At 42.6% G+C, this 72089-nt stretch overlaps 1 protein-coding gene across 2 annotated transcripts; it reads right to left on the bottom strand.

Moving 5' to 3' along the window:
* Positions 1 to 35481: 35481 nt before the first annotated feature.
* CXADR (CXADR Ig-like cell adhesion molecule) lies at positions 35482 to 68460 on the bottom strand. 2 transcript variants are annotated; one of them, XM_058825309.1, is made up of 8 exons: positions 68333 to 68460; positions 52322 to 52491; positions 51441 to 51645; positions 50921 to 51076; positions 49799 to 49921; positions 49376 to 49514; positions 48839 to 49025; positions 35482 to 36003 (listed from the first exon to the last, which is right to left on the bottom strand). In XM_058825309.1, exons 1-8 carry the CDS (start codon positions 68388 to 68390, stop codon positions 35962 to 35964), a joined length of 1080 nt encoding a protein of 359 aa, XP_058681292.1. In that variant the 5' UTR covers positions 68391 to 68460; the 3' UTR covers positions 35482 to 35961. The 2 variants fall into 2 exon arrangements, with proteins under 2 accessions (XP_058681292.1, XP_058681291.1); XM_058825308.1 differs by lacking the exon at positions 35482 to 36003 and having other exon boundaries at positions 44514 to 49025.
* Between the last annotated feature and the right edge of the window lie 3629 nt (positions 68461 to 72089).

The following is a 72089-nucleotide window of genomic DNA, read 5'->3' as shown; positions in this document are numbered from 1 at the left end:
ACTGCCGGCTGCCCGCTGCTGCGAGACCGCGCCTGCCGCGAGAGAGCTTTTCCCCCTCTGGTCTCACTTTGACCCCCCTTCCCGACTCTACTGTTCTCCCTCTCCTGTGTCCCTTTGGCTCCTGCGAATCGCAATGGCATGGCCCAAGAATGGCACAGTCCAACTCCTCGAATTCGCCTGGGGAATCCTCAACGCTGAGCTCTCCCGGGAGTGAGATGGTGTCTGAGTTGGAGCCTGAAAACCCTGAAAATGTGTGGGGTTCCTGGGCATTTTGGAGGTCCCGTGGACTTTTGGGGTGGTGGAATTGGAGGCGATGAAGTTCCCTCCTGCTCCTTTTCTACAGGAGCTGTCTCCACTGGGGTAATTGGGACTAGAGCCAACCTCCTCCTCCAACTTTGCTCCCCTCCCTTTGCCCCTGTGGGAGTTCTAACAAGCTGCTGTTTGGCAATCTTCCTAGATTTTGCTGAGGTTACATCCAACATCACCCTTGCTGGTGATAATAGTTTCATGCCCGTTTCATCCTTTCTGGTAGCTGAGTGATAAAGATGCCTATTAATTTCCTGCCAGAATCCCACTTCAAACAACAGATGCGTCTCCGAGTACAGATAGTTACAGCGTACCCATAACAAAATATCTTTAAGTTCTTTCTTTAAAATTGCAATGGGATGTGCCTCTGCCACTCCCTGTAAGGCGGACAAAATACTTAGCTGTTCTTGGGAATATGTCCCCCCCATGTTCTTGATTTTGACCTTCTTACCAAATTTGAATCGTCAGGGCAGTCCGAAGATTCCTGGTCACCAGCCAGCAGTTCACAGGAGAGAGGATCCAGGTGCCCTTTCTAGCTCTGCTCTGGACTGTTCTGCTACGAGTCTCTTAGGCAGAAGTGGAGTGCGATGATCTCGATGGCTGCTTCTTCGGCCTGTTCTTCAGGGCTGTTGTGGCTTGTCCTGGTTTAGGACAAATTAGGGGAAATCTCCAAAAGGGAGCCCCCCAAAAAAACAAACCTCCAACCACCCCTCCCCCAATACCGGGTTCGGGAAGGAATTTCTCGGAGGAGCAAAGTGGAAAACAAAACCTATTTATTGACAAGAAACAAAAGAACACTCCCCAATACAAGAAAAGAAAAGAAACCAGGCAGTGTTGTGGAGGGCGCTGAGCTTCTCTCGCAGACTCCGGGGGGTCCTGGATGTCTCAGGTCAGGTCTGGAGCTGGTCCAGTATCTTGAGGGGAGGGTAAGAAAGAGGGAACGAAAGAAAAGAAAAAAAAACAGCGCAGAAAGCAGAAAGCAGAAAAAAAAAAAAAAAAAAAGCTACCAGCTAGGGGCCGAAGCAGGAGCAAGCAAGCGAGCAAGCAAGCAAGCAAGCAAGCAGCGGCAAGCCAAACCAAGCAGCCCAAAAGCCCAAAAGCGAAAGTGCCTGGTCACACTCACTCCTCCCTCCCCGCCCCACCGCGGCAAGACAGCCAGGGGGGGAAGAGAGAGAAAAGGCACAGCTGCCAGACACAACACACGATATTGGGATAAAGGCTGTCACCCCACGACACTCCACCCCTTATCCCATATCGTGAACATACAATAAAAAACTTTCATTTCACTTACACCTTTGACATTTACGCATTCCTCTCATCTTACTTGCTCAGACCTTTGACACTTACAGTTTCCTTCTGTCTCACATTCAACAAACAATGACATTCATATATGAGTCTCATCCCACAATCAGGTCTCCCTGAGGTACACACCGTGTTGTTCCATCTTTCTGCATTATCCACCATGTATAACCTGGTCCTTGAGCAAAGACAATCCCACGGATGGGTTTATCTGTACTCGAGGCAGGGTTGATCCATACTGTCTTTCCCAACAAACCTCTGACATGGGCCACTGGGGCTTTATCCCCATCTACTATATTAAGGAGCTCAGACTGAGCAGGACCCGCTCGGTTGGTGGAACCTCAAGTGTTAACTAACCAGGTAGCCTTTGCCAAATGCTGCTCCCACTTTTTTAAAGACCCCCCACCCAATGCTTTTAAGGTGGTTTTTAACAATCCATTGTACCTTTCCACTTTCCCTGCAGCTGGTGCATGATAGGGGATATGGTATACCCACTCGATGCCATGTTTCCTAGCCCAAGTATTAATAAGATTGTTTTTAAAATGAGTTCCATTATCCGACTCAATTCTCTCGGGAGTACCGTGCCTCCAAAGGACCTGCTTTTCAAGGCCCAAGATAGTGTTACGAGCTGTAGCATGAGACACAGGGTAGGTTTCCAACCATCCCGTGGTGGCTGCTACCATGGTTAGTACATAGTGCTTGCCTTGGTGGGTTTGAGGCAGTGTGATGTAATCTGCCAGGCCTCCCCGTATTTGTACTTAGACCACCACCCCCCATACCAGAGGGGCTTCACCCGCTTGGCCTGCTTAATGGCAGCGCACGTCTCACAGTCACGAATAACCTGAGAGATACTGTCCATGGTTAGATCCATCCCTCGGTCTCGTGCCTACTTATAGGTGGCATCTCTACCCTGGTGGCCTGAGACATCATGGGCCCATCATGCTAAGAATAACTCTCCCTTATGCTCCCGGTGGAGATCTATCTTCAACTCCCCTATCTTTGCAGCCTGATGTACTTGCTGGTTGTTTTGCTGCTCTTCATTAGCTCTACTTCTGGGGACATGGGCATCTACATGGCAAACCTTCACAGGTAACTTCTCTAACCGAGTAGCGATATCTTTCCACTCTTCCGCAGCCCAAACTGGTTTTCCTCTTCACTGCCAGTTCACCTCTTTCCATCTCTTCAGCCATTCCCATAGAGCGTTGGCTACCATCCAAGAATCGGTATACAAATAGAGCCTTGGCCACTTCTCTCTCTCTGCAATACCTAGGGCCAGTTGAATAGCTTTGATTTCAGCAAATTGACTGGATTCACCCTCTCCTTCAGTAGCCTCTGCAACCCATTGAGTGGGACTCCATACAGCTGCTTTCCACCTCCGTTTCATCCCTATGACGTGACAAGAACCATCGGTGAATAGAGCGTAACGTGTTTCTTCTGCTGGCAACTGATTGTATGGCGGAGCTTCCTCAACCCATGTCACTGGCTCTTGTTCCTCATTCGCGACACTAAAGCTTTCACCTTCGGGTCAATTTGTAATTATTTCCAGAATCCCAGGGCGATTTAACTTCCCAATTCGAGCGCGCTGCGTAATTGGGGCAATCCACTTACTCCAAGTAGCACTGGTGGCATGGTGGGTAGAGGGAACCTTTCCTCTGAACATCCATCCCAGCACCGGTAGTCAGGGTGCCAGAAGGAGTTGTGCCTCTGTACCAATTGTTGGTTTCTCAGCTGTTTTAATGACCCGGGAAGGGTCGGGATGGTCTTGGGCAGCCCGCGCTTCAAAGGACGAGAAGAGGCTTCAGGTTTTTTCTCGGTCTTCAGTGTTTATTAGTTGTTTATCTAAAAGATTTTCTCTCGGCCCGACAGAGGTCTGCACAGCAAGCCAGCCGTGAGCACACTGAGAGCCCCCGGGGCGGTCACTTATCTTTATACTCAAAACTACGTATACAATATTTACCTATTTCCCCCAATACCTTTCACCCTTATTGACCAGTACACCTTTAGTAATAACCAATCCCAAAGTGCCAACATCACCACAGAAGATGGAGGCCAAGAAGAAGAAGAAGAAGGACAGGACACGCCCCAATTCCTCCATCTTACTTCTCTAGATCCCCCTGTACAGAAATCTTAAACCCTGTGTTTCACTCTAATTAACTTATCTCTTCACCATTTACCCCAGTGAAATCCTCCCATCTTCATACAGGTGTCGTCTCCCGTGTAGGATCAAAGTCCAGCCACCAGACACTTCTGGCAACATTCCAAGACCTCCGAGCCCCCCCAAGGGTGGTCTTGGTCACTCTGCACATCAGTCCTGAGGTGCTGAGATCCCACATCTCCCCCTTCTGTTTGCACTAAAAAGACCTCTTTTGCTACCTGACTCATGGCACGTTTTAAACATGCAAAGATGCATGGGACAACAAGTATGAGGACTAGGAGAATTATTAAAATATAGAACCCTGTCTTTAAAATTCCTCTCCAAATGGGAGAGATGTCAAAGAATTCTACCTTCGCTTTTGTGTGAAATCATTGTTTTGTTTTCCATTCAAGACCCTAACGGAAAAATCCCCAAAGTCCTTAGTTTCTTTTTATTTCTCTTCTGAGTCGTCTTTTGCAGTCTGTCTCTCGACTTCTGTCTGAGTACTTGTCTCTTTGTTTCTCGGATCAGCGTTCTCGTGCTCTCGCGTTCGAAATGGCTTCACGTGTCGCGCTGACACGCACTTCAGACCTCGATCTGTGGAAACACAAGCAAAACCCTTGCCCCAAGTGATTAGTTTGAAAGGACCCTCTATTTGTCCTGTCTCTGGGTTTCTGATCAAAACGAAAGGATTTTCCCTTAGCTTTGCCTGTGTGCTGTTTAGAAAATGTCTCACGATTGCGTGGATTAGGTTCTGAGGATGAGCTATTTAGGAAATTCAACACATACAGTGCCTTATTTAATTTCATGTGAGGTGTTGCCTCTGGTTCACCCCTTCTTTGTCTGTCCAGAAGGGATTTCAGGGTGTGATGTGTTCTTTCAATGATCGCCTGACCTGTGGGTGAATGTGGAATACCAAACGTATGTTTGACACCCCATCTTTTCAGGAATTTGTCAAGCACCCTGCCTGTATACGTTGGACCATTATATGTTTTTATCTCCTGAGGCACACCTAATGATGCGAATGCTTGCAGAAAATGTCGACAAGCTTGGTCTGCTGTTTCCCCTGCATGTGCTGAAGCAAAGACTGCACCTGAGAATGTATCTACAAAAACATGAACATTTTTGAGCCTCCCAAAGGATGGATACTTCGTGACATCAGCTTGCCACAATTGAAGACTTTGCAGTCCCCGCGGATTGATTGCTCCGGTAGAAGAAGGTGGCTGCACAAGCTGACAGTCTGGACAAGCACTAATGATCTCCCTTGCCTGACTCTTTGTGAGACGAAAGGACTCCATCAGCACTTGTGCATTCTGATGAAAGAACACATGACTTAATCTTGCCTGCTCAAAAATGTCCGGCAGTGTTTGCGAAATGGGCATTGTCAACCTGTCTGCTCGAGCATTCCCTTCCGCTAAAAACCCTGGAAGTGTTGTGTGCGCTCTAATGTGCGTGATAAAATATTCTCTCTCCCTGCTTTCTAGCAGTGTTTTCAAGCTCGTCAGATATGAGTATAAAACCTCATTACTGACTTCTTTCAAGAGCGAACCCTCCAATCTCTTGACCACACCCGCGACGTATGAGGAATCTGTCACCAGATTGAGAGGCTGTTCGAACAACTGAAATGCTCGGACAACAGCTGCCAACTCCACAATTTGTGGAGAGCCCTGAACCATCCTCATGTCTGATTCCCAATCCCCTGTCGTTGAGTTTCTCCACGTGATCACCAACTTGTGTGTCTTCCCTGAGCCATCTGTGAACACTGTGATCCCGTCCAAAGGTTCTTCACTTATTCTTGGTTTCGCTCTGTAACATATTTGTGATTGCAGTATTCTATGTTGTGGAAAATGGACTGTGCAAGTTCCTGGGAACGCTAACAATGCGATTAATAAGTCTTTCGATTGTTGCATTGCCCAATCGAAATAGTCTCGCTTCAGAGGTAATCTGATGACTGAGAATTCTCTTCCTGCCATTGTCAGCAACCTTGTTCTTGCCTTTATGATGATTTGTGCTGCCATCTCCAAATCTGTGAGAATTGTTTTTGCGGGCCTGTGTGGTAGGAAAATCCACTCTATGATTATCAAAGAGTCCTTTTGTGATTCATCCCATTGGAAGATCAAACCATGGAACTGTGTTTTCTTCCCCAGCACTGCCAACTGAAAAGGCAACGTTGGAACAAATCGATGTGCCTGCCTTTTCTGTATCTCGTCTGTGACTTTCTCCAACTCTTTCTTCGCTTCTGGTGTAAGCGTCCTGGGAGATCGAATGTCTGTGTCTCCTCTCAAAAGATCGAGCAACGCTGGAATGTCGCTGTTTGTGATTCCCAAAACTGGCCTCATCCAGTTGATTTCTTCCAAAAGCTGTTGCAAATCATGCAAATTGTTGATCTTAGTGCTGATCTCCATTTTCTGAGGTTTTATTATTCTCTCTGAAATTTTCCACCCTAGATATTTCCAAGGCGCAACCTCCTGAATCTTCGAAATGCTGATTTCCAGACCTGCCTTTTGCACCTCTGCAATCACACAGTCACGAGTTTCTTGCAGCTCCTGTTGTGTTGACGCTGCAATGAGCAAATCATCCATGTAATGAATGATCTTCACCTTTGGAAATTTCTTCCACGTTGGTGCCAAAGCTCGTGCCACGTACCATTGACAGATCGTCGGAGAATTTTTGAGGCCTTGTGGAAGAACGACCTGATGGTACCGCTGCAGAGGCGTTTCCTTGTTGATACTCGGAACTGAAAAGGCAAATCTCGGAGCATCATCTGGATGGAGTGGAATACTGAAAAAACAATCTTTGAGGTCAATGACCACAAGCGGCCAGTCTCTGGGAATCATTGAAACAGACGGAAGTCCCAGCTGAAGTGGTCCCATGTCTTCTATGAGTTCGTTGATCTTCCTGACATCATGTAACAACCTCCATTTGCCCGATAGCTTTTTCTTGATGACAAACACTGGAGAGTTCAAAGGGCTGTCTGTTGGCCTGATGTGTCCCTTCTGCAATTGTTCTTGGACCAGGTCTTTCAAAGCACTCAACCTTTTCCTCTCAAGGGGCCACTGATCCACCCAAACTGGATCATCTGTTTTCCATGTCAACTTCAATATGGCGAGTGCTGCAGTGACCCCTATTAAAAATCCACTTCGATCTTCGTGCCCCATTGTGCCAAAAGGTCCCGACCCCAGACTGTGATCGACTTTTGGACGACAAAAGGATGAATGATCGCCGTCTTGTCTTCTGGTCCCATGACAACGACAGAATTCTCACTTTGCAGACACAGAGATGCTCCCCCTATGCCTGAGAGAGAACCCAAGGGCGCGACCAAGCTCCAACTGCGTGACCAAAAGATGTACAATATTACCGTTACATCCGCCCCTGTGTCGAGCATACCTCTGATTGCTATTGTCCTGTCTCCACATGTCAATTGGCATGTGAGCGTGGGTCGGTCTCGACCTATGTGCTTCACCCATGTTGTGTGTACTTCAACATGTTCCTTAATAGGGAAACCTTCTTCGTCGAAGATTGACATGACCTCTCCAACTGCGTGTGGCAGCAATGCAAAAGCTCTCGCAACCACAATATTTTCCGGTACAGTCAATGGTGGATGAAGCGCTCTTGCCAAAACTGTTAATTCAGTATTTTTGTCCGCTGAGACAACCGTTGGATAAACAATGAGTCCAAGAATACTGCATTTATCTTGCCCAACTATCAAGAAATCTTGTTTTTTGTATGAATCTCCACGGATACCCGTTGGTATCTCCGCATGACTTTCATCTAGAAAGCCTACTAGTTTTGAAGCTGCCAATGCACACTGTGCCCCTGGTGGGAGGAGGTCTGGGTCACTGTGGAATCGACTGAGGGTTTTGCTGAGGGCATCTGCTTGTCTCTCACTGATGATTGCCCTGTCTGCTCTTGTGACACTGCCAGTACTTGTGTCTGAGCACGCTGGCGATTTACGGCCGCGCTCCTTTTTCCGTTTCCCGGATGCGGTAACGGATTTCCGTCCACGTCTGTCTGGGAATAACATTCTTTCACAGAGTGTCTTCCTTTCCCGCACCGCGCACAAATTGGCCTTTCCGCTTTCTGTGCTGCCGTTGGTGTATGTGTTCATGGACAATTCTTTCTCATGTGCCCAGACTCCCCACATTTGTAGCACTGTCCTCCTGGGGGATTGCTCTTCTTCTGCATCGTTGCAAGAACTTTGTTGATGTTCTCGTCCTGTTGATGGAGTATTATTTCTAGCATCTTCTCTAATGTCTTGTCTTCTGATTGCCTCTCTGAATGTCCCTTTATCTGTTCTTCCCATTCCTCTCTTAATTCGTTCTTCACAATCGATGCGACATGCTGAGGTGTCCCCACCTTGCTGCATGCCTCCACCATCTCTGCCAAGGATGGCCATCCTGGCATGGCACTAATGACCCGTTGACAATCCGGGTTGGCATTGCCGAAAGCTAAGCTCTCCAAGAGAAGCCTCTTCGCTTCTTCAATCGTCACCTGTCGATCCATAGCTTGTGTGAGTCGATCGATGAATGACATGAATGGTTCTGTAGGACCTTGCCTGATGCAAGAGAACGGAACATCTGGAGCTCCTGTTGGCGTAATCTGCATGATTGCCATTCGTGCTGCTTCTTTAATGTCGCTTAACACTCTTTGTGGAAGCCGCACTGCTTGTTCCCCTGGGTTGTCATCTGGAGGATGCCCTGCTAACTGCCCTTCTGTGAGGTTTGTGTTTGGCCCACCTTGATATCTATTCCGCAATTCAGAAAGATATTTTCTCCACCTTTTTTCCCAGACGAGACTCTGTGTGTCAGTGAGAATCATTGCCACAATACTTCGAATATCATATGGCGTGAGGTCATACGTGGTGAATGTCCCTCTTAGTAGCTGTTTAAAGTATTGTGAGTTCAGCCCAAAAGTTTAAGCCGTCTTCCCTAAGTCTTTGAGTGTCTCATGACCCATCCTTTCCCACCTTGGATTCTGTCCCTGGGCATCATATGTCACCGGCATTGTCAAATCTGAACCCGGAAATAAATGCTTTTCTTTTACCAATGCTTTTCTGATGCGCTTCCAATCCATCGTCTTCACCGGCTCTTGAAATTCCTCCTCTTGAGACTCCATTGGGATTTGCATAAATAACGGTGTTGTGGATGTCATTGGTGATTTATCGTACCTCATTTTTCGCTTTGAGGTTTTTGGCCTCGCTCCTAAATCCAAAAAGGAAACTCGAGGATCCTGTTGATATTTCTTTTTCGCTGTATCAAATGAATGCAAGAAGCTTTTTGCTGCTTCTGCTGCTGACAGCATCCATGACGGAACACCTTCCGATGCTGTGATCCTTATGACATCTTCTCCTTGTTGCTGTGCTTCATCTGAACTTTCATCGTCTTCGCAAAATCCCGAAGTTGACGGATAATCCATTTGTATGTTATCATTGTCTTCTTTGAAGTACTCTTTTTATATAATGTTGGGAAAAATTGCTTTATTGTTGCAGTCTCGCCACGAGATGGCGCTGTGGCTCCACCGAACAGATCCTGCATGTCGTGCACTTCTGTCATCCCCCCACGAGGTAGCGCTGTCACCGGCCTCCGTGGCTCGGATGACGGAATGAACTCGACGGCTCCTCTTCCAGTCGACTGCTGTGATTGCGATCTCGTTTGAGACCGAGTCTGCCTGGCTTTTAATTCAGCTGAAAATGGAGCTCGAACACCAGAACGTCTCCCTTGAAGGGAAGGGGTTTGGACTCCGAGGGTTGTGATTAAAGGCACCAAGTCTGGAGAAGGTGTGGAGCCCCAGGACGTAGAATCCCGAGCATGGCCCCTCCTCGCCCGAGACATCACAGGGGACCTGGCCCACGCCCGCCCGCGCTCTGCTCTCCGCGCATGCGTGCTCTCCGAGCCGCTCCCTGTCTCTCCCAAGCTGACATCACTCTCTCCCCCTCGTTCCACCTCCGAAATCTCCTCCCCTCACTCTGTCCCTGACTCTGTCTCCTCCTCCTCTGACGCTGTGTCCACTCCCCCCACCGGTGTGCGCAGCCCGCCTCCCACCGGCACCTGGGCCCACTCCGCGATCCGAGCCGACCTTTGCACCGGGTCTGACATCAAAACCGCGCGCCTCCTGCGTCTCTCTACGGTGGCCCTTTGGGGCTATGCAGCTTCCCCCAATTTGCCGCCCATGTTTAACGCTCCTGTGCTGGTTTGTGACTCCCCCCCCGGGTCTTTGCGAGTCCTGCCTTTCGCGCGCGTTTCTGGCACTGTGCCGCTGCTCCCGGCGTTGTGCTGACAAATTCCTGAAAAGATGGGGTGTCAAACATACGTTTGGTATTCCACATTCACCCACAGGTCAGGCGATCATTGAAAGAACACATCACACCCTGAAATCCCTTCTGGACAGACAAAGAAGGGGTGAACCAGAGGCAACACCTCACATGAAATTAAATAAGGCACTGTATGTGTTGAATTTCCTAAATAGCTCATCCTCAAAACCTAATCCACCAATCGTGAGACATTTTCTAAACCCCCTGCATCCCCCCTTCCGATCTCACGTCTGATTCCCAATCCCATGTCGTTGAGTTTCTCCACGTGATCACCAACTTGTGTGTCTTCCCTGAGCCATCTGTGAACACTGTGATCCCGTCCAAAGGTTCTTCACTTATTCTTGGTTTCGCTCTGTAACATATTTGTGATTGCAGTATTCTATGTTGTGGAAAATGGACTGTGCAAGTTCCTGGGAACACTAACAACGCAATTAATAAGTCTTTCGATTGTTGCATTGCCCAATCGAAATAGTATGAGTATATAACCTCATACTCATATCTTTCGGCTGGTAACCACAAGGTTGGTGGTTCGAGCCCACCCAGGGACGCCATTTGTTGGTTTCTTGGCTGTTTTAATGACCCGGGAAGGGTCGGGATGGCCTTGGGCAGCCCGCGCTCCAAAGGACAAGAAGAGGCTTCAGGTTTTTTCTTGGTCTTCAGTCTTTATTAGTTTTTTATCTAAAAGATTTTCTCTCGGCCCGACAGAGATCTGCACAGCAAGCCAGCCATGAACACACTGAGAGCCCCCAGGGCGGTCACTTATCTTTATACTCAAAACTACGTATACAATATTTACCTATTTCCCCCAATACCTTTTACCCTTATTGACCAGTACACCTTTGGTAATAACCAATCCCAAAGTGCCAACATCACCACAGAAGATGGAGGCCAAGAAGAAGAAGAAGAAGGACAGGACACGTCCCAATTCCTCCATCTTACTTCTCTAGATCCCCCTGTACAGAAATCTTAAACCCTGTGTTTCACTCTAATTAACTTATCCCTTCACCATTTACCCCAGTGAAATCCTCCCATCCTCATACAGGTGTCGTCTCCCGTGTAGGATCAAAGTCCAGCCACCAGACACTTCTGGCAACATTCCAAGACCTCCGAGCCCCCCCAAGGGTGGTCTTGGTCACTCTGCACATCAGTCCTGAGGTGCTGAGATCCCACACCAATCACCTCCGAGGTGGCTTGGACTCCTTCATACGCGCCCAAGATTTCCTTTTCTGTTGGAGTATAGTTATCTTCAGACCCCCTGTAGCTCTGATTCCAAAATCCCAATGGTCGGCCTCGGGTCTCGCCAGGCAGCTTTTGCCAAAGGCTCCAGGACAGACCATGGCTCCTGGCTGCAGAGTAGAGCACGTTCTTCACATCTGGTCCCGTCCTGACCTGACCAAGGGCTACAGCATGAGCGATCTCCTGCTTGATCTGGACGAAAGCTTGCTGCTGCTCAGGGCCCCAATGGAAGTCGTTCTTCTTGCGGGTAACCAGATAAAGGGGTCTCACAATCTGACTATACTCAGGGATGTGCATCCTCCGGAAACCTATAGCACCTAAGAAAGCTTGTGTTTCCTTCTTATTAGTTGGTGGGGACATAGCAGTGATTTTGTTAATAACATCCGCAGGAATCTGACGCCATCTGTCTTGCCACTTCACCCCCAAGAACTGAATTTCTCAGGCAGGTCCCTTGACTTTGCTCTTCTTAATGGCAAATCCGGCTTTCAGGAGAATATGAATGATCTTCTCTCCTTTCTTGAACACTTCTATTGCCGTGTTCCCCCAAACAATGATATCATCAATATATTGTAAATGTTCTGGAGCCTCACCCTCTTCTAGTGCAGCCTGGATCAGTCCATGACAGATGGTAGGACTGTGTTTCCACCCCTGGGGCAGTCGGTTCCAGGTATACTGCACTCCCCTCCATGTAAAAGCAAACTGAGGCCTGCATTCTGCTGCCAGAGGGATGGAGAAAAATGCGTTAGCAGTATCGATGGTCGCGTACCACTTTGCTGCCTTGGACTCCAGCTCTGCAGTTCCAGTATGTCCGGTACAGCCGCACTCAGTGGTGGAGTCACTTCATTCAAGGCACAATAGTCCACAGTCAATCTCCATTCTCCATCAGATTTTCGCACGGGCCAAATAGGGCTGTTAAAGGGTTTTACTGACCACCCCTTGGCTCTCCAGCTCTCGGATCATCTTGTGGATGGGGATCACGGCATCTCGATTTGTCTGGTACTGCCTGCGGTGCACTCTTGAGGTGGCAATTGGCACTCGTTGCTCCTCTACCTTCAAGAGTCCTACTGCAGATGGGTTCTCTGATAGTCCAGACAAGGTATTCAATTGTTTAATACCCTCTATCTCCACTGCAGCTATTCCAAAAGCCCACCTGAATCCCTTAGGATCTTTGTAATAGCCATTCCAGAGGAAGTCTATGCCCAAAATACACGGAGCCTCTGGACCAGTCACAATCGGATGTTCCTGCCACTCCTTCCCAGTCAAGCTAACCTCAGCTTCCAACAAAGTCAACTGTTGTGATCCCCCCGTCACTCCAGCAATGGAAACTGTCCCCACGTGTTCCGATGGCATCAAGATACACTGTGATCCAGTGTCAACCAATGCTTCATAGTCTTGTGGCTCTGATGTGCCAGGCCATCTGATCCACACATTCCAAAAAGCCAGTTTTCCCGTGCCTCTTCCTGGCTGGAGGCAGGGCCCCTCTAAGCCAGATTGTCCTTCTTTCCTTGGGCGCATGCCTTAGAAGTTCCTTCAAGGGGATCGGACATGTCATCATCATCATCATACTTAACATCTCGGCTACGAGCAACCGGAGCTGCTCTCTTTTTGGTGATACTTCCTCTTTCCTTCAAATCACGCACCCGTTGTGCCAAAGCAGCGGTGGGTTTTCCATCCCATCTCCTCATGTCTTCTCCAGACTCACGCAGAAAGACCCATAACTCAGCCCGTGGGGTGTACCTTCTCTTCCCATCAAAGGAGCGCCAGCGTTGGATACCAGGGCCTCTAATTTGTACAGTCGAGATTTGAATAAGGTCCTCCTTAATCTCTTCCCAGAGTTTCTTATGATTCTCCTCTATTTTGTCCTCTAGTTTCTGCAGTCGGGTTTCCACTGCTGCAATTCTGGCATGAGTTGGGCCATGCACAGCATCTGCATACGCTCGAAGCTTCTTCGCCATATCGAGCACAGTCTCATATGTATCATCCCGCTTCATTATTGCTAGGGCAGAAGCGTATTCAGGTGGCCCAAGTCGCACAAGTTTCCTCCACATTACAGGTGTGCATGGTACCAGGTCCGGATTCCTAGTTGTTATATCATCTGAGAAAATGAGCTCTGCCACTGCCATCTCTCTCAGGCGTTGGATCCCCTGTTCTATGGCCTTCCACTGTGTCTGCTGTATATAGAGATCATCTGCACATAAGTATCTTTGTGCTACACTATCCAGGACCCGTTCCCAGAGGCTGTGAGGGCTAGCCCTGCTCATCATACCTTGATCGATGACAGGATCATGTGACAGGGATCCCAAATGTCTCGCTTCAGTACCATCCAAAATCGTAACCTCCCCTGCAGCATCCCAAAGGCAGACTAACCAACTAATTATAGATTCATCAGGTTGTCGTCTGTAATCCTTTTTTAGGCCTCTGAGGTCCTTCAGAGAAAAGGAGTCAATATTAGCTCCAGAATCTGTGCCCCTTGATGTGGCCTCTGATTTTGGTGAGGGTCCTTCTCCTCATCATCATCATCCTCCACCTTTCGATCGGTCTTGCCTTTACACTTTCCACCTCTTGTATTAGCTGCAACAGCCATGGGTTGAGGCCTATTGTCTAATTCAGCTGCTAGCCTGGAGCCTGGGATGTTAGCTGCAGCCTGGGTCACTGGGATAGTAACTAACTTATCTCCCTGTTCCCTTTCTGCTATCTGCTGCTCCACAGTATCTAGCAGAGTACAGTAAACAAACGCCAAGGCCCAGCTCACTGCATTAATCCTTTCCTCCTTAGTATTACCATGGCACTTCTCCCTCAAATACTTTGCCACCTCGACCGGATTCTGAATTTGATCAGATGGAAAGTCCCAGTCTATAGGATCAGAAAATTCCTTTAAAGTCTGGCCCATATCCTCCCATTTCCCACTCCAGTCAAGATTTTTCCTGCTTTGTTTTACTCCTGAATCAGGAGTCTCTCTAACCCCTCTAGAAATCTCAGCTTTCATTTTATATATACTCCAGACAGTATAGAAAAGGCTTAATAAATGAAATGCCAGAAAGATGGTTTCTTTTAAACTCAGGGGAAATTCAATATTTTCTAATAGAGATGTCAACAATTTGGAGGAGAAGAAGGAAGACAAAAGCTGAAAAGCCCCTTCCCCTTCTTCTCCCCAAACAGAGTACAAAGCCCTAACAACAATCCATACATTCCTGAAACAAAGTCCACCATTTTTATAAACCTCCGACAAATCATCACACATAAGACCAGCCCAATGACTATTCTGGTTAGTGCGCCCCGCTTACAAGAGCTACTTATTAGGGACAACACCAGAGCTATTTCTGGGTAAGAAAATAACCCTAGGGACCACAAAGGTATTAAAACTTCAAAAACCCCTAGGGACCAGAAATACTGGCAAGCTTCCACCCCAAATGACATTATGAATTACCAGTATGCCCACAAAACAACCAAAACCAAAATATTATTGTTATAGGTTTTTTTCCACTGTCTTTGGCCTCCGTTTCCCGGCCAATGCACCAAAAAATATACTGTCCTGGTTTAGGACAAATTAGGGGAAATCTCCAAAAGGGAGCCCCCCAAAAAAACAAACCTCCCACCACCCCTCCCCCAATACCGGGTTCGGGAAGGAATTTCTCAGAGGAGCAAAGTGGAAAACAAAACCTATTTATTGACAAGTAACAAAAGAACACTCCCCAACACAAGAAAAGAAAAGAAACCAGGCAGTGTTGTGGAGGGCGCTGAGCTTCTCTCGCAGACTCCGGGGGGTCCTGGACGTCTCAGGTCAGGTCCGGAGTCGGTCCAGTATCTTGAGGGGAGGGTAAGAAAGAGGGAACGAAAGAAAAGAAAAAAACCCAGCGCAGAAAACAGCAAAAAAAAAAAAAAAAGCTATCAGCTAGGGGCTGAGGCAGGAGCAAGCAAGCAAGCAAGCAAGCAGCGGCAAGCCAAACCAAGCAGCCCAAAAGCCCAAAAGCGAAAGTGCCTGGTCACACTCACTCCTCCCTCCCCACCCCGGCAAGACAGCTGGGGGGGGAAGAGAGAGAAAAGGCACAGCTGCCAGATACAACACACGATATTGGGATAAAGGCTGTCACCCCATGACATGGCTGCTTCCCAAGGAGGCTTATCAGTGCCCTCCTGGGAGCAATCCCAGCCTGGGAGCTGCCTTCCTGGGAGCTGCTCACTTCGGGCCCACCCAGGGACGCCAAGATCTCAGGTCAGCTGTCTGTCTCTACCCTGAGATGCGTGGGATGATAGTTCTGCGGCAGCCTGAGCTTTTGAAAATGAGTCGGGACTCTTCGCTTTTTGGTCTTCAGGTTGTTTATTGTTCCTTATCTTGAAAATTTTGTTTCTGCCCAGCCAAGGTCGGTTCAGCAAGGCAGCCACAAGCACTCTGATGGCCCCCGAGGCGGTGTTGTCCTTTTATACCACAAACTACGTATATCATATTTACTTTTAATTCCCAATACCTATCACCTATGTTAGACAGTGCACTTCTATTCTAAACCAATCCCCAATATCACAGCAGAAAATGGAAAACAAGAAGAAGAAAGACGAAAGATCAGATACGCCCTGATTCCTCCATCTTGTCCCCATAACCCCCATACCAAAAAATCCTAAAACCTACATTTTCACCCTGTGAACACCTTGTTATTACACCATTCAAGCCTGTGTGGCTTTCACATCCCCATGCCAAGCTGGCAATTTGTTGGAAGGATCAAAATCAAGCCACCAGGTGTTCCGGGCAGCATGCCAGGGTCTCCGAGCCCCTGACGGGGTCCTTGGCAGCTCTGGACATCCAGAGGGATGTGCCGAGTTCCCACAGGCCATGGCAGGGCTGGTCCTGGGAGGAGGCACTGCTGGGCAGAGGGAGGGCCCCTGCACCAGGCAATGCCCAGCTCCAGTATCACACTCCACCCTTCCTGTGCAGGAATTGGTTATAGAGCAGTTGCAAAACTGCATCCACAGACATAGCCAGACACTCGGTTTAAAATCAGAATAATTTCAGATGGAAAAGTCCTTTGAGATCAAGTCCAACCATTAACCCAGCATTGCCAGGCACATCACTAAATCATGACCCTCAGCACCACATATATATAACTTTTAAATACCTCCAGAGATGGTGACTCCATCAATTCCCTAGGCAGTCTGTTCTGATGCCTGTCGGTTTCTCGGCTGTTTAAATGACCTGGAAAGGCCCGGGGTGGCCTTGGACAGCCTGCGCTTCAAAGGACGAGAAGAGGCTTCAGGTTCTTTCTTGGTCTCGGTGTTTATTAATTGTTTATCTAAAAGATTTTCTCTCGGCCTGACAGAGGTCTGCACAGCAAGCCAGCCATGAGCACACTGAGAGCCCCCGGGGCAGTCACTTATCTTTATACTCAAAATTACGTATACAATATTTATCATTTTTCCCCAATACCTTTTACCCTTATTAACCAGTGCACTTTTAGTAATAACCAATCCCAAAGTGCCAACATCACCACAGAAGATGGAGGCCAAGAAGAAGAAGAAGAAGGACAGGACACGTCCCAGTTCCTCCATCTTACTTCTCTAGATCCCCCTGTACAGAAATCTTAAACCCTGTGTTTCACTCTAATTAACTTATCCCTTCACCATTTACCCCAGTGAAATCCTCCTATCCTCATACAGGTGTCGTCTCCCGTGTAGGATCAAAGTCCAGCCACCAGACACTTCTGGCAATATTCCAGGACTCCTGAGCCCCCCAAGGGTGGTCTCGGTCACTCTGCACATCAGTCCTGAGGTGCTGAGATCCCACAGATGTCTTTAAAGAAAGATATTTTCCCTAATGTACAATCTAGACTTCCCCTGGTGCAGCCTCAGGCCATTTCCTTTTGTCCTGTCACTTGTTACCCGGGAGAAGAGCCTGATCCCACCTGGCTGCACCCTCCTGTCAGGCAGTTGTAGAGAGTGATAAGCTCTCCCCTGAGCCTCCTTTCCTCCAGATCAAACACCCCCAGCTCCCTCAGCTGCTCCTCACCAGACTTGTGCTCCAGACCCTTCCCCAGCTCCATTGCCTTCTCTGGACACACTCCAGACCCTCAATGTTTTTCTTGCAGTGAGGAGCCCAAAACTGAACACAGGATTGAGGTGTGACCTCAGCACAGGAGCACAATCACTGCCCTGGTCCTGCTGCCACACTATTCCTGATCCAGGCCAGGTGCCATTGGCCTTCTTGGCCACCTGGGTACTGCTGGCTCATGTTCAGTCACTGCTGACCAGCACCTCCAAGTCCTTTTCCCCAGGGCAGCTTTGCAGCCATTCTGCCCCAGCCTGTAGCACTGCCATGACCTGTTTTCATTATATTGCAAGAGTTCTATTGTCATTATATTGTAAGGGTTCCTTATTGCTAGAGTTTTGTACCTCCTTGATGTTTCTTGTAGGCATCTCCTCTAGGCACTGACTCTTCCTTATCCTCACAGCACCCAACTGACTCCAGTTCACCTCAACCAACCAATCCACTCTTTTATAACACTCTTCTCATTGGCTACAGCTGTGGCCTGTTAAAATCAGGGCTGCTCCTAATCTTTAATAATTAACCCAGCTGCAACTCTTTAGGGGGTAAGATTACTTTCTATACTACCTTTATTTACTTATGTTCTATCCCCCTACAATGATCCAAGGGCAGGACCCAGCACTTGGCCTTGTTGAATCTCAGCCCAATAGTCAAGTCTGTCCAAAGCTTTATTTTATCATCATTAACTCTGAATGGTGGAGGTGGCTAAGGGAAGAGTTTCACATATTACCAAAGGGCACAATGTCTTGCAGGGTCAAATGTCCCATCTCGGCTGTTCTAATGGCCTGGTAAGGCTCTGGGTGGCCTTGAGGCAGCCCGTGCTCCAAAGGACGAAAGGAGTCTTCAGGTTTTTCAGTTCTTCAGTGTTGTTTATTAATTCTTATCTACAATATTTTCTCCCGGCCCGACAGAGGTCTGCACAGCGAGCCAGCCATGGCCACACTCTGACTCCCTCGGGGCGGCCGCTTATTTTTATACCAAAAACTACGTGTAAGATATTTACGTTTTCTCCCCAATACCTTTCACCCTTATTGACAAGCGCACATTCAGTAAGAACCAATCTCAAAGTGCCACCATCACCATCGAAGATGGATGACAAGAAGAAGAAGAAGGACAGGACACGCCCTAATTCCTCCATCTTGTCTCCTAGAACCCCCCTGTACCGAGATTCTAAAACCTGTGTTTTCACTCTATAATTAATCTATCCCTTCGCCATTTATCCCCGTGAGATCCTCCCATCCTCATACAAGTGTTGCTTCCTGTGCAGGATCAAAGTCTAACCACCAAACACTTCTGGCAACATTCCAGGACTTCCGAGCCCCCCAAGGGTTGTCTTGGTGACTCTGCACATCAGGGCTGATGTGCTGAGTTCCCACAGTCAAATCCTGTATTGTTTATGACAACTTTTTACCTTTCCTTTCAAGCAAAGTCTCAGACTCTAGCAACTCTAAAATCTCACTTGTAAATGATAAATTTTTAATATGATGAGCTCTGACTGCACCTGGTCAATCAAGTATTGCAGCAATGTGTCTGTCCTCACTGGTCCTGGAATACCACAGGATTGTCAGCAAGCAGCTAGTGCAATGATCACAAATAAAGACCTCACTCTGGAGTGAAAATTAAGGTGGAATAAATTTAAGAGGTCCATTTCTGTTAAAATAAATTTTTGAAAGCTACATTGGAGTACATCTACTGCCACAATTTTTTTGAGCACACAAATGAACTAGAGCCTGCTTCTGTACTAGGATACATTCCTAGCCAGAACCACTGAAGTTTGGAACTTTTTCTATATGAATCCCAAGCCAACATGTATAGCTCAGCTTTTCTAGGACTTCACAAAAGTTTTAGGCTGTAAGTGTTTTCATTTATTTAATGACACACACACACAAAATAAAAGCCTGGAACATGGCATTAAAGACAATCTATAATTAAGTTGGCTTGACATAGCATGCCAGAATAATCCACGTGACCTGTGGTATGGTCTTTTTCTCCAGGGCTTCTTGCTCTTCATGTCTACATACAATTAGATTGTGTGGAGTTTGGTCACGTGTCTGGCTCACTTAGAGGGTATGTGTTGCTTTGGTGGCTATTTAACATGCTGTTTGATCTCTTTCCAAAGAAAAAAAAAAAAAAAAGCAAAAATATATATAGAGTACACTGAGACATTGCAATGAGGAACATTTAAGGTACTAAGAAATTCCTAGGTCAGGCATTCCTAGGACTGGATGGTTTCTGGAAGAGAGCAGAGCCAGTTGCAATTATTCTACCTGCAGTGAGAACTGCTTCTTTGCAGGCCTGAACGTGCCTGTTCCCCAACAGTCCCTGAGGTTTTAGTGTGGGAAGGAGTGCTGTGGCCCAGTAGAGTGAAGGATCTGAATGATAACCATCATCTTCCTGTGAGAACAAAGGACAAGGCCTCAGTGAGGGTTTCCATGTGCTTTCACACGGGTCTCAGGAGGCTCACATGATGATGGTGTCGTTCACCTTTAAAACTGCAAACACACTTCTGCAATAAAAGTGGAGAAGGGGTATTGGAGGTGAGGAGAGCAGAGAGAGGGGTGCTTGCTCTCAAACCACAAGGCTGGTGGAGATGCTGGATCCCAGGATCTGGTATCCTCCTTGCAACACTGAATGCCCAGGAAAGAGGCCGGGACACCTGCAAACATGTCCTGACACTTCCCAGAGAGAGATTCAGTGCTTTGACCTACCTGATTCTATTCTGAGCCAATGCTGGTATTTTGCCACAAAAAATGTCAGATAAATTACTTTCCAAGCTCTAGCACACAGACAAATGAAGAGTGAAACAAAACTTTGTGTGAAGTTGTATCCATTTCATGGAAGCTGGTTTTTTCCACCTAAAATATCCAGAGCAATCAGAGAGAGTAGTTCAAAGTTCAATGAATGTGTGATCACATTCATGTGACAAATATTTTGCAACTGTGTAATGTGTCAGTTGTGGAAATCAAAAGTGATATTCCCCGAGCAAGATTATGCCTGAGCTTGATTGGTCAAATGTTAGATTTGCTGGTTTTGGAGCTCTTTTCCAACCTATGTGATTCTCTGATGCTATGAATCTATGATTTCATGCAAAGGAGAGATGTGCAGCCCAAGTCCCCACTCAATTTGAGGGGCACTCCCATCACTCTCAGAGTACCCCATGCTGTCTAGATTGTACCAGCCAAAATCAGAGGAACCAGCGTCAGATCTTGTTGATAGGAGACATTCATCTTGTAGCAGCTTTGCCCTGGCTGACAGCAGTTCAACCAGCTGTCCTGATTGCTTAAAAGGATAAGTGTGCAGTTAAAATGGTACCAGTGATGTGAATTTTGATTCTTTCTCTCCACCTGATAATTCAACACTTAGTTACAAAACCTTCCATTGAGAGCTGAGAGCTGCAGCGCAGCCCTGTGCAGCATCCCTGATAAAGTCAGCAAGACAAAAGCTCTCTCTGGTGGTGCACTTCAGTCGGTGCAGGTTCCTTTCCCTTCCATTCCAAGCAGCTCGGTGCTGTCCCTCCCTTTCCTGATGAGCCCACCCCAAGCTGTACCAGGATTAGTGACAGCACTGGAGCAAACAGGGAGGAGTAGGACATTGTCCTGCTGGCACAGAGCTGAACACTTCTGGGCTTAGACAAGACAGTACAGAGGGTGAGCTGGAAACTCTATCTAAAGCTGTTGAGGTCAGAAAATTTCCATGTATTGGCATTTATGAGTGTTTCATACATGTCCAAACACACCCAGGAGCTCAGGAAACAGAATCTACCTCAGGCTTTAATGATTTTATTGATATTGTTATTATTTTTACAGGAACAATTTCTTACCACAGCAAAATATAATCTGTCTGCCTTTTTAATCCCAGGAGAGAGCTTAGAGCAGCAGATACGCTTACATTCAAATCCAATTTCTGTGCATAGCACCGACTGCCGAGCAGCTATCACTCTAAATTCACTTGCTTCTTCCAAAGCGGAAACAGAACAACTAAGTTAATGCTCTGAGAATGAACAGAGGCAGAATAGCCATAGCTTCTATAATTTGCTGCTGATTTCTCTGAGTACAGTTCACAAAAGTAGAAGATTTATGTTTAATATGGATAGTGTGTTAGTGCAGCTAGCAATAAATTATTAGGTAATATAACTTCCTGTCCTTTCACGTAATGTCATTAGGCACATTTGGGGGGGAATGTATCCTAAATATAAAAACTATTTCTACAAGATCAAAAGTGCATGATACCAAGGAAACCTTCAGTCTCCAAGTCAAAAGCTAAGGCAGAGACTGTGTTCTTTCTGTGCATGCACATAATATTCACATCTGTCAACAACAGCCCACTTATGTTTGAACACTGGAAAAAAATCAGATGTCACACAGTCATGTTATGGCTGTCTCCTTATTAGGCATTTCTGTGTATTCAGCACAGTTTTGCCATTCACCATATTGTGTGAACAATGGATTTCAGTGAATTGCCTTCTCATTCCAATGACCTATTTGTACCTTTTAGCACACACATCCAAGGAAGTCGGGAAGCCTGGAGTCATAAACATCTGGGTAATGCTCAGAAATTCATCTGATTGCTGGTAGGCTGCTCTATATATCATTGTCTTTTGTACAGGTAGACACAAATGTATGTACATATATGTATGTAGATTGGATTTTTGTTTTCTGTATCATGAACTAACCTGTGACTTGGAAAATCCCACGCAGAATTTCAGACCTGTGACTTCAGTAGAACTGTTCATAGGTAAAAATGAAACATTTGCTTAGGTACTTGGTTAAGCTTAAGGTCAGGGTTAGGTTTATACTGGCATCTAGGCAACTTGGAATGGTGTGCAGGGACAGTAAGAGTTCATAAGAAAACTTTATTTCATAAGCAAATTTTTTATTTCATAAGAAATAGTTGCAGATGCCAAGATTAAAGAGCCTTTAGCACTTTGTCATGTTTTGGAAGAATTTGAAGACAAACAAATATATTTGATAAGAATCTGGTGTTGATTCTGTCTCTGTCATTGACACATAGACAGGTTTCCAGTCTGCTGCATGAGGAAAACTCATCCAATCTTATTTGTTATCCTTCTAAAGTTTGCCATTCCTGTTAAATAACAATGGTCCACACAGGTGGACTTAGAACACCCCTAAATCAACCAAGAAACTTGTGTCCTGTATCACAGTCCCAACAATTCTTGCAAGCCTGAATTTCCATGTGTTAGAAAAAGTATTTCTTTATTTAAAGGATAGGTTCTGATGTTTGCTTTATGGCAGAGGATCACTGGTGTGCTCCAGGAGCAGCACACTGCAGATGACTGAGAGCACGCAGAGCTGTGTTACAAACATACATAAAAGACAGTAGGCATTTATACTGCTTCTTGCAAAAACATAGCTGAACATCTTTGTCACAGCCCTGGTGGACAAGGAGGCTTTCAGTGGTGGTTTTACACAGGCAGGCTGGAACATGTGTCTGGCATGGCTGGCAAGGGCTGTTTTTTAAAGTAGGATTCCTCCAGCTAATGTAATGCACTGTGCCAAACTTGACCTCATTCCATCCCAGCAGTTTAGAGGTCTAAGTCTCCCTGTCACTTTTCATAGTACTTTGTTCATTGCTGAAGCTGGTAGTTCACCTAGGACAGTGGGCACCAAGGAAACAACATTTTCATCTATAGCAAAAGAAGATACAAGAGTAATTGCAATATTTTATTCTGGCTTACTTCTAGCCTGCTGCAGAGCCCAGAGGAGAGAGAAAGGTGATGATACAGGGAAGGAAACCTCTGGCAGAATAACCAGTCTGGCACTGAATCAGAAGCAATGTGCTGACCTTTGTCTGGAGCAGACACCAAGCTGCCCAGCACTTGTTCAGGCTTGATCTGAACACAGAAACAGTGGTGCAAAGTCACTGCTCATCAGTGAGTCCTGAAATTTTAGCTCACACTTCTCCCCAGTGTGTCAAGGGGTGGGGCAGAGCTGGGTCTGAAGCTGTTACTGTCTAAATACAGGAGAAAATAGTGCTGCTGGTTCTGGGCTTGCCTTCATAAAAGTTAAGTAAAGCTGTCTGGATCTCAAGCTTTAGCATGTGGGTTTTGATGCCATCACAGTAAGAGTTGGCTACTTCTTCTCTTCTCTCACAGGGTGTTGTCATCTTATTACAAAGGTGCCATATCTTCTTGGTGTTTTCTCATGTGCAGCTCCAGACAGCACTGACTCCTTCTTCTTCACAGCACAGCCAACAAAGTCCAGCTCTCTCCTCACCCAGCTAAGCCACTCTTTTGTAGCACTCTTCTTCTTATTGGACACAGCTGAGACCTATTAAAGGCAGGCCTGTTCCTAATCTTTGGTGATTGGTACAGCTCCAACTCCTCAGGTGTGAGACTGCCTTCTGCACTATCTTTATTTTCTTACATTCTATCCCACCACAACAGAGGTTTTATATTGTCCAGGAAATTTGAGCTTTTCATCAAAGACTGCTTTCCATGCATACAGAAACAGATACCATTTCACACACAGAATATGCACAATTTCCCTCTTTTTTGTGCATGATATCTAAGTGAGTTCTTGTCCTTCACTTCTCTTCTAAGGCCTTTAGAGCCACCCCAGAGACTGGTTCTGAATAGACGGTGCTTCTTAAGCCAACAAGCCAACTTTGTGACATGGGAAATGCAGCCAAGAATGGCTTTATCTTTATTAATAAATGACCAGAACCCAGGTAAACAGGGAGGCAGCAAAATGGTTGATTATTGGTTGATTAATGGTTGATTAATAACAAACTCACAGCTACAGCATGATGGAGTTAAACATTAACCTGAAGAAAGGGACATTGTGTTTGCAAATGCATAAGTGGTCTATATATTCACCTTATACCAGTCCTGTGAAAGTGAAAAGCAGATTCATTTAGCAATGTATACTATCAGTAAAATGGTATTAAAAGATTTTCTTCAAGAGCAGCCCTGGGAGAAGGCCCTGGGGGTGCTGTGGGTGAGAGGCTGGCCATGGCCTGGCCATTGGGAGCCCAGAGCCCCCCGTGTGCTGGGCTCACCCAGAGCCCGTGGGCAGCAGGGCAGGGAGGGGATTCTGCCCCTCTGCCCCCTGTGCTGAGAGCCCACCTGCAGGGCTGCATCCAGCTCTGGGCTCCCAGCACAGCAAGGACAGGGACCTGCTGCAGCCAGCCCAGAGCAAAGGCTGAGAGAACTGGGATTGTTCAGCATGGAACAGAGAAGGCTTTGGGATGAGCTAATTGTGGCCTTCCAGTGCCTGAAGGGAGCCCACAAGAGAAATGGAGAGAGACTATTTACAAGGGCCTGGAGTGACAGGACAAGAAGGAATGGCTTCAAACTGACAGAGAGTAGGTTTAGATTAGAGATTAGGATGAAATTCTTTCCTGTGAGGGTGGTGAGGCCCTGGCAGAGTTTGCCCAGAGAAGCTGAGGATGCCCCATCCCTGGGAGTGTTCAAGGCCGGGTTGGATGGGGCTCTGAGGAACCTGGGATAGTGGAAGTTGTCCCTGCCCTTGGCAGGGGGTTGGAACCAGATGATCTTTAAGGTCTCTTCTAACTCAGGCCATTCTATGATTCTATAATTCAAGCATCACTAAAACATTACATTCTTAAACTAGAGAAACAGAAGAACTGAACCATGGCCAGACAGAATTTTCTCCTCCCTGTCGCACAAATCAAGCTCCAAGCTGAAATGGGCATTCAAGACAGAACCTTAGACCAGTGTTTAAACCTGCACCTGCTGTCAACCAAAAAGCAGCTTGGGCTGCTTCCTACCAAGCATCCTCCCTCTCCTGAAAATCTGGCAATTAAATTTGCTTAGTGGTATTGTCACTTAATCTGTCTTCTAGACACAAACACTGTCAAAATACTGCTAATTAGTGTATGAGAATCCATTGGTAAACTAATGTTCCTTTAAAAAAATAAAAAAAAAACTAAATGAAAAGCAATGAATTGGCTCATGTTAGAGCTGTCTGCTGCATTGTACAAAGTGCCTGCTTCACTGGACAACTAATCCAAAGTAATCCTCTTTTGAGATCACTGATTCACCATCTGATTTGTACTCTGATTTGCACCAGGAATGCCTGCTGCGGCAAATTATTCCAAAGTGGCAGATTATATTTTTTTTCACTGCCTACACTTTGATCTCCAGAAACTAAGAGACAGCACAGACTTTCCAACAGCCGATGAAATAAAACTAAAAAAAAATATGATCCACACATTTTTAAGTCTCCTACAGGGAATAAACCTAAAATAAACATCATATTTTGGCACTCATACCTCAACTATCTGTGAAGGGAAGGTTCATAGATTAAAAGCTTTGCTTTTAGCTTTTCCATAATCCTATCCTCCAGCTTCCCATTTCCTCTTTTTACCTAATGACTCACAATTCTGTCAACTTCTCCAACTAATGCCTAGGTATGCTTTCTCTTTGCTCCCACAGCTCTTGTTGCTGGAAGAATTCTGACCTGGTGAATGCTGTAGACTTTGATACAGGAAGCCTGGATTGGGATTATTTTTCTCTTGCAGGGCCCCTCGTTGATCTGTGGTATCTCTCTGAACTAATTGCTGACTTGGTTCCCCCTCTGTAAATAAAGACAACCATCTACCCACTCCCTCTCTGTCGGAATCCAGGACATCCCTCTGGCTGTCCTGGACTGCCAAGACCCCTGACAGGGGGCTCAGAGACCCTGGCACAGAGCCCAAAATGCCTGGGGTTTTGATTATGACCCATGGAGCAAATTACCAACCTTACATGAAGACCTGCAAGCCACGACAGTTTTAGTAGAATGATAGTGAATTTATCACGGGGTGAAAAATAGATTTTTGGGGTTTTTAGAATGGGAGTTCAGGGGGCAAGATGGAGGAATCTGGGCATGCCCAGCCTTTCTTCTTCTTCTTGGCCTCCATCTTCTGCTGTGATGTTGGCACTTTTAGATTGGTTTAGTGTAGCAGCTCACTGTCTAACATAGTTGATAGCTATTGGAAAGTAATTGTAAACATTGTACACATGGTTTTTAGTATAAAAAGATAACATCACTCTGACTGGCCTGCTGAGTGGACGTCGGCTGGACAGGAGAAAAAATTTTATGGATAAGGAACAATAAACAACCTTGAGAATGAGAACTTAAGAGCTCTGACTCCTTCTTCAAGCACCGGGCTGGGAAAAGAGACTTTCTAATGCATCTTGGGGTCACTCTGACCAGCCAGAGTCCCAAGACCTCTCCTCTCATTAGCATTTAGTTGTATTTATTATTTAGCTTACAAGATCTCTGTGGTAGGACAGGTTTCTTACTGTTTGCCTGTAGTGTCTATCACAGTGAGGCCAGTCTGGGTCAGAACATTAGACTCAAGCCTACCACAAAAATAGCAATATTATTTGCTAGTGATAAGAGTGTATTTAATCTTTAACAAAGTTAACACCTGAAAGAAGAACATTATTGGATTTTTCCCTTACTACGTCCCTGTTTACTAATTATATCATAAAGGTTAACAACAATTCATGTGTGTGTGGTGTGTTTTTGTATACAAAATACTGTGGAGGTTTTGTGGGTTCTATGTGATTGCTTTACTTTTGTATGATTGTTCTGTTATTCTTAATCAAGTATTTCACCCCCAAATTGCCCTTTGATTAATTAATTAATTCCAGCAGTTCAGGACTAAAGGGAAATGAAGTCAAGTATCTTGAGGTACAGTAAGACTGCAGAATCTAGCACTTTCTTCAGAGTTGTATGTACCACCTCATTATCATGTATGTATAATGCCAAGTCATTAATGTAGGAAGTTTTGCCATGTGTTTTCTTTCTCTTCAATTAAATAAAGTTAACATTAACTAAATCCATAAGATAAAACATGATTACAAACTGGCAATAGAGGAGTACAGAGGAGATAAAAGGACAGAAACACATTAATATTTCAGAAAGTTTTGGATTCGTGGCTATGACACTTTGCCATATCTTGTGAACACACAGGGTGATGGTCTCTGGATGAGGTACAGCAATAATATCAACAGTCATTTGAAAAACATTGCTAATTAGCTTGAGGCTGGTTTTATGAAGCCTGTCAGATTTCTTAGGTAGCTGTATGATATATCCAGCAGAACTGATAATTGGCAAGAAGTAATTAACCACATTTCTCTCTTTGGTGCCTGCCAAAAACATTTTAACTTCCAAATAGCAACAGTTCCAATGAATATAAACAAATGCAAACTTGTCATGGCAGGTTGAGCTGCTTATGTAGTGAATCTGATGGAAATGGATGTTTTCATAATGCACCCAGGTTTGATTGACAGAAATTTCCACAGAAAACCACAGCACATCCTTTGCATTGCCTTTAATGAAGCTGCAGCTTTCATTCTTAGCTACATGTTGTTGCCTGAGCAACAATGCTTTGGATTTGGCTTTCTTTGTTCCTCAATTCTAGTCAAATTAAACAGGGAAAGAAAAGAAAAGCAAACCAGCAGCACGGAACTCGGCAAAAAGCGCTGTGCTTTTCTAGCCCCATCTCCCAGAGATTCACTGCCTACCCAACAGAAACAAAAAAGAAACAAAAGGGTTCTTGCTGCACAGTTTAGAGGCACAGAACTTCAGCAGCAGCATCTCTAAGTTATGGCAAATGTTGGCTCTAGCAATGAAGTTGTTTGACAGGAAAAAAAAAAAAAGAGAAAAAGAGAAAAGCAGGAAGGTAAAGAGGGGAAAGTGGCCAGCAGAAAAGCAGCAGCAGGGTCCATGAGGCTTGAGAGGCTGCCTCTCATGCAGGAGGTGGCTGTGGTGAGGATGATGAGGCCTTTTAGCCATACTCTTCCAGTATGACCGGTTCCCACCAGGCCAGCAGGCACACCTGGGTCTGCAGTGGGTGCTGAGGTTACCCAGCCAAGGGGAATGAAGTGAGTGCCATAAAGAAGTTTCACACAGGGTTTCCAAGCAGTTCTCCAGTGGCACGAGCCTTTCCTCTGCTCAGACAGAAGTCAAACTGACAAGCTAAAGACAACTCCAGTCTGAGCTGAGGTTTTGCTTTATAAATCTTATTTTTCAGGGCTTGTATACCAGAACCATGTTGTCATGCCTTGGTTGTTCACTATGAAGACAGGAACTGGAATCTAAGCAAAATAACCTTCTTTCTTTTTTCTTTTCTTTTTTTTTTTTTTTTTTTTTTTTCTGGAGGGGAGAGTTCAAATGCAGATTTTCTGAAAGTATCTGTTCAACAGAACATGCTGTTTGGAAATTATGCACTTATACTCCAATGAAGATCTTTCAGAGAAAGCTCTCCAGTGAGAAATATGTTAAGCTTAATATTACTTTTCCCATCAGAACATATTAATTGCACAGAGATAAAATCAGCCACACTCAAATGCACAGCTTGTGCATTCCTATGAATTTCTACTAAGCCTTAGAAACAAGTAACAAACATAAAGTGTATTTCCTGCAGTGCTCATTGCTGGATAGAATTCATGCCAATTACAGGGTTATGTTAACATCTCTAGGAAAGCATGAATAATATCAAAACTTGGAAACCCTTTTATTTGGTTAAATATTAACTCACATCCTTCACACTTGAGATAAAGGAAATAATAGTTTGACATCTAGTTGCTGTTACATTAAGTATCCAGCCCTATTTTATTATTATGTAAATATTAACATGATATTACAGCAAAGTCATGTAGTGAAATTGGGAAAACACCTCAGAGAGTGCATAATTTAAAAATATATACACATAAAGTGTGTAATATATGTATATGATATCTAAAATCCAATAATAAACAGTATATGTAAAGACATTTAAAACAGAATGAAGAGCAGGAACTTTAGCAGAAATGGTCAGAAGCAATCCTAACAGCTTAAGATTTCAACTGTAAATTCCTTTTATGAACTCCATTTTCCCCTGCTCAGCTATTGTTTTATTGCTGATTCCTATTAGAAGCCTCTCTTCAGTGATGCCCTCTTGAAATCTCTCTGTTTCTGAGCACGCACATTCCCCACACATGAATCACCTCACAGCAGGACAAACCTAATCCTTATTCTTCCGCATGGAAGCACAGTGCCCAGCCAGAGCGTTCGGGGACCGACACTGCTCTCGGTGTGGGACACATCCTTCATCCTCTTCCATACATTTCCTCCCTCCAGGCAACTCCCTGACATGCCAAAATATGGCTTTTTAGTGTAATACAAGAGGACAACAATTTATTTGTGTACGATGCCTTTTGTGAATAGTTATAGCATTGTCTTAGGTCAAGTAACAGTCAGGCTTGGTTTCCAACTAAAAGGATCAGTGGAGTGATCCTGAGTAGATTCTGACTCCTAGGAGGCAGGCAAACTGGTTCTGAATCTCATTTTCCCCTTGGTCCCCTGAAGCTCCATGCTGTGTCAGCCATTATCCTGCTACTCAAGGTAAAAAAAGCAAAACATGAGTTTTCCATCCATTTACAGCAGTACAGTCAGGGAGTCTGGGAAAGGTGAAAACTCTCACTTTTGCAGGAAACTCCGACATCACAAGGCATTCAAAACCCTCCAGGGTCCCTTTCTGGCCCATAACACCAATGTTCCCTGGATGTGGGTGGAAGAGGAGCCCATTGCACCCTACTGATGTCTCCTAGTTTCTTTCTTACATGTCTCCAATTTTTTTAAAGAAATACTAAACCATTAGCATTATATCTTCTTACCAGCAGTGTAGAAAATCATGTGCAATGATTGTCATTGCCACAAATACTTCATGTTACAAATACAGATTTTTTGTTGGCATTTCCATTTCTCATTAGCAAACAAATTAGGCCAAGAGCAGCTCCTGCAGAGACCTGCACAACAGTCATTGGAATGTGTCTTGTGACATCAAGATGGATTTGTTGCTTACTACACCTTTGCTCTGCCCAGGTGCTTCCCAAGAGCATCTCCTCCTCTTCTGTATCCAGATGGAAAAGCTGAAGGTGTTACCTACCTACCTACCTACCTACCTACCTACCTACCTGCCTTTCTGCTGACAGGTCATTCTGCTGGCATATTAGAAACTGTATACACACACATCAAATTAACCCCAGCAAAAGCTCATTTAATCCATCCCCATTTGCTTATTGTACTGAAGCCAAAGCAGAGGCCCTAGAATGACAAACAGCCACCAGACACTAACACTGGTCACTGAAATAGAGCACTGAGAGATGATGAAGGATTCCTCTTTCTTTAAGGGGAAAAAAACCCAAAATTCAACCCCCAGAAATTTGGCAATGTAGGACATCTGCTATGTCCTAGGAAAGTAACAACCCCACCTTCCCAGCCTCCTACATGGTCAAGGGAGAGAGACCAAGAGCTTGGAACTGGCAATTCACACTTCTCACAAAAGGCCAAGATTTTGATCTGGGGGAAAGGCAGAGAACAGAAGTTCCCCCTCAGCTCTGGTTCAGCCCTGGGACTAGAACCACCCAGGATGGCAGCCTGCCATGGTGTCCATAGTTTGGGACTGCATGCTTGAAGCTAATCCAGGGCACAACTGCTCCAGACCAATGCTTTGCATGTGCAGGGATTATGACAGGCAACGCTCACTGTTAAAGACAGTTAATAATCTAAAATTTTGCTCTAAGGTTTGAAACTAGCCTAGCCACTTCTAAACACACCCCTTCACAGAGAAATGCTTAGTTCCTGATTTAAATTATAAAGACGTATAAAAATTATGGAATTATGGATTTTGAAGTGTGAAACTCTTTTGTCATAAGACAGAATTTGGTGTGTTAGTGCTCCCTTTCCCAGTTTCAGCAACACACTCCTTTGAGGAGACCTGCAAGGCTTCCACGCACTTCATCTCCATGTTGGTGCATGATGTAAGATTTATTAGAATGTCCACCTTCTTTGCTGTTAACATCAGAAGTAGGACTATTGGAGTTTATGGAAAAGTTTGCTGATAAGAGGAGAAAGGTCAGAAAAACATTTGTGAAGGGAACACAGTTTCTCTGTAAGGACAGCAAGTTCTTATTACATTAATAATGACTCAGTCATGAGGACAGAGAGAAGACATTGTCAAGTTAAATACTCAGAAAAGGTAAAATGTAGAAGTGACCCAGTGTTAATGAAAACAGCAGTAATCCCATTATTATGTTTTTGCCAGCCCAGACTTTCATGGCTTCTGTTGTGATAATTGTAATTAATGTAATTTACTTTGTAAGAGGCAAATTATTCATAAAGAACATGGTACATACAGCTCATTGTAAATATTTTTGCATATTCAGTGTCAGCTCATGTCTAGCTGCCTCCTGAGCATTAATGCAGCCTGCAATGTATTGCAAAAGCAAGCTATTCAAAATAAATTACTTGAGATTTTTAATGTATCCCATTTTCCTGTAAATAATGAAAGTCATGTGAGGAATAGAAATGAACTGGAATGCATGACACTGAAGTTGCAGCTCTGTTATGTTAACAGTGTTGTTAAAACCCAGTGAGCTGGGTCTCCAGCCTGCAGATTTTAACAAGCAACCTTTGAAGGCATTGAGTTACAGAGAAAGATTGTGTGGCTTCCTTGTAAGTAATGATTTCCTCCTTTACCTTCCACGTGCTCCTGGAGTTGAGATTGAAGTCCTTTCCCTTTGTTTGTGTTTGACCCACGTGGATTTTGTCAGTACCACAGGAGAGCTGCAGCCTGCAGAGGGAACTGCAGTGCAGCACCCACCTGCATGGCTGCTGCAGCCAAAGGTGGTTTGCCCTCGTGGATGCTCCACCAGATGCCTTAGGGAGAGACTCAGGATTACTTCAGAGTCACATGAAATAACTGCATACATTTTTTGCAAGCTCATAGTTGATGACAACATCAGCATTATCAACTACCATCTCCTTTAAGTCTTAAAGGGAAAATGGCAACTGCTGCCAGCGTGCTCTGTGCCATCACTGACTGGAGCAGGGTGCCCTGGGAGTGCTGTCATTCCTGTGAACACTCAGCAAGGCTCTTACATGTGGCAGGCAATGGGGTGCACATGCCATGCAATGCAAGCTGTGCATCCTATGCAGAATAAAGGGTTTCTGCACATGGGAGGAAGGTAGAGGTGCCTGGAAACTCCAGTGGCAAAAGCTGAGGAGTCTGTAGCTTTGAGCACCACAGCTGAGGATCACCAGTTTTTGAATGCTGAGAGAATTTGGCTGTGTGCATCTTTTTAACAGGATCACAGAGCACTGGAAAGCTCCTCTGGAGTTTGTCTGGGCCAATACCTGTGCAGAGCAGGGCAATTGAGTGCCTTGGGCACTTTTAACCCCACTGCTGAAAGTCCTTTGTTGTCTGCCTTTTTCTTGTACTTTGATCCTTCTTTCCACTTTCACACTGCCTCCTTCCCCTGTTGTCAGCACAAATATCAGTGCAGCTGCCTGCTGAACTGAATGATGAATGTACCCAAGTTCAAACTACACTTCACCATATGTAAGCAATTTAAAACCATATCATGTCTCTGATGTGGCTCACGGCAACTGCTCCAGTGCTTTTGCTGACAGGACAGGAGGGAGCCCAAGGCCAGAAAAGAGAAGTCAAGACAGGCTGGGCCAAATCTTTCTGCAGCTGCCAAATGCTGCAGTTCAAAATGCACGATTTGAGGCTTCTTAATTTTATGCAAGTGCTTACAATGATGCCACTTCAGACAGGGATAGAGCAATGTGAAACTGTCTTGCACTGGCACAGCTTCTGTTGCAGCCTTACTGCCTGCAGGGCACTGTGTGAATCCAAATCCCCCCTTGACCATGGGACAGTTCACCTGGTGAGCTGCCTGCCCCATCTCATACTCTACAGAGCATGCAAGATGCCACCTGGGCAGTCTGAGGCCACAGAACCAACCTCATTAACAAAAATTTTCCCCAAATTCCACATGACTGCAAGGCCTGGCCACCATGGACAAGATCCCAGGAAGGGTGGGAATGGCTGAGCACAGCACTGCTCCTCAGACACCTGTAATTATAATGGCTTTGGGAGGAACAGAGCTGTTTCAGAAGTGGTCTAAACAGAGATCTCACAGCTCCTGTTTGGTAGAACAATATCGTATGCAAGATGGAGGGGAAGCACTTCAAGTTAATCTCTGCAGCAAAGATACAGCTGCTATTGGTGACATTCAGGCTTTGTGACTCTCCAGGTCCAGGCCAGCATGCAAAACATCACATGAGATTCCTGTGGGTGTGAACAGGAGCACAGCTACCAAACAAACACATGCTTAAATTCTCCTGTAACAAGCAAGCCCTGGCAAGAAGGAAAGTACATGAAATGCGCTACTTCTCCTCATTTAATGGTATTGGCACGACAGTCAGGGAGTTTTCCACCTGCTGACCAAGCTGTTCTATGTCTTACAGAGGATAAATAGTTGGAAAAATAATCTATACCAAGCAAAACTTTCCCCTGATATTTCCAGCCACTCCTAAACAGCCACAATAATCTATAGAGGCACAACCCCCAGGGTTAACCATTGTATCTTTCAAACCTGAGGAAGGTGGCAGAGAACAGACTGGGAGGGAAAATAAATCTTCAGAGTTTCTGTGTGGCACCAGACAAGCTTTCAAACTCATGTCCTGCTTACACCATAACAACGCAGCAACATAAAGTTAACAGCCCATCCTTGGTGACTTCAGGCAGGGTGGACTTCTGGACTAACTACCCAACACAAAGCACCTTCAAAAAAATCAGTATCTGGACATTTGGTAAGAAGATGGGGATTAGCCAAGCAACTCCTCAGAGAGATGACAAGAAAGTTTTACAGTTACTTGGGGAAAAAAAAAATTTCTTGGGGGAAGAATAAAGCAAATTTCTTTGCAAAATTGACACATATTTACCTTCAATGACAGCAATAATATATATTTTTAAATTTTTTTTTTACTTACAATATATACCTATTAATTTGGATAGGAATTTGAGAACAAAGTTTATTTCACTTATTCATTTAAGAACATATTTTAGGGCAGCAAGCTTTGCAATTTTTTCTGCAGAAAAAAAGTTCTACAAAATTCATTTTTTAAGCATAACTATAAGCTTGCACAGTTACTCTTACCTTTCTTAAACACCAGCAATTAAGCACTTAGATGATGGTGATCACTGAGGGCAGGAAAAGACACTTTCTCATATTATATAGAGCACAACGTAGCATAAAAGGTAAATGCTGTCTACAAATCATTACCTTACAGTTGCTGCTCCTTGACAAGGCAACTTTCATACTGATCCCAGTGGAATTTTACCCTGATTAATTACTTGCCAGATTCACTCAGAGACAAGTTTAGGCAGCGTGGAGTCAAAGGAGAGAATGAGGAATGAAATATTTTGGCACAAAAACAAGTGCTTCTTAAAGGCAAAGTATCTTTCTTGTAATTACAACGTTGAAAATAGATTTGGAACAATTTTTTGTTTTTAATTGGCTACTTGAACCTATGATATTTAGAAACCCTCCACACTTCCATTTTTCTCAAGAAGTTATTCCTGTTTCTTAGAAAATTTTACCAGACTGTTCATATGCAGTGACAAAACTCATTAAATGGAACTTTTGCTTGACAGCATCTGAGTTTATTCTAGAATTCTCTGTGCTCCTCTCAAAAACAGAAGCAAATATAATTTAATAACTTTTCAACATTATAACCACCAGTTTCACAATGGATAATGTGGTTGCCTTCAGACCACAGTGTAACATATTCCCTGAGATTAATGTTTAAATTAATAACTATGTATTTACAATAGTTAGAAACCAGCACCAATATTTCTTAAGAGCACAGACAGATGTAGTTAAAAGCAGGTTTGAGTCTGCATATGCTCACTGCTACTGCCTAAATTCTGTGTGTCCTTCAGTGTGCTCTGATTTATGTGGACTGTGACAGGTAATGAGCTACCAAAAATGCCCCAAATACAGGATACCAGGCTCCAAAAATTGACTGAGTAAATTCCAGTCCATTAGATCAGATTACAGTGGTCTCATCCTTACATGGCTAAGTAAATTAATATTTTCATTGTGAAATCAGTACCCAAAGTCTCCCCAGTGCAGGAGGAATAGGGACCCCATAACCAGCCTGGTTTAAAGAGCAAACTCTTCTTCCCTCTGGACTCCTGCATGGTAAATTGGGGAGCAGGAGGAATAAGGAAGTGCACAGACAGGAATTACCACACAGCCTGCATTAACAAATTATGCTGAAGCATGTGTTAACTGTAACATTCAAGTATGTTTTATTACGTGTTATAAAATATATACAATCTCAAAACACAGCCCATTTTGCACACAGTTTGTCAGCCCTCATGGCTATCACTACAGCATTCAATAGATGACACACTTCCTTATGAAATCAGCAGACCAGAAATCTAGGAAAACCCAAAACTACTCCATTTCAGATTACAATCTTTTTAACACCCTGCTGGTTAAGGCTCTGTTTCTGCTACCTGAGTTGATTTTGTTAAATTCACAATTTTTTGCATGTCCAGGAATGGAGTGGGGGAAGCAGAGAAGAGGGATGGTGCACGCTTTTCAAAACACAAAAGTAGTAAGAAAAATGTCAGGAGTGGCTTTGTAAACTTTGCATTCAAAATATGAAAAAGAAAAAAATTTGGTACTTACAAAACTGAATACAGCCTACTTAAAAGTCTTGAATCTAAAGTGAGATCAAGTAAAAAAAATAACAGCACTTCAGTTCATAATGTACTTCAGTTTCACCATACTGGAAAGTCATGCAAAAACTGATGCCTGTTTCTTCATGTTTATACCACTGTTATGTCACCAATCTTGTGTGCGATGTCATACTACAAAAAGAAAGAATATCATTAATCTATAGCAGCAAGAGGCCAGGTGCTGTAACATACAGTAATTAATGCATTATTCAGATCATCACCCAATTTGTGATCATTCAGATTCAGGGTTTATACCAGTGTCTGATAGCAAAAAGGTGAAGTGGTGCAGCAAATGAAAACTTCATTTATCAGTGGACTACAAATAACTCTACATTTAACTTGGAAATTTTCAGTATCTCATGGATTTCCCAGTGCATACCTACTGCATTGCACTTTTAAAGTACCTGTCAAAATCCACTAAATGCCTCTTGCTTAAGTTTCATACCAGTAACTTGCATTGTCAAAGAACCACACAGTTCTGTTGTTTACTGCCATGAACACTCAGTTTTCTCAAAGCGCCTCATCCCTACCAGCACACCTGCTCATTTCACCATTTCTTTAGAAATCAGTTCTAGTTCTTTGACTGTTGTAACTGACTTTTTTGTACAAAGATAACAAATAATTCTTTCTTGCAGTTCCAATTCTCGAACAGCTCTATATTCTTTGTGTTCATATTCTAAGACTGTGGTATTGTAAGAAAAATGATAACTCACCATTTTTGCCACATCTCCATGCTACAAAATGCACTTTCTAGATGCTGCCTTTACCTAAATGCTGCTGACAGTAACCAATATTAATTTTGCAAATATGATAATACACCAGAAAACAACTCTTCCTAACTAATAATCCACAAATGTGTATGGATGTATTGTGTTTACTGGAAACATCTCATTTTTCTGACCAAATTTCAGCTTATTACAGGCCTTTGTATAATTACAGCCATCCTCACAGATTTTTAGGATGTGCCTCAATGACACAATAATTTCTCCATAAGAGCAGTAATTAAAACAACTGACTCAGGCTATTTCTGCAGCAGCTCACTTTCTTCCTTGCACACTGTCACACTGCAATTAGAATTACACATCAAATGGAATCTTCCAGTTGCATGTGACAGTAAAAGGAACCGAGTGCCTTCCCAAAACATTGCTTAGAAGAGTAACTCAAAGCAGCACCAAGTTCTGCTTGGCTGGAAACCATGGCCTTTGGCTTCTTTCTGTTTCAAGCTGTCACCTGGCATGAGAACCTGCTGTTCTCTGAACTTCATTCTGGCTATTGTACACATAATTATTGTTGTAGGGAATATTAAGAGACTCCTTTATTGGGACTGAACACTGAGGCAAGAAATGTCCTTTCTGTATTCCTGTCTTTGCACCATGGATTGCATAATGCTTCTATTTCCAATTTCTTTCATTTATAGTTCTCAAGTTAATAATTAGCAAACATATGTCTTCTACATAAGGTTTAGCTGCTCCACACATAGTTCATCCTATCACATTCTACTGGAAGAGCTGAAGAAACAATGCTCTACACTCCAAAACATGTATAAATCCAGCTTTTCTCAGGGCAGGTGTGCAAGCAGGGATTCATGTAATGATGTCTCTCCATCAAACTCCTCTTTGCTCCATTTCATTAACAAGTCAAGAGAAAATTAGCATACCCTGCTTGTGGAGAAAATTCTGCTAAATGGCACACTGAGACAAGATGGGACAGGGGAATAGTTCTTGATACCCCTGTTGTTTGGAAAAGCCAATGTTTTCTAAATCTGATGTTTAAATGAGCTAAAAAGGCAAACACAATCTGTTCCCCCTTGCTGCACTGCCCTGATACTTTCAGTCTTGATTTTCTTTTCCTTTCCTTCTCATCCAAGCAAATCTCTAGCAATAAAACAAAATTATTAAAATAAAGAAAAATGCAGACTGGCAAGTGAACCTTAGCATGCAGCTAGAGGCTGTTTGTGCAGCTGTGATGAAGAATAAATAAATAATAATAATAAAAACAATGAAAACATCCACCCCCAGTGTTGTAGCTTATAAACAAGATGTGCTAAGTCCTTTGGATTGTGCAAGGAAAACTATCAGTTAATAAGAAACTACTGTCTGCCCAGGTACTTGCAATCATAACACCATTAAGTTTAAGCTGGAAAACCAGGGGCCAGTTTGAAATCCACTGTATAAATGTAGTTTAAAGTGCCCAATACCTAAAGCAGAGACAAGCAAAACAGGCTGGGAACAGAAAATGTGATAGAAAGTGACAGTAAAAAGAGCGACCCTCCACAAAAGCATGATCAAAAGTAACACACCACGCTCAGAAAAATGAAAAACCTGCCTCAAACTCTGTCCTACTCCAGTAGTGAAATCCATACCACAGACAGGAATAAAAAGGCAGCATGTGATAGAAAGAGGAAGGCCAGGCTGTAGGCAAAGTGTATGAAACACCAAACACCAGGGCAGTGATGCCAAGGAACTTTCCACCTCTCTGGTTGCATCTCAGCCTGTCACACACAGGGTTAGGCACCTCCAATGTCAGTAATGGTGAAGGAAGCACTCAAAACAACAAATCCATCTGTATTTCCATTATCTCACTGTGAGAATGCCTTCCAAGACACCTGCGGTGAGCAGCAGGGGAAAGGTGCTGAGGGAGTATCAAATGGAGTGATGAGGACACTTCCCCTCACATTGGCAATACTTTGGGGGATCTTTCACCCTCAGGAAGCCCCATAATGGGATCTACTCAACTATTATGTTTTTTACAACCTAAAATACTCAAGGAGCAGCAGAAGTACTGGAAGAGTGACTGCTGTCAGGACAGAATTAAAAAACAGGAAGCAGCAGGGGACAGACACAACCGCAGATGGTCTCATCAAGAGAACGATCTTTAAATATATCTATTTCAAAATTTCCTAAGATTATGAAAGAAATGGCAAGAAAATACTAGATGGACATCTGGTGAAGACTGAAAAGGATAGCAGAAAGACTTGCCAAGGATAGGTTTAAAAACAAATGACAGTGTGATGGGAAACCCTAGTTCCAAAAGCCACAAGGAGTCAACAGAACGCTCCATTCTAACAGCTATTAGAGATGATGAACAAAGAGGATTTGTCAATGCCAACAGAAAATTAAAAAATAAATTAAAAAAAACACCTGTCAGCTAAGTCATGACAGAGCCAGAACATCAACCCTGATTCTCCAGCTTGTTAATCAGAGTCCTCTGCCTTTGGATGCTTTTGTTACTGTTTTTATTGCTAGTGAGTAAGCTTCTGTCACCCACATCAGGCATTAAGGATGTCCTCAGCCTCCTTGCATGTTCAGCAATTTTCCCCCCATGTACAAACCATAAAGCCAGCAGCAAATGAATTAGCTCATATAGCTGCCACAGCCACGAGATGTTGACAGAATTAAATTCACATGTAGAATGTAACAACCCAATTGTCACTGTCAGTTGAAATCCCAGCTTGCTCAGGTAACACCAGGGGCAGGGAAATGATGCTAATTTCTAATGGGCAACAAAAGGGACTGTTGAGCATAAAGGCTGTAACCCTCCTTCCAGCCCTTTCATCTTGGAATAAAGGATTTTAGTGGGTTGGTTGAGATTCCTGCCTGCCCACCCAGTTCAGATGTGCAAAGATCATACTTAAAATAATAAACCTAAAATGCTTCAAGTAGCAACACAACCTTGAGTTTAAAAACATAAAATTGCTGTTTAGAACTTTGATGCCTTTCAAGTATGCAAATCTAGCAAGATCACAGCTGTAGGTTATCTGCACAAGAATCACAATTTTCATTGGGTTGCTGCTAAATGAAAACCAACAGACACACTGATGATCGAGCTGAGGATTTTTTTCCCCTAAATGAGCTGCAAATGAAGAACCATCACTGGTGACCTTAACTTCAGTCTGAAAAATATTGACATTTTAATGAGTAGCTCTAAGGTCTGCTTCATACTATAGGATAATAGTTGCACCTATTTTTTTTGATAAAAAAAAGGGATGTAGAAGTATGTGCTTCAATCCTAGCAACAGTGTGTGTACAGATGATATATAGATATTTATATAGTGATATAAATATCACAACTGTTAAAACCTATCAAAAACTGCATTCATAACTCAACTGTACATTTCTAGAGCTTTTTTTTAGAACTTATTAAACAAAAAAAAAAAAAGGTTTGACTGATGCAGATTTCTCAATTATTTTCCTGAGTAAACAATAAGAAAATAACCATCTGGCATCTTAGAATGTTTCTCAGCTTTCTGTTAGAAAACAATCTTGGAAAGTCACTGCAGAGCATCAAACAGTCACATTTAGGCACAGAGAGATGGGGACAGAGGCTGCTAAAGCATCAGCTGTGGGGGATACTCATAATTCCCAAATGCAACATTTATTACTCTGTCTCCATACAAAGCACTTACATTTAGCCATAATTTTTTGGTTTTAAAAATAGGCTGGAGACAGTATGGGAATCCACAGCATTTTTTTGAAGTTCTGTGTTTTAAACACAGTGAGTTTTCCCATCTTAAAAAGGAATACAAGATCATTAAATTTAAATAGGTTACCTAAAGAGGTCACCCAAACCACAGCTCAAGTCCAAAGCAGATGATATTGTAATGCCTAAGCAACTTCATTTTGAATTACAGAGTACAAGGATGAAACCAGGGCAAGACCAAACAGTTCATTTCAAGCTCTGTCCTTTTAGGAATTTTGAATTTTTCTCATGTACCAACAAGAAAGAATGGAAGAATATGTGAAAATAAACTAATCGCAAGTTTTATTTTGTATTTTACAGATGAGAGGAACGGTTTCTACTCTAGACAGTTACAGGATTGGAAGTGACATGGAAGGGCATTTTATTTATGTGGAGAAGAAGTGCAGTGCTAGCAGCCACAACATAAGCTTTTTGACATGTTTCACAAACCACCAGCTGTGCCCCAGAACTGGCATCTCCTTTAGCAGGCAAAACAATTCAGCAGTGTGATGTGTTCCCACCATTGCCTTTATTCCTAGTCTAAGGTATCGGCTTCCCTCCCACCTGAGCTACTGTACTGGGAAACAGAAATCCTAAATTAATTTTATCTTCATCTCCTACAGCTAAGTAAGGCACAGCAAAAGTGTTTGGACTCCAGCAAATAGTTTCTTTGAAACACCACCCACTCAGCTGCCTGAGGAGTCATCTGTGAGTGGCTGGGACTGCCATCATGTTGGAGAATTTGAGAATTTTGCTCAGACATGGCTTAAAGAAAGAGGCCATGAAAATATACAGCTGATGGAAAAGTAAAAGGCAGCTGTAAAGCAGCAGTTCCCAAGCCTGTTTCTGTAAATAACTAGGTTCTCAGGCACATTTTATAAACAGCAGGATTCTCAGACAGTCTTCTCATAACAGGTAAACATTCTGTCCTTGGCTGTTATGGGAACAGACATGGAGGTTGAGAACCCTTCATATCAGGGTGAGAACAAAATCTTGGTTTCAATAAACAAACCACAGGTATAGAAAACAAAGGGAGGGGTTAGTGTTTGCTCTGTAGCCTATCGTGATCTCGGATTTTGCAATATGCATGAACTTAATTAACACTGTTATAAAAAGTGACTGATTGGATCAATAAATCGGAGTCGATGCTGATCAACAAAGATGGGTCGTCTCCCTTCGCTTTCAACACCATCAGAGCCCTTAAACATTGGGAACTGCTCTGCAGCACAATTTAACTTCCTTGAAATCTGACTAATCCCAACTACTGTCTCCCAGGTAAAATATTACCTAGTGACAGATAATAGGGAGATTCAGATCCCTAGATGGGATAATAGTTTCAATAACTAATCACTGACCAGGACAAGTCACAAGTTGCAGAGAGATGTTGTTTCACTTGCACAGCAGTAACTGGCCACAAGAAACGAAAGTTCAAGTTGCTTTCCTACTCACACAGAACCTGACATAATTGGAAGCTGTTTAGTAATGGCACTAAATTACTTTTATAGCTCTTTACCATCTGATTCAGTACTCCTTCATAGCAAATTCTAACCCAAGTGACCACCACACCCCTGGAGATGTTTGTGCTCAGAGCACCAAAAAGCTGAGCTGTCACCATTTGCCCTGTTTGGAGGGTTCAGGAGAATCTACTTTCTTCTGCTTCCTTACACAGTACTGTTAGTAATGATATAACCAAGTCATCATCTGCAGAAATTATGGATGGTAGGCAGAGGACAAGGCTCTGCAATTTAAGCAGTGAAGGCTGAAGGTATGCTGGCTACATAAGCAACTGAATGCAAAAATGTTTTGTCTTAAGACCCCTAAGCCAGATGTTACTACAAACCAGAACAGGGAAAGATTTCAAGAAGTTAGAAAGTTCATGCGTGCTTCCCAGAATTCCCATTCCACAGAAACTGATCAGACTCACTGCTTTGCTCTCTCCAGTTTGCAATTAGGAAAAGTTCTCTGGGAGGGAGAGTACAACACCCTTCAGGTACAGCACTCAGCTCCTGCCCTGCCTGCGGCTCCCCAGAGCCACAGCATCCAGCCCTGGAAGCGGGACAACTGTCAAGGCATCACGCAGCTCCCTGCGCTTCCCAGCAGGCACACTGCCTCCAGAGGTTTTCCCCCTAAGAAAAATTAGATTAACATCTGAAAGCACATCATTTTATCTTTGGTAATGTCTCTTCTAATAGTGCCACTTTTTAAAACTGTTACATAATCAAGTTGTGTAATCAACAAGCTCAACTTCCTTCCAAAGCTGTTCCCCTCCCTCCCTCCCTCTATCCATCCATCAACCCTGGCATCATGCAGGTTCCTGAATGAATTGCACTGCTTTATTTCCTAAATAATGTGGTACAATTGTCCTTCATCTGTTTCTCCAGACAGCATTGACCAAAAGAAACTTTACTAGAAATGAGGACCCAAATAGGAGCTGCTGCCATTAAATACTACTGATTTTGCATATCCAAAGCAACCTGGCCAGTGCTTTGACAGCTGAAAGCTGAAGTCTTCAAAACAACAACTTACGAGGGTGACACTGACTTTGATTTCCAATGATCTAAAAATCCAAAGATACTTAAAGACTCCCTATTTCCAGAAACTTGATTTTTAATGGAAATCAGAAGCAGAGACAACACAATCCTCCAGGCCAGTTTTCTGCCAGAGTTGTTATTTTATAAAATTAAAGGTTCATACTCTTCTCCTGGTAGCTGTGCCTGCACCATTCCATAAAAAGCCTAAAGCAAATTAGGAAGAGCAACAGAATCATCATAACTCAAGTACACACATTATTTTTATATCAAGATGCAAGTCTTCATGTTTTGAGAAATCACCTATGGTCATACGCAAGCTAAAAGTAGTTTTAGAATAAGCTGACATTTGGAAAGGTAGGCAACACTCATAGCTTTGTTTCATCCTATTCTTACTTCTGCTACTTAATCAGCTATTTTCTTTACAAACTATTCCGCATTATGAATTTTACAGATAGGAAAGAAGGCAAAGTTGCTGTCATTATCTGCTTTTTAAAAGAGCCTAGTAATTAATTGCCTATCAGTACTATCACAGAGCTTTGAAACTACATCAGGGAAAGAAATAAGAGGCAGTAAGCTCAAAAGACACAGCCAAGACATTCAGAGAAACAAACCAACAGCCAGACCTTTTATGACACTTTATCCAAGGCATTGTCTAACACACATATAAAGGACCACAGAGGTTCTGTAGAGCTACCAGGTGCTGAGTGCCCTCTGTTCTGTCAGGACACTCAGGAAAGTTCCAGCTGTTTTGCTGGAATTCCACAGACCAGCTGGAGTACTCAGCTTCTGGTTCACGGTCACCTGTCCTCTACATAAAACACCTGAGGAGCAGCTGAGGCATGCAAGAGCCATCTGTGACAAAACTGCCACCCTAAGTTCAACACTTCCAAAGTCTTGACAAGAATGTTAAAAAGAGTGTAAGAAAGGTTTCTTAGAACTCTGTAAAGAGACAAATCTGAACTTCCATTTTTATTAGGTTTATTTTGGTATTTAAGCATGACTCTTAACCTGAAATTTTAAAAAAAAATCCTAGAGGTTTATCCACCAGTACTCCATTTAACTTCATATGCTTGTGCACACATATTGGGTTTTTTATATATATAAAGAAGTCACTGGAATATCTGGCCTGGCCGGAACACATTAATATATCAAGATAGGCATGCATTATAACATAATAGCATGCATATATTATGAGCAAATGAAAGTTAATTATGCCTCCAATTATATGAGCTTAATGCATGCCATTATTGCAGATAGAGCCCATGCCAGCTTTGGATCTCCACCCTGGAGATGACACTGGAGAAATCACATAAATCTCATGTAAAATGACAAGGACAATAATCAGTTGGCTTGCAAGGCCAAGCAGTGCAGAATATCCCAAGTCAGCTTCATCAAAATTGAAAGAGATGCAAATTAACACATTAACAATAAAACCCCCAAGCATTTTATCAACATACTTTGAGTGCTGTCAACCAGTTGGTTGAAATTTAAAGGACAATGATTAATCAGTTTCAGGAATTTTTGGTTTTACCTAAAATAAAGAGGGATTAAATCTAATCTATGTTTCAGAATAACTACGCCTACAATTAAAAACCCCACCCAGAAGTGAATATTTTAAAATATCTACAGTTTTATTTGCCTTGGAAGGGGGCAGGGGGGAAAAGCAATAAATAAAATTATTCATGCCAGCATGGTATACACAGCCATATTTATTAGTTCACTTCCAATTACATAAAGAAAAAGCTGAAGACATATACAAGTGCTGCTTTAAAATAAAGACAGACCACTGTTTTCTCCAACAGTTTTATTTCAAAAAGTACACAAGTCTGTCATGGAATTATAGCATTTTAAAATTTTGGATTTCGTTTTTTTTACAAATTCACTCACAATACCTGTATTTTAAAATACCATTCCCCCAAAAGTGTGAATATAAAAACCTCATACTGAAATTCATATCAATGTTCAAAGTCCATGCTTTGTGCATGAGAAATGTAATGTAACATTGTAACATTTTGGATCCCAGGAAGTTGTTATTGCTCTGATTTCAGCTGAGCTATGCCTCAGTGCTAGGGGATTATCCAACAAAGGGCCCCAAAAAGCACCTATCAAGTGTATAAAACAAGGTTTAAGTGACACAAATAGCATAATATCTTTAGACTGAACAAAGACCTAGAGTGATCCAGAATATATACACTGCTCAGAACAAAACTAAAAGCTTGTCATGGAAACCAGTAATATACAATATTCAGCATTACATAAAAACTTGCGATTCAGAAGTCTTACTTGCACTATTAAACAGGAAGCATACATCTAATATGAATGAGACTACCAAGAGCTGAGAAAGACGTATGCATTGTACATTTCTTTCAAAAGTCATGTTTTACCCCTCCAACAAGGCATTTCTGTGCACCACACAGTTTTGGAAGAAGTATTTGTTCTTAGGGAAGGAAGTTTCACACAAGTATCTTTAAATACCCACTGCAGAAAGTTGATGAAAACTCTTGCAATGTATGGACAAGTGTTACGTAACCTCTACAGTATTACAAGTCTAACACTTTATTCACACCATGCTAAAATTGAGGGGTTGCTTTCTATATATAGTAGTCTTCAACAGGCAAGTTTACAGTCATGACATTTACTAGAGGTTTCTTGAGCTCACTTGGAGTATTTACACAACGGTACCACCCTCCCTCCCCTTTCCCCCCCTTTTTTAACAAAATGAGACTTTAAAAATGCCACCTCCTAACTGATATATCAGCTGCCATTACTTCCTACAACTGTTCTGTCAGCAGAGCTCTCTGTCACATCAGACACCTCATATGTTTAACCAGTTCACCTCCCACACAGCTAGAAATTGTCAAAATACAGTAGCTGCTTTTGAGAATCATAATCCAGTGTAAGTGAACAATCTAGTGACAAAAGAAATAATTTATAGTAGCAGTATTATGTTTTCATAGTAGTGTTGCATCCACCCAAAAAGGCATGATGATAGCAACTTGAGGCAGAGTTTACCCCAAGTCAGAGGTTCTATATTTCAGATAAGGACTGTGTCAGATCCCATTTCTTTCATTTTTCCATGCAATTACATAAATAGACAGACACTGTCAAGGCTGCTAAGCCTAACAGCCAGGCTCTGAGGGCACATCAGGCTGTCCTTCTGTCCATTTATTGTTTTGCACAAGCTGACAGAGCATCAAGCATGTGTAAACTCTGCTCCATGTGCTTTACTGAGACAGGTTTCTGAGTTTGAGTGTCCTAGGGCTTACCTGACTGTAAGTTACAGGGTCTCAGGCCAAACCAAAAACAACCAAAAAATTAATTTAAAAAAACCCTAAAAAAACACATAGGTCCACAGACGGCTTAGAACCAAATTTAGTAGGTTTGCTGCCTGGTTCCTTAGGTTTATAGCTCTCTCTCAGTCTGTGATTCACTTTAGTCTTGCACTCAACTTGTATTTGCAGTAACTATACCCTTTTCATTAAGAAAGGCCTTAGTTTCAAGGTAAACAATCAGTGTATGATTAACATCTTGGAAATCTCTTCTATCACAATAATTGGATGCAAAAACATGTCTCCTCATCTATAGTTCTTCAGAAGCTATGTTTGGCACATTTACTAAGCCTATTATTCACCACATAAATGAAAGTCAATCATCTCTCATTGGTACAACAACTGAAGAGCTTACAGGAACACAAACACTTGAATCATAATTAGCAATTTAAGGATTTAAGTGACATTTTGAAATACAGAACAATACAGAGAGAGACACTGAAGTTCACATCCAAAAATAGGCATGAAGAGGTATAAATAGTACATAAGAATCAAGAAATCAGATCACAGTGTCATGTTTTAAGAACTGTACCATCATCTAAGCACCTGTTCATACAGTATGTTTAGGCACCAGAATTTAATAAAAACTGAAGTTACAATCAGGCAAATCTTATTGACAAGGCACACATGAAAGATAAAAAATCTGATCTCTAACAGTATCAGTTTACAATCTAAAAAAGTCCCAAATGTGTAAAACTAACTCTATATTACTTAATAGCCATTCAAGTTTCTAAATTCAGTATGAAGGGTAAGTTAAAATCATGAAATTGTTTGAGTTGTAAGGAGCTTAAAGATGACCTTGTACCAACCACTGCCATGGGCAGGGAAAGTTCTTTACATTAATAGTGCCAGCCAAAAATTGTGCACCTATTTACAGATAGGATAAACATTTAGTAGTAAGCCAAAGAATTCATCACAGATGTATAGGCAGCTACAGATAAGCAGATACTAAACCTAGAAGTCTGGGTTAATGTTGTTTTCTCTCACTGTTGCTACACACAAATAATCCTAACATCTTTCAACAGCCTATTCAGATATTTCCTTCATCAACATCAGTGCACATACTGTAATGAATTTACAGTTTTCCAAAATACCTTGCAGTTCAACATCTCTAGCTAGGGTCAGCTAAAAGAACTCTGCCCCACCTGCTCCCCAGCACAAGACAAAGAAGGTAGAAAACAGGAAGAAAAGAAGAATTGACAGATTCAAACTGTACAGAGTTTTAAATGGAGCTTTTGCAGGTATGTAACAACAGTCATTAGAAGCTACCAGAAGTCCTTAAAAACATGTGAAAGTAAGACAAGGAATTGTTGTGTTTCTCCTGTATTGCTTTAAGTTTGCAAAACTGGGAAGAAGCATTTTCAATCTTGCAATTGTATCAACAATTCTGGGTAATTGTTTTCTCTCTGTTACATGAAAAAGCTTGCTCTCCACAGTCTGAACATTGGTTCAGAATATTTAGGGTTTTTAAAGAGGCAAGAAAAAATGAGCTTTGAACTCCTTGCAAATTCATACAGCCAGGCATTAGCATCTTGAATAAGGACTGACTACTGCTTAGGGGCATACAAGAAAAGTTGTTTCCACAGTGGTTAGAGCAAGAGGACAGACATCAAATACCAGTTACTTAAAACAGGCTTCATCAAATCCCCATAGAGCTTCTAGGAAATTGCTTTGGAAAAAAACCTAAGAGCACTGCCTTAACATCTAACCAAGCATTGGAAAATGCAAGGTACAACTAATTTAAAGACCTGTGTAAAGACACATAACTCATTCTTGCTGTGACAGTAACAGTTGGTCTCTGTAGGTTTTAGAGCTTAGATACTTCTACCAACAATCTGATAGGACCTCTTGCATCAGATAACGTTAAGTATTAAGTTATCTGACAGGACCAGAACTAGTTACTGTAAAAAAATTTGTGTTTCAAAGAACTTGCAAGGTTTTCTGTCACACTTTCACTCATGGCTCTTTCAAATTCAGAACAGGTTAATTTAATTAATAGAACCAATCAAATGACTGTCTGCCCCTGACAAATAAGAGCTCCAGCACTCCAAACAAACATCACCAGGTTAAAGAACCACATAAATACTCAATTTGAACAGAATTCAAAGTCATCCTTGGTATTTCAGCCCCCTGCAACTATACCAGACAGTGGCCAAGTTAAAATATTTCTGTTATTCCACAATTAAGAATAAAGTCTCAAGAACTCTGAGAAACTTCATGGTCTACACATGAAATGCTTTTGCTACTTCTCACCTGTGTCTCACTGTTACACATTCAGAACTGTACATTAGCTGACAGTGTCAGAACCTCCTCAGCAACCTACCAGAGGTCCAAATACCTTCAGTGTCCGATATTTATTTATGAACTTCGTTTTTAGCAAATAGTTCAACTATCATAGGCAAATAAATTTAAAATTAAACATGAGAATTGGTGGCTTTTCAAACTCACTTGTATATTTTCTTCAAGGAAAATTTCATGCCAGTGTTTAAATGAAGGATGGAACACAGTATTTTTCTCTAATACTTACAATGAACACTTTAAAAAAACAGCTTTTAAATTAATAATATTTTATACTATCGACCCATCTTTGCTTTGTGCTGGAATCATCACAGGAACAGCTCCCATTCTACTTAAATTAGGTGCAGCTACCTTTGAAGGTGCAAAGGCTGGGGTTTGAGTAGGAGCACGTTCAAAGTCTTCACTTGGGACTTGGCTATATGGAGTTTTGGTATATCCTTCCATGTTGGAGGGAGACATTGAGCCCAGGGAGGAGCGATTGCTGCCGATGTAGCTGCGAGCTGTAGAGCTGCGACTCTTTGGAGGTGGAACATCTTCTCTGAAATGAGCAAAACACAAACAAAATCAGTTGCAGAACAAGAGTTCAGTCACCATTACTTTAAAACAAATATTCAGTTTGGTTTTTTTCTATTCCAATGTAGTCAAAAATATCCTTATATCTTCCTTTAAAGTAACAAAAGCCCCCCAAACCCTCAATATTCATTGCTTCTAAAATGTTTGCTGAAATTAGACAAACCACAAGAAGTTCTCCAACAAGCCATTAGTGTTATAATAAGCTTTCCAGATTAAGACAGAAATCTCAACTGTTAAGTAACTTATTTGCAGAAATACACATTTAAAAGTTAATCTTCCAATAATACTGCTCAGAAACTAGACATTCATTGTTACCTGATATCATGATGTACTTCTTTCTCGTATTTCTTCTCTCTGTGCTTCTTACAAAAACAGAAGATGATAGAACACAGTACAGAGAGACCCAGCAGAGTTCCTATAATAGCTCCAGCAATTATACCAGCTGTATTTACGGCTAGAATAGACAAATAACAACACTGTGTGTTAAATGTCAGAGTTATGAGACCTTTCTTTAAACATTAAGCCCAGTATGTTTCACACGAGGCAGGTCAATAATACTGAATCACTGAATCAGAGGGGGAGTGCCGAATCACATGCATTTAAAACAGTAAAATTTGAAGTGGCACCCACAAGTTACATAAGAGCATTGGGGTTTTTAACCATTTAGGAGTTTAGAGAAAAAGACCGCTCAGCTTTACCACAAGAACACTGTGTGACTATTGCACAGCAAACACTTACGAGGGGTGACATTCAGCTCAACAGAACATTCATCTGTGCCAACTCTGTTGGTGGCCACACAGCTGTATGTGCCAGAATACTCTCGAGAGGCGTTCTTCAGAAGAAGCTCCCCTGTATTTTTATCTACAAACAACAGAAGGGAGAGGTTTACCATTTTCCTCAATATAATTCCATATTTAATATCACAAAATTACTAAACCAGCATATACATGAAACCTTAACTTAAAAATGCTATATGAAAAAACCCAGATTAAAACAGTTCTATCATGCTGTAAAATGCTATAGTTTGTAAAAGTCTTACTGCATTAGAAATGTATTCCACAGTATTTGACTTGCTCTATCTGCTGAACAAGTTAGATAGGGTGTAGATTCTATAGAACACACTCAGTGTCCCCAAAACTACATTCACAAGTCCAAAACTAACATGGCTTTTGTGTGTTTCAAGTCACTCTTGCACAATGTGCACTCATTCTTGTCCAGCACTGATACTGCCAATTTCTCTTTTTGTCACCTTTAGACAAATTTGGGATGTGGAGAAAGAAGGGTCACAACAACAGTAGCCTAAAGTCTTGAGTGGTACAGAGGACATTAATGATCAGCAGATTCACTGTCAAAACAATGAATAAGAGACATCAAATAGGAGACCATGAGTCAAGTCCAAAATGAAGAACAGTATTAGGTTCTTCCTTTGTAGATGATTTTTAGGGATCTGTTCTTTAAGATATTACATACTCTAATAGAATGCAGAAGCTTACAAAAAATTGGAGATTGTTTTCTTGTTTTAAATCATATTGAAGCCACATCTGAATTCTCTATATCCGCTTAAGCACAAAAGCAAAACCATCAGCAAGCAGGAGAACTAACAACATCTGGGCACAGGTGAGCATGATACTGCAGCTCTTTATGATAAGAATCTCAACTTGAAGCTTGAAACATTTCCAAACATGAATTAAAAACCAGAATCAACTCCAGCTTGTTTCAAATTCAGTTTTGTTAGAGGGCAGAAGTGACATTTAATCTTGACAACTCTATAGTAATGCTAATCCAGAGATGCTTACAAGCCAAAAATAATATTGCAATCTTTTTAATTATTTCAGAGTAATAAATGAAGTTTGACAGTACTCAGCACAGAAGTGGCAGGAAGATTCTGTGTGCCAGACACTCTCCTCCAGTCGTAAGACAGAAGTGGGGATCCTTCTTGTGACACACATTTCAAGGTAACATCTTTTCCAATCTCCTGTGATCCTTCAATGGAACACTTAGTCCGTGCTGGCTTTACTAATAAATAAAACATCACTGAATTAATAACAGTCACAATTAAAATATTTCCTAGTTGTGTTCTGGCAGCCAGTTCATTCTGTGAAAGATAAAGTTTGTGCCACAAACCATTTCTATGCACAGAAAGATTTTTCTACAAAATATGAGTCAGGTGCAGAACTTCTAGAAATGCTTATAATTCTAAATATCATTCCTTCATTTCCCAGAACAGAATTATGCCCATCCCTCCCTCAGTAATGAGCATAATCATCACAGATTCAGTACAACACTGCCCAACAGAAGCTTTCATTTCAGACATTGAAAATAGGGTGGAATAAGCACATAAAAATAATCACTGAAAATTTAATAAAATAAATTATCTTACCAAGTACAGTCAACTGTATTTTCTTGCTTTGAACTCCAGGAGCCTTCTTCACTTTGCACTGATATGTGCCAGTGTCTGATGCTTTTAAATTCAGGATATCCAGTGAACCATCACCAGATTTGGGATCAAGGTTAGTAAACTGCATTCGCCCAGTCAAACCAGCATAATAATGATTATAAACCCTGTCTACAGCATACATAATTATCTATAAAAAAAAAAAATATGATTCAGAAATCTACTTAGTGCACAAACATTTAAAATAATTTCATCTCTTTGAATTTTCAAGTTTCTTTCTATAGTTTTAACCCCAGAAATAAAACAGTGAGTCAAATATCTCCACCTTCAAAATAGCACCACATACAGCATTATAGTGAATACTCCAGCTAAACACCTGACCAAGTACCAATATGTCAGCATTGACTTCTGACTGGAAGAAAACTGTTTAGAATTGCTCCAATTTAACTCTGCAAAACCTGCCTACTAATATGAATCATCTTATTTATAAGGCTTTCAAAGACGGGAAAGTATCAATAACCAAAAGAGTTAAATATATTTAAAATTAAGTCCTTGTGAATCTATTTTCAATAAGGAAGATAAAGCAGGTACAAAAGCAAAGTTTTCTTTTTGGAACTGAAGTGTATTTAATTTGGAAGTTCTTCATTAGAAGGCAAGTTTATAGTGAAAAATGTCTTAACATTTCATCCTTAATCCAGTATTTCAAAACTTCCACTCGATTTCATGTGACTGGTGCTTCAAAGCAATTTAAGATCACAAGCATCCCAACCTGAAAAGGTGGAACTGTAAAGAGTCAGTAAAAACCTCATACATTGACCTACTAAAACAACTGAATTAACACTGTAGAAAGAGAAGTCTCTACTTACTATTTGTTCCTTCTTTTGATTATCTGCTGGTATCAATACCCACTCAATATCTAGTGGTCCTTCATCTTCTGCCGAGAGTTCAAACGTGCATGGCAACGTAACTTTCTCTCCTTGTGCTTTCTCAAACATTGACTGGTCAACTGAAGTTATTGTTAGGCTTCTTGTCAGACCTATAAAAATAAAATTTTATGTTCTGAAAACAAGTCACATGCAGTTGTTCACTGTAAGTGCTCTATGACATACTTCTCCAGTATAGAATTCATGCCATCAGTCAGAGTTGTCACTGCTGAAGAAAGCCTGTGCAGACCCTGTCACCCAACACAGTGCAAAACCCTGTGCTGCTCATTGGAATTACATCCAACAGGCAGCCACATCTTTCAAGCCATACTTGTTGTTGTTTGGAGTGGTTTTTTTGCACATATCATGTCCCACACAATCCTAACCTAAACATTTTCAGCAGCAGGTTTTCAAGTCATTATATAATCACCTTACCATTACTCCCTCACTGTAAAATGAAAGTATGGAACAGGAATGAAGTCTGCCAGGATAGACAGAATTCTTGAGAAATCCTGGGTTGGAAGTAATTACTTTGCCTTTAGTTACAAGGGCTCCTCCATCTACAGGGAGATAGAAGGCAAATTAATCTTTTTGAAAAATCTCAATGAGTTTTTTGCATTTGTTTGTCTGTTCTGCTTGTCTTTCTCCTCTAAAAAGGCTGCATAATCCTTATCTGCATGCCTCTAGGCAAACATGCTTCCAAACAACAAATTTTCCTCAATTCAACCCTGAAAAAGAATTCATACAGTGACACAAAGAGCTACTCAAAAGGCCTACAGCAAGATTCCCTGTTTCACAAACACAGGCTTCCCTTATATCAAGTGTACAGGCTTGCACATCACAGCCAGGATGTGGAAAGCAGACCCTTTGCTCATGATGGAAACAGGTTTGGCTCTCTTACATCCACTGTTTTGTCCACCTTGCTGGAAACCAAGCTCAGATTTTTGGTCAGTTTATGGGTGCAGTTTTCTGGACACACACACAGATGTGACCACAGCCAGGAGAGCTGCAATGCCACCAGGAGAGTGGACAGCAGGAGGAAGATCGATGGCTTTGGTGTTTTTACAGAGGTAAAGTAACAGCCTCAGATGAAAAGTCTTTAAAATCATTTCACACAGTGTTTTTATGTTCTAACTTGCACTTCTCCATACAGTAGAGGAGCTCCAGTGAAGTAGAGGAGCTTCCTTCAGTAGATCATTGAATATGGTGAGTTGGAAGGGACCCAACAGATAATTCTTCTGCTTTTTAAAAATTTTGCTCTCTACCAAGTCTTTGCTTTCTCTTCCTGATGACAAAACAATGGGATCGTTAACAGCTATTTTTTAAAATCCTTCAGAAAGAGAATTTACTTGACATACTAAATTCTAGACTACAGCCTGCAAGAAAAGTCTTTCACTGTTTGATTATTAACAAACTAGGTAGGATTATATGTTTCCTACCATTGATGATATTACTTTTCATGACATTACCCTCTGTCTGGTGGAAGAAAAAAAAAAAACACCAATCAAAAAAATCCACATCAACTTGAGGTAGCAAAGAGATTTACATTCAATGTCTCTTACCAACAATGTACACCTTTTCAAGGATAACTCTAATAGATTTGTACTACCTCTTTTTTGACCACAGTAAACAGATCTGAACAATTAATTCTCTGCTACTAGGCTGAATTAATATTGTTCCCTAAATAACAGTGATCTCCATGAATACTGGTTGACTTGTCACAATCCTATCCCCTCCTAAAGGATCTTCTCAGATTTTCAAACTAGCCATTCTAAACCTCTGAATAAGCAAAGACAACACAAGTACTACCTCTGCTTATGGGTAGTACATTCATGTTTCCATAACACCCAGTAGCATTTACATTACTAATGTAAATTCCTGAACTATTTTTCCACACTTTTCTGTTTCCCTTTCCCCCATGGCCTCATTAGGGATCTGCAATACAATACTCTCAAGTTCATCTCCAAATTGCATCTTCAACATTACTATGTTAAAGAAAAGGGATGTGAACTCAAGTGCAGTTTAAGTGACTGATAATGAAATACATTATGATGTTACTTGCTTCCTTAAAAGCCTCAAATCTGTAACTGTAATTAAAAGCTTCCATTCTGAAGTAAATCACTGAAGCAGAGCTGCTGCTCTGTCGCAGCATCTCCAGTCACAGTCACTTTGCCATCTGAAGTTCCACAACAAAGGATCACAGCACACACATTTGCTTTGCCCTCCCCACAAGGGAGCCTGCTGAGAATTTCACAAATGGGACAATAATTCATGCAAGAGTAACACTCTGCCTTTTCACAGCAGATAGTGGGGAATACAATTCATACTCTGAAGACAGCATGACACATCCCTACTACTAAAAAGTATCAACCCCTCTGATTTCCAGTTGATACCTGCTGAAACACAACATAGCCAAGAAAAAAAAAGCAGACAGATGAGTATCCATGTGCTGATTTTTTGACTACTTTTCTAAACAAATGAGACTTCTATGATCAATGTTTTATTTCTCTCCCTCTTCAGATGTTACTTGTTCATCTCTTTGACAATTTCAAAACAAATATAAAAGAAGAAACAACAGTCCAGTACAAGCAGAAGTCCCCCAAGTACTCATTTGTACTGACATAGCTAATAAGCATTAAATTCTTCAACTATCTCTTGCCTCTCTATTGCCATTATGTGAGTATAATTTCAAAGTGGACATTACACAGTTTCATGGCAAAACACTGAGAAAGTGGCAACTGGGAAGAAAAATTATGCTAGAAGTTGGAAGTACTCCATTTCAGAGACACTCTCCTAGGAAACTAAACTCCAGCAGTTCCACCTATCACTGCCTGGCAGCTTGGTCCAAGTGCTTTAAAAGCCAGAAATGGCAAATGTTTCAGTTTCTACTACAGCACTCATTTCTCTGATCCAAACACACAAATCAACATAGTAATCACAGGCCAAATAAAAGCAGAACCTAACAGTCTGAAGAGGGTTGTCCAAAATAGAAGATTGTCATAAAAATATTTTTAAAGTTTTGATTTTTGATACTTTTGAAGACCAAGTAGTATTTCCATGCATGCAAACATTCTAATGAAAGCTAAAGCACACAATCCTCAGCATTACACCCAACAATCATTCCTGCACGTGAAGCTCCCAGCACACAGTAGCTGCTGTGTGAGGTACCCAAACATCAGTCTGAGCCTTCTAATTATCAGAGCTTTTCCATAAATCTTAATTCCTTTCCTACTGCACATCTCCCAACACCTCTTTTTCCTTACACCAGTATTCCATGGTCTTTTCCTTACAGTAAGGCTGCAAACACAAACTTTTTTTCCACTTTTTTTTTTTTTTTTTGGGTCAACATCAGCCTGCAGAAGCAGCAAGCACCTCAATTAAGGTACATGTCAGAGCTAGCTGGGCTTGGACTGAGCATTAGCAACACAAGGGAGGGGCAGGTAATACTAGTTGGGAGATTCCCTTCTGCAGAGAAGACACACATCTGCTGCCAGATATGCTGGAAAAGGAGGCTTGGCCAATTTGACATGTCACAGATTGTCAAGGGTCCTATGATCTTTATTATCATACCAATAGTGCCTTTTTCTTTTCTTTTTTGTTCCTTTCCCACTCGATTATTACCTGCTATTAACAGAGACCTGGATGGAGCAAATCAAGTGTGGCTAGAAAACTGGACATGAGATCTCAGGTCCTCCTTGCTCTTTTCCTGTGGGGGGAAAGGCTGGTAGAGACCCATCCTTCAAGTGAACAACTCACCACAGGAATGGCACTGCAAGGAGCACTTGAACTTTTATGGCCACAAGTGTCCCTGAGAAACAAGGGCTGCTAAGTTAGAGATAGGATCCAGCCAAGGAAGTGGGATATGAACAAACTCATCAGAGCTGGTGAGGAGCCCTGTAAATGAGAGATCTCAGGGAATGGGAATTGAACTTGGCAATAGGGACGGAATAGAGACTGAGCCATGGGAAGTACCTGGGTCAGCCTGGTGGAAGGAAGAGATACCAGGAAGAGATACCCTGGTGAGGTTAAATGATGTTAAAAGGGAAGCCACCGACAGCACCTGTACACAGAGCTGACAGCAGAGTGAGGCGTGGGGGACAGCTTGCATGACTGGAGCTTTGTCATCAGTGGACACAAGCTTTTAAACAAAGCCAGGAAGGGAAGCACAGCAGGTGACCTGCCCTCTACCTGTAGGAGTAGCTGGAGCACAAAAAGCTGCTCTACAGGACAGACAACAGGCTGGCTAAGAGCTTGGGGGTCAGGGTTAAAGGAAACATCACAGACAAAGTTTGTTACAAATCACATGGTCAGGATAAGAACCTGACAAAAACTATTTCAGCAGTTCCAGGAAGTTTCTAAAAATGACAGAAACTGGTTACTACTTCACCTCTGTGACATCTACTAGCAGGGCAACACAGCAGGATACAAAATCTAAGAGGTTTCTGAAATATTTCAGAGGAAAACAGCACTAAATGAGTCAATCCCCATTTGATACTTTCTTGAGATTGCTTTCAAGGAAAAAACCCAAGAACCTGCCAGGGATGGGATCAAAGCAGCCTTGACCATGACCACTTGGCCATGAAAGAGTGATGTTTAAAATCCTGAGAGGAGGAAGGGAAATCCAGCACAGACCCTGCACTTCATTTGAGCAGACTGCATTACCCAGTAGCTGGAATTCTGTGGAATCCAGTTCAAAAACCAAAAGAGCTCAAGGAAACTGAGGAGTATTTAAGGACAATTACTAACCACACACAAGGAGTACATCCCAAAACCCAGCAAAATAAACAGATTAATCAGCAGCTTGGCCTAAGGAGGAAGAAGCAAGAACAGCCTATCAGGGAAGAATACACAAATATTGCCCAGGCATGCAGCACACCTGCAGGGAAGTCAAAACACAACTAAAGCTGAAAGCAGCGTGGGACTCCAGTGCCACATGAAAACCTTCTACTATTACCTGAGCAGTAAAGAGTCAGAGAGAAAACTGGACAGGTGATAGCTGATACAGAGAAGACCAAAGTACTCGGAGTTGCTGCTGTTTGGAGCAGAAGGTTGGACGTGACCGAGGTCATGTCCAACACAAACAATTCTGCAACTGCATTAAAGATCTACATGAAGCAAGCACTGTGACAGGATGACATTTTCTCCATTTTCCCCAAGATTTACACCTTCAGTTTCCACTCCAATCAGGGAGATTCTATTTATTTATACATGCTCCTCAAAACATAAGAGGATCCACTGTGGTATCCAACTGCTAATACATGACAGGCAGACACTTTATCACGAGCTGAAGGAAGGTCTGTGTTTGTTTTGGTTAGCATTTTTTAATGGATAAAGTTTCAGACCCTTTTCTGGTTTAGACACAGATAAGTGACTCAAGCCATTCATCCTACTTACTCAAATATGCTTAGCATTAAAATATCTAATTTCTAACTGCAGCAAATAAACCTCTGCAAAGTGTAGACTCAGAAGCACACAACAAGCTCTCAAGAAAACCCCTGAAAGTCAACTTTGATGAAGTGAACCTGATCCAAATGACTGCATATTGTTTTCAAAGTATTTTGCAAGAGAACGTGCTATATTCAGCTGTGGCAAACAAATGAATATTTGTGACTGGCTGACAAGATAAAAGCACCCTTCCTTTGATGAAGAATAATAAGTATTATCCCTTACAAAAGTTTGTATTAGAAGAAGTAAGAGGCCCATACACTATTTGGATTCTGAACATTCAGATTTCAGTTTCTTAAGGTGGAATAAAATACTCTTTCTCTGGGGAACTGACCCTAAAGAGCATTGCAAACTATAACTGTATGACTGAACAAGTTTTTCATATGATTTCTGAAGTGGTGCAAACCCATAGCAAGTCTTTAGAAAAACTCTTTCCTTCTGAATATCTGAACTTACTTATAAGTATCACTCAAGTAGAATACAGTTTAGCAACCTACATTATTATAAGGAATAATCTAGGGAAAACTAAATATTTTATGGAATCTGATAGAAGTTGCTTTCTAGTATAAAAGAATCTTCAAAATAGAAAGCAGACAAAAAATTAAAATGGAGCAAAGCTTTCTTCATTCCAACACAGACACAAGCAGAGCTGTGATATATACTAATAAATAACAGAAAATAAATAACAGAAAGGAAATTACTGTATTAACTACTTATGCATTTAGTATTTTCTTATTTAATCAGGGCACATTGAAATTCTGCATTGCTGGCTTACACAAATGTAAGTGTGCATCTAAATTTGGCATGAATGTTTATGGCAGCAGATAGGGCAGTGCCACAGAAGGGTTATGTAACCTGGCAGAGACAGTCCCTCCCTACATGGGGAACAGGACAGCTTCTACAGAGAGTAAGAGCTGAGTTCAGAGATGTTGTTGTACTCTGTGATCCACCTGCAACTGCATCTTCAGAGTACTTCACTACCAGGCTTTCCAAAGCCAGTCTTGTTTGCCAATACCTGACTGCAAACAAGCAGAGGCTCTAAATATAAAAATGCTTTTTCTCACAGAATGTGGCCTTAAGTAGCAAGCAAAGATCACAACCAGAAATGCACATTAGTGCTTTGAGAGCCATAAGCTGTAAAATTTACTTAAAAGACTTCAGCTTAGACTTTTATTTCAAATGCAGATTAGGGATGTACCTGTGATCAAATCTTTTCACTGGGCAGATTTCAGTCTCAAAAACTGCCTCCCCAACAACCCCACTTTACTTCTGAATATTCTCCTTCTCCACAGTTCATCTCCTACTTTTCTCAGCTAGCTGTAATGACTTTACAGAACAAAGCTGCCCAACCTTTCCCACCTTAGACAGTTCTACAACCTCTTATCTCAAACCTGCACTTCTGAACTCAGGCCCTGTCAGAGTGAGTGAGTCAGGTATACACCCTTAGCAAGCAGGGAGTGTGCAGGGAAGAAGGTACACACGGAGGAGGGCCTGGCTGAGGAGACTCCCTGGTGTTTAGTGGCACAATCTGACACAAACAAAGTCTCCAAGGCTGATGTCCCCACAAGCACCCCACAGTCATCTCCTGCTTCCTCACAATGCCAAACATCAGCATCCTCAGCAGCCAAAGGGAATGCCTGCAAGGCAGGTTCCTGCTGATCAAGTAACTGCATTCAAAGCTGCCTTCACAAAGGAATAGAAGGAAACAAATATTTGGCATTACTTATTTTAGTGGGTTTTGCAGCACCCAGGAGCTAAGTCACATCAGCACAGCTGAGATGGCCAAAAAGCTGCAGTTATGCTGTTTTGCCACAAATGAGAAACAAAACCACATCCTCAATTTATCAGTGAAACCCCTCCCCAAAAGGTAAAAAAAAGTTTAAAAATAAAGGCCCAGCTTCAGAGTTGGATTCTCAGCTTCTACATCTTACCTCCAAGAACAAAAAGACCCAACACAGTTACAGCTTTCAGAAGTTTGGGCCCAAAACACTGTGAATCTTTGGTGACTCTAACTTTTCACATGTCATAAACTCTGCAACAATAAGTCCCTAAACAGTATCCTTTAGCTTAGTAAACGTTGGAGGAACAATGTCAATAAAAAGGAAATTTAATAGAAGGATTAAAAAGATTAGCAGTCTTCTCTTTAGAAAGCAAATTCAATAGACTTGGGGATTTTTGAGATGGGAATGAAACTCAAAATGTTACATGACAGATTCCGACACACATATTAGTTGAATACACATCCCATTAATTTAGCCAGGTATCCTGGTATCAAAGAATATTCAGGCTTCACAGTAACCTCAATGGAGGTAAAACAAGCAAGAAACAAAGGACAGGAACAAGCAAGCAATTGGTCGGGAACTAATAAATGCTAGATAATAATTCAGCAGTAAATAAAACAAGAGAGGAAAAAGTCCCACAGCATTACTGCATCTGAATCCATGTGTGTAAAGAGGTTTGGTTCTAGTACATTCTATTTTAGAACTCCACAAAGAATTCAGTTTTTAGGATAATCCCATGCTGATAAAGGCAAATCACAAAGCCCTTCCTGACAAAGAAAGTACTGTCCTGCTAATATCAAGTGTTAAACAGTTACTATTTAACATGCTTCACAGACCACATTTTTTCCATGCTTCACCCCCTAAGTGTTATCATACAATGCAGTGATACAAATTTCAGAGATAAGCACAGTTCACTGGAATGGTAAAAACACCCAAAAACACATTTTAGCAAAAGGAACAAAAGGAACAACTTAAACCTAACATTTCCAAGGCTAGTCACACTACTGTACCAAGTATTTTTCTACTTAAACCTCAAAAAAGCCCAATGCAAAATGGTGAGAGAGAAGATAAAGACTTACGTTTCTACCCTAGCCTAGGTCCACTAGGCAGAGCACTGGTTAATCCTCAAAGGCAGTAAAATTAAGACAAAAGATGCTTACACCTGCATTTCAGACTTCCCAGGTCAGTGCTCTCTAAACTGGAGTCACAGATTTCAGTGAAACTCTCCTACTGTGCAGAAAAGACACAGTTTATGGAGCCAGAGAAAGTAAAGGCAGCCCAGGAATAAAAGCACTCACCTAGGACAGACTTGGCTCCACATACTCTCCTCCTTCCTACTTTAGTCCCAAACTAAATATAAAAACAGTTCAGGAAGCAATTTTTTGTAGAAAAGAGATAGAATTTTACATACTTAATGTTAGTAGGGACAAGATTTTAAAACCCTCTCTTGCACATTTCATCTCAGCTACCTCACCTATAGCTCAAAGAGGCTGAGAGACCAAACTCCCAGTTTTCAGAACACTTTTTCCACTGATGGTAAAGATAAAAGATGGCAGATAAAAGACTTCTTTGCATGAAATAAGTTTTTGCCATAAGCTACAACAAGAAGGCTGATGAAACAGCAGGGCACTTAAAAAAAACCCAAGCAAAAAAAACCAACAAAACAGCAAACAAAAACTAAAACACAACAACAAAAAACCCAAACAAGAAATAACACCACAAAATGAAACACACCCCAAAAAAATCCCCCTACATATAAGAATAAGCCTGGGAAACTATCTACTGTCCTGGATAGTCAACTCTGCTGCTGGGTCTCAAAACAGTGGGCTTGTATTTCCAAATTTTACTTCCTCTGAGCAGGGTGGGGGAGAAGCACCACTCTTCTGAAGCACATTTACTTGAATCCACAAATCCTCTGTCAAATCACACGAGTTAAAAAAAGAAAAAAAAAAAAAACTAGATAGGAAACTGACTATGCACACTTCAAAGACATTAAAAAAAAACTCTATCCGTCTGGATGCCTTCAGACAGCATTAAATTAATAAATAGCTCCAATTTGTGTAGTGTAGCATACCCCTGCCCCAGTTTAAAAGCTACAGCACAATTAAGCTACAAGTTACACATGTTCCCAATCTAATAAAAAAATCTTAACTTAAAGGCTCATATAAACAAAACTACCAATAACCCCAACTCTGCAAATACACAGCATGAGCTTGATTTCACTTTCCTCCACAGTTCAGAGACCAGCTGAAACAGCTGTGCAACAATTAAAACTTAAAAACCACAGGTTAAGACTTGAATTATCTTTCTTTTTTTTTTTTTCCTCACAACTTCGTTTTTTCCTCAACACACCCTTTGCCTTCAGATTCCCTCCAACATCCCTTTCTTTTGCAACTGTCCTTGTGCTCCTTACTTGTTCAGCACATTCTTGGAGCTTTTGGGTTGCTAAACCCAAAGCCACCAGCCCGTCTCCTAGCAACTGCTGGCTGATGACCTTCCTGAGAGGGACGTGCTTATCAAGAGGAGAGAGGGGGCATTCAGATCTCCTTACTGAAGGGGAGGATAAGCTTTCGGGAGGCAACCGAAAGGGGGAGGGGACAGTGTAACACAAACCGGGACTAAGATTCGTTTTAAGCAGAGGAGTGTTTAGCCCAGTATCTCCATAAAACCACAGTGATTCCAAGTTTTCTGTGGGATCAGCTGGATGGGCTTTGGCAGCAGCTGCACGAGGCTGCTCTGACACAAGGGAGGGGAGAAGGAATCCAATGGCACGGCTGGAAGGGGCAACAAGCACAGCAGACACGAAGATGTAGCCACATCACATCTGTAATGGGGACAGCTGTAATGTGACACTGTGCCTTCAGACTGCACTTCAGAGACTCTAAGAAACAGTACTGAGAAGTGCAAAATGAAATGAAGGCCAACTTTACCAAGACTTTTTTCAGTGACCACAAAAAATAATAAGATCAGAGCTGAAATCCTGCCATGACTTACACAAAATCCTGCCCCTTCTCTCCCAGGTCTAGGCCAGCTGCACATGTTGTTTTGCCTTTAGCCCTGCAAGTCACTTTCCCACTACAGAGGGATATTGGAGGCTTACACAGTCACTAAGCAATCAAGGCACATGATTCGATCTTTTTCCTGCCAATTTGATGGCATTTCAAAGGGAGCTGAATGAAGCAGCTCGCTGGCAGTGTGAATGCATTGGGCACATCTGTCAGCTGATGCATCAGGGAGTTCACTAAATCCAACACTTAACTGAGCAGCCATGTTATTTGCACTTGAGTAAAGAGGCTTTGGCTCTTCCGAGCTACTGAACACGCAATGCTTTTCCCCGGTACATGCAAGTTTAGCTTTAAGATTGACAACTACTTGATTCAGTAGCATAGAGTTGATTTTGGGCTCTTTTCTTGTTACTGTTTCATTTTTTTAAAATATAAAGGCAAAGTATTATGTCAGAGAAAAATATCTTGTCTGCCCACTGTTGTTTCCATCCCTGCCCCACTCCCACCAAAAGGAATAAGCTCAAAGAATTACCCACAAAGTTAACAAATCACTTAAAAATTTAGGGAGACTAAAATATATATCTTTTACACATACAGATTAATTTTTACATGCCTTAAAACTGAGACTAAATATTCCTTGTAGCTTATACTGTTAATACATCTAAAATGAAGAACTGAAGATGCAGGATAAATGAATACAGGATACTTCCTTATGCAAACTAATTCTGTACAAGTTCAAACAGTTGAGAATGTATCAAATCCTCATGTTTCCCTCCAACACACCAAATAGTTCTTGTTGACTAATCATTTTTCAGCATACTAAGCATATAGGCTTTAGCTGTAGGGCATGAAAAACAAATCTGTTAAAAAAATGTAGCAGCAAGTGCAGCTGCACAACTTGCAAGCATCAAGTACCTCAAATGCATCCTGACAGCAGCTAAAGGACATCAGAGCAGCAATGAATGGCTCCCAGTGCAAAACCAATAAAGCTCCAAATTGTGACTCTTTATCACATTTTGAACACATAACCCAGCAAGTAGGTGAATTTTAGATAAATTGATAAATAAACAATAGCAATCATATATTCCACCTATATGCATTTGAGGTTCCAGCTGACACACCCTTGCTATAATTCAGACTTGATCTCGTTGAGTTGGATCAGGAAATGGAACAGGCAGAAAACTGACCTCACAAAAATGTATTCTTTTTATAACTTTAAACTCCCTAAACTAGCTCACTGTGGAGCCAGATGAATGCCAGGTACAACTTCAAATGGGGTGCAAAAATAATCTTTGAGGTTACATCTGGACATTTGACTGATTCAGCCATGTAGTCTTACTCCTCAACTAAGCTCTTTCCAGGCCAAGGTTTTACAGAAAATACTTAGGGAAAATACTGATCAAACAGAACAAGTTTTCCTCCTAATGCTCTTCTGCCATCCTTCCTGTCACTCACTCCTGCCCTGCATCAGGGCAAATTGGTGGTAAAACACTTTCTTCTTTTAAATCATGTGATGTAACCAGTTAAAAATTAAAGTTTTCAGCAACTGAGACCCATTTACAACTGCAGTAAAGGAAAGCACCAGCTAGGATGCAGGATTGCTTATATTGCAGCTGCTACTGAAAAGGGTTTACACAGAACTGTGACTTCCTGCCACTTACTCCGGGGCAACTGGCTGAAGAGACTTTTCTGAGCCATCTCCTGAAAAGTGCAAAGGAGCAAAAGAGGAATTCCCTAAAAAGAAAAGAGGAAAAAAAGAAACAGAAAAAAAGAAAGTGTAACTAAATTGCTGTAGTAGAGGGGGTGGGGACACATACATTCTTCCATGCCGGTGAGCCACACAGTAGTTAAATTCTTCTCCATATTTATTATGTTTCACACAGTATCTAAAAGTTTCAAGAAATCAATCAGAAGTTGCAACAAGGACAAAAGGATCACTGTCATTAAAAGCTTACAAAACATGCAAACAACAATTGATTAAATTACTGTGGAAGTATGTTGAAACAATACTGGCCCCAAAACCAAGCTGCCTAATTTGTACAAATTTCTGCAGGTACTGTGGCAAAGGAGTTTTAATGTGCTCCAACACTGAGGCAGATTTAAAGATATTCAAGATTACTCTCTTGAAGTGTGAATGGAATAATAGCAAAGCATACACTTGCTGATATAAAAACATGAGCAAAAATATTTTTCATAAAGCAGCAACAGAAGCCAAACCAGACACTCAGGAGGGGTAGTTTCATCTGTCCCTAAGTGGGCTTGGCTGTGCAAGAGGCAAGAACTGGAAGTGAAGACAAAGAGGCAGCTGAAGTTTGATGGAACACAGGGGGCAGTCAGAGGAGACCAAAGGGATGAGTTATAATAATCTCTGCAGCAGCATTCTCAACACATCAAATACCTTCTGGGAAACACAGATTAGCTAAGGAAAAATCACTAATTCAGATGTCATGGTTGATGTCACAGCAGCTGACTAACAGTGGATTAAGTAATCTCTGGTTAAAGACTTCATACTTCTTAAAACTCTAAGATCCAGGAAAAAGGTCCCAAATTTTGGGTAACTTCTCACATCAATGGATGCTTTAGAAGAACCTGAACCCTGCACCTTGTTCAATTACTGCCCAACAGATGAAGTGTCCCTCGTTTAGCAATTAAAAGACTGGGAGTCATCATTAAACTCCTGTGGTAGTCACACTTCTAATTTAAGGTTCTGCAAGATCCTATTGCATGCATAAAAACATGAACAGGCTTAAGTTCCTTATTATACTTATTTGGTGTATCAACCACCAAATACTGACTTAACATGCCTGCATTAGGTTCTACTCCTGCATGCACGATCCTGGAATTACTTTTGCAAGTTTAACAACAGGGCAACAACTACAGATCTTCCTAAGGTTTAACAGAACTTTTACCATATTTAAAAGCTTACAATTCTGTTAATAAAGCATCACACATTACAGAATTTCAACACAGTACAAAATTACCAACTATTACCACTGCAAACAAAAAACCAAAATGCACACAAAACCTACCACAAGAGCAGCAAGAAAAGATATCACTGCAGACTAAAGTTCCTACCCAATTATTTACCTTAACACTCTACTCAAACTCATCCTCAGTTGGGGCATCCATATGCACAGCCATTTCTGTTTTGTAAAGCCTTCCTCCAAAGGTTAAATGGGTCAGTATGCATGCAATACCTTTTTTTAGCATGTCTTTGTGTAGGTATAATGTGGCTATGTTAACATTTTCAATTATTGAAAATTTGTGTTCTGAAGTTATGCATTTTCAGCAGCTTAAAAGCCATAAATTATCATATTTGTTAAATTGGGATCACAAGTTCAGCACCTATATTTATTCTCAGTCGTTGAAAACCCTACATAAATTAGAATTTGCACCAAATGGAATGAGATTACTTTCCCAACACTGCATACCCAGGGAGACAGTGCCACACCACGAGATGTCACGATCACAGAACACAGCTGGGTGAGGAAGGAAGTGAGGATGTTCAGAGTGACAATGTTACTCCTGCCAAGCCACCCTTGGGTGTGACAGAGCCCAGGATTCCTGGGGATGGCTGAGCATCTCCCTGCCCATGGGAGGTGGTGAATTCATTCCTCCGCCTGCTTGGCTTGCATGCATGGATTTTCCTTTCCCCATTAAACTGTCTTCATCTCCACCCACGAGTTTTCTCATTTTTACCCTCCCAATTCTCTCCCTCATCTCAACACAAGGAGAACAAGTGACCATGTAGGTGGTCCTTAGTTTCTTACTAGGGTTAAACCACAACCACCACAAATCCAAGTAACTTCAGCACCTAGGCAATGCTTCACTGACAACAGCTCTCACTCAACTGCACAAAAAATAGCTTTCTCCAAGTTTGGTCCATATGGAGAACAGCAACTCACTGACATCTGCTCCTTCAGTGAATGTCTATCTGCAGCACAGACCCAGAAACCCTAACTCAGCCTGATGGGAAAGAACAAGGCTAGCTCAGAGGACACATCAACTCCTACCATACACAGATTATTCAATTATTTCCTTCAGAGGACTATGAAATATACGTGGTTTAGAGTACAGTCACCCAAATAGCTGCATGAAAGAGGTATGTGTGTTTTTATTAGGAATATTTCTTTATTTACAAAGTCAATTTCACACTGAGATCTGAAGACACCTGTATCCTTCAGCAGAACTAAAGTGTAAAATTCCATTATGGATTGACATTTCCTCATACATTAATTATTCCTATTTTTTATAATCATAGCCTTTGATAACCTAGCAGTGCAAATGCAGCACATATAATTCTACTCACAATAAGTTCTTTTCACAGTTTTCGTTACATGAAGCTTTTCAATATAAATCTTGATGACAAACTATTGTCATCTATTGCCAACTAAATACTAGTAACTCACAGCTCTTTCACAGCATCTACCTTGTTTCTAACTCTGTTTCAGGAAACACATTTAATGCAGAACTACCTATTCCCTTTCATTCAGGAGATCAGAGTTCACCATTCCATTACAGACACACGGTTTTGATCCCATGAGTAATTTCCCAAAACAGCAGTGACATCAACACAGGCATTAACATTTCAATAGGAAATAAAACCTGACCCCCTGACACAACTGATACACATTTTACTGTGAAGCTGAGCCTCCATGGGTGTTTTGTCACCTTTTATAATTTCACATAAGTTTGGGTCAACTTTAGTGAAAACTCGCTTTTATTTTAGACGTATGTGTAGGAAACACTGATATGGCAGCCAAGCTGATTACAGGAACCCAATAACATCTAGGATTTGAGATGAAAAACATCTGCCTGCTTTTTAGCAGCCTAGGCACGTTTGATATGGTATGTGTGGGTTCTGGGGATGGTTGATTGCTTTTTTTGTTCGAGACTATCTACTCCTTTGTTTTCTTTCATCACGAAAAACAAACGCGTTGAGGTCCATCCAATTCAACTCCTTTCCTCCCACCCTCAAACCCTCTCGCGTTTCCCCGGCAGGGCTCCATCGTGTCCATCGGCTTTGGACAGCCGCGCTCCGAGGGCTCTCCGGGAGCCTCCCGGCCCCTTCCACCCCTCAACAGCAGCGCCAGCCTGGATGCTGGAGGTGCTACAAAGCAGGGTTGGGGTTTAAATGCAACATAGGGAGGAATTCCTTTTTTTTTTTTTTTTTTCTTTTTGCTATTTCCACGTCGGTTTTCCGCGGGTCCGCCGCTCCGGCCGGGAGACACCGGGCGGGCACGGGAGGCTGCCCGGGAGGGCGGCGGGGGAAGGGGAGGGGGAGGCGGCACATAAAGCTCGGCAGCCGCGCTGAGGGCGAACAAAGCCCAGGTCGGCTCCGCGGCGCGGCCCCTCCGCCAGCGCCCGCCCGGGCACCGCGCCCCGGGCTGAGGGCGGCAGGGGACGGGGAATACACGAGCGATGGAGACCCGCACCCGGCCGGGACCCGCACACAGAATCTCTCTCTCACACACACACACAGGGCGGAGACCCCCTCACGCCCATACACACGGCGGGGACCCCACACACGCAGGAGCGGAGGTGCGGGGCACCCCAGCCCCCGGAGCGGCCACCGTGCGGGCAGCAGCCCCCTCAGCCCCGCAGCGCTTCCTCCCTGCCCCACAGAGCCACCGCCGCCTCCCGCCCTCCCCTCTCTCTCTCCCCCCTTTTCCCTTCCCTTTCCCTCCCGTCGGTCCCGTCCCGTCCCTTCCACCTGCGCCCACCTGCGGAGCAGAGCAGCACGAGGGCCACGCCGAGCAGCGGCAGCAGCGGCGGCTCCATGGCGCGGCGGGCACCCGGCGGCGGCGGCTCCGTGCCCGGGCTGCGCCCCGCGCACCGCCCAGCAGGTGAATCAGCCCGGCCCGGCCCCGTCACTTCCGGCCGCTCCCCGCCCCGCCGCGGCTCCGCAGCGCCCGCCCCGCCCGCGGCACCTGCGCCCGCCGGGGCCGCCCGCAGCGCCGGCCCGCTGGGGCTGCCCTCACCGCCCGCACGGCCGGCAGCGCGGACGGGGCGGAACACGCGGTGCGAGCGGGGGCAGGCTGCCCGCGGTGACCGGAGGGGTGCCCGCGGTAACCGGAGGGGTGCCCGCGGTGCGGCGGGGAGCGCTCCGGTGCCGTCGGGAGCGCCGGTCCCCTGCGGTCCCTGCGAGCGCCGGGCAGACGTGTCTCGGTCCCCATGGCAACGCGGCTGCAGCGCCTTGTGCGCTCCTTGTGCAGCGCACACGTCTCGGCGGTGAAGGATCTGGAATCGTGGAAAGCTCGTTCAGGAGACAAAAGGGAGACGAGAGCGTGTGCGGAAGGGCACAAAGCAGAGTTTGGTTCAATAGCAGCCCTCTCCGGTTCCAGAAAGAACCGGATCGTGCTACACGTACAGCAAAATCAGATACATTTATCAGAATAGAAAGTGTACTTGATGTGGTTTATTTTCCATTAATTTATTCCCCTGTGTGTGTCACATACTGCAATAGCAAAGCTGTTTGATATAAATGTGCTTCTGACACTTGTAAAGGGTTAATTAGTTTTGGTACCCTCTGTTACGTCCACAGCTCAGTCTCTATTGGGAAAATGCTGCCATAACCAAATATTTACATAAAGGTTGAGCAATCCAGATTTTCATTCCAAACAGATTTTGAAAGTGTTACCATTTCGTTGTTTTTCTGTGTTAAATACATTTGAAATACATTTTATATGATTACATTCTGTATGTATGAGGTGAGAGTTTAAAAAACAATTTTTTCTGCCCTTGTCAAAAGCATTGGATTTAAGTGGGCATCATATAGGGTTTGTTTCAGATGCACTTAGCTAAAAAGGAGGTGCTACACCTTTCATTCAGTAAAGGGTTCCTAGTGCTGAAATTGGCAGTGTCTCCATTTCTGCTGGAAATGGAGATTATGTGAACATGTACTTAAGTCTTTCAAAATGGTTGGTTACTCTGAGTAAAGCAGCAGCTTTTACCTGCCAGCTCAGAATTAGTTTTTTGGTAAGTAGGGCAAATGCATTGTCATTTTCTATGAAGGTTCAGATAAGTAGTGCTTACATCTTGTAAGGACATGACAACTCACAGTGTCTGTTAGATCTCCTTTTAAAAACAAATCTACCCAATAAGATGCTGGATACTATACATCAAGCATAGAATTTCAGTTTTGAAGGTTTCAAGCAATTCATTTAATGATAGAACAGAACTGTCTTTTCTTGCTGTGAGGAAAATAAAATATTCATGTAATCTGAAGCTAAAGGAACCATAACCTCAAAGTAAGGGTATTAAGATTTTGCACTCTTCTGGTTTTTTATATGTGCTGCAGACTTTAAAGGGTAATCTGAGTCGAGTCTCCCAGGCTGACTGGATGAGTGAGGTTTTTTGCTGTACATCCACTTGTGTCAATACAGAAATTATATACCAAGGAAAGTATAATGAGGCAATCACAGTCATTACAGAAAGAGAAAATGATTCGTCATTAGAATGGAGATGCTCACCCTCCTGTGAAATAAATCCTAGCTAGTAATTAAAATTAATATTGTACTGCACCTAGAAAACATGAGCTCCATGTTTTGACTAGCCTAGACAGATCTATTCCTTCTTTAAATCAAAAGCAACACTCATGCAGTCAAGTTCATGCTCCTGAAAAGTTTTCACACTCCAGCAAATGAACAGGGTTTAATAATTATTAAAAAAAAAAACCAAAAAAACAAAACAAAACAAAACAAAACAAAACAAAAACAACCCAAAACCCCCAATCTGTTTCTCTACTGCAAACATTGGTCCAGCTGAAAAGGCATAAAACTAGCAGGTTTATTAGAGGATGTGACATTCTGTAGATTTTTAGTGACCTATACTTCCTGGAACAGCAAACACTATGTGAGAAAGAGATAACTCTGAAAATCACCACTCACAAAAGAAAAGGTCAGGTTCAAAACTTTTTAGAGATTTCTGCTAGTTCCAGTATTTTGGATCAAGCCCAAAACAGGCTTCAGGATGAGGGCAGAATCCAGTCAACAAGGAAAATGTTGCCAGAGCAGAGGTCTGCAGTCCAGACCCACACACGGTTTGCAAATGGAAAATTATTTCTCATCTCTCTTATGGAGAATGCTGTCCCATGCTCAATAATCTTATGTTTTATGTTAAATATAAAAAAATCCATCTCATGTGTTTAATGGTAAAAAAATCCTTCCCTACTATCCCTACATCAGTCTCAGCCTGAACTTACAGGTAACTTGAAATGAAATGTAAAATCAATATAATCTTCTCTAAATTTTACATAATTACTTCCCTGCCTGACCTTCCATGAAGTGAGGTTACTGTGGGTTTAGTTTCTTGAGGGAATGGGTAAAAGAGCACCAAATGAAGTCACTCACTGGTTTGACTTGCAGGAGCAGTGAAATGGAAATCATCCATGCTTGTGTTACACAGGTCACACAGGACATGTCCGTGCCATACAAGGAAAGCAGGGCTTGTTTCTGTTTCAGTTTCTGTCCTGTACAGGAGGAGCTGCTGTCATCAGCCATTACAATACCTGAGACAAAATTCCCAAAAGGGCCATATAGTTCCTGAACTGGATACCAGCATGTCTCAAGAAGGGCAAGAGGAAAAAAAAAAAATAGAGAGGAGGAGAAAACAGTACCCTTTGGGTCTGGATTTTTAGTTATAGGAGGGAATCACATATGGGACACATATTTTTCTGGAGAAGGGGTGGATCAGCAAACTTCATCACTTTACTCTGTAATCCAGAGTAGGCATGAGGGAGTGTTTGGGGAATTGAGGTAGGAGGGCAGGACCATTTCTGTTGCAGGCTGTTGGTGTTCAGTGTGAACCCACCTGGACGTTGGCCATTTAAACTGGAGGTGCCACAGCCCTGCTGTCCCCCAAGCCCCAAACTCCCATGTGTTGGCACTGGAGCTCAGGACACCAGTGGATAAGATAGTTTGGGAAGCCAGGCTGCCCAAAGATGAAGACCTTTTATTTTCAGCCAGCTGAGCTCCATGAAGTGTTTTCCTGGTTATTTGCCTGCCTGGCAGCCAGCATAAAAAAAGGGAGTGTCTGGGTGGCAGGAGGGGAAGGGGAAGGACTGACAATCAATTGGGCTCAGTTTTATTCAGCACCATATCTAGAGCTGTGTGAACAGGAAGGTCTAATTTGTGCAGACATTTTTTCCAAAATGAATTTTGTCATTGCTTATGCTGGCGTCTGTGCCCGAAGTGAGGAATGGGCAGTTGTCCTGCTCAGCTTTTTGGCACTAACTGCCCTTATCAGCATTAGTTAAACCAGCCCGGGGCCAGGTCAGGCTGATATGCTGAAAATAGCTGCCAGAGTCAAGAGATAGTCTTCACTGAGTTCTCATCAACTCGGGATGGTTACAGCAAAGGATTTGGGAAGGCAGAGTTACAGAGAGCTGAGTATTTGGTCATAAAGCTTAGCGTGCAGCTCTCGTGTTCAGCCCCAGCCAGCACAGCCTGGAGCTGTGTCCCAAGAGCAGCTTTCCAACCT

The sequence above is a fragment of the Ammospiza caudacuta genome, chromosome 2 (assembly GCF_027887145.1).
Source record: "Ammospiza caudacuta isolate bAmmCau1 chromosome 2, bAmmCau1.pri, whole genome shotgun sequence".
Lineage (NCBI taxonomy): Eukaryota > Metazoa > Chordata > Aves > Passeriformes > Passerellidae > Ammospiza > Ammospiza caudacuta.
The sequence above is the reverse complement of the archived record's forward strand: the minus strand, read 5'-3'. Positions and strand labels throughout refer to the sequence as shown.

Excerpts from the sequence above, each read along its gene's own strand:
- CXADR (XM_058825308.1), bottom strand. The coding sequence starts at position 68,390 with ATGGAGCCGCCGCTGCTGCCGCTGCTCGGCGTGGCCCTCGTGCTGCTC. Across the intron at positions 52,492-68,332 it reads CGTGCTGCTCTGCTCCGCAG|GTCTGACAAGAAGCCTAACA; the intron begins GTGGGCGCAGGT and ends TTATTTTTATAG. Across the intron at positions 49,026-49,375 it reads GAAGTACATCATGATATCAG|AGAAGATGTTCCACCTCCAA; the intron begins GTAACAATGAAT and ends TGCTCATTTCAG.